Here is a 72,089-nt window from a genome sequence, read left to right as displayed (position 1 = left end):
GGATGAATACATATAGGAATTCAAGTTCTCTTCTACTTAATTGTACCTGAGTTTAAAGCCAGAGCATGTTTTGAAAGTGTTAGGGGAACCACTGACTGAAACCACCGGCCCTGGCCAGGCTAGATAGTAGCCACTTACATGAGTTATCTAACAACAGGAGGTCCTGGTAAGGAACACAGAACTAACAAGCTACCACCAATTGGAATAATTAGGGAAAGGTAAAAAGGTGAGAGGAGACGCCAGTCCATATGGCCTACGAACCTCCCAGAATCCCTCTCACTGGAATCCATCTTGGCTGAGTGATCTGCACACCACCAGGAAGGACCCTGAGTCACAGTGATTGGCCAGAGACAACCCGGAAACTAACCCCCTTACCATAAATCCCAAGACTGTGAGCCACGTGTCAGAGCAGTTCTCCTGGGTTCCCTTACCCTGCTGCTCTCCGCCCGGGCGCCCCTTCACAATAAGTCTCTTGCTTTGTCAGCACGTGTGTCTCCTCGTACAATTCATTTCCGAGTGTTAGACAAGAGCCCACTCTCAGGCCCTGGGAGGGGTCCCCCTTCCTGCAACAAAAGGATGACTTTATTTCTACACTAATATTCTTATTTCTAATATTCTTGGTGATTTTATTGCTACATTATTCCAAATTCCTCCCCTTGGAGATTTGTCTGATTTTATTTTCACTCCAAAATATCCCAGATATTTTGGAGGGATAAGAGTGACCCTTTATGATATTTAAATTAGCTAACAAATTACGAATAATAAAATTAATACTTGCTTACATTTCCTGAACAGTATGTGTCTGGCTCCGTACTTTGGGGTTTGTATAGATTTATTGAAGCATTTCAACTGTGCTAATAATATGGTTTAATTTTATCTCTAACAAGGTCTCTTCTTTTGCTGACCCCCAAACTCCCAAGCCCCTATCCTCTCTTCAAACTAACTCTACCAAAAACTGAAAAATTCCCCACAGGGAAAAACCCCAGGGAAATCCTAGGAATATCAGACCCTGTGCTTTCCTTCCTCAATCACACACACAAATCATCAATTTATACCACTATTCATCTGAACCAGAAATATAGGGGATATCTGATCAGAGAGTTCTTTCAGTCCTAGGGAGGTGGGTTGAGGGTCAAAGTGATGTTTTTTCTGGGTGATTAAGGGTGATCTGCTGGACCAGGTGACTACAATTTGCTCTGGGCCTGGCTCCATAGGATCATCTAGCCCCTCTCTGCATGGTGCCACACACATCCCAGATTATGAAACATATTTCTTTAAGTGGCCCCTATGCTGCTTGCCAACCATGTTCATAGTGCTCTAATACAGGTGGTCAGAAGTGCTACAGCTCTGAGTAATTGGTCTGTTTGCATCAATATGCCATCCTGTGGCTGGCGATTAAGGGACAGTATTCACTTCCATAAAAGAGGATGGTAAGGTCAGGGTAGAGGGTCAGGGATCCAGGGACAAAATTTGTTTTCAACAGGAAACCAGGTATAGGGCAAAGAAAATCCAGGTACAGACCAAGAAGCAAAGGCTGAATCAACATAGTTACAAACTGGGTTTGAGAAGGTTGCAACTTGGGTACTCAGGGATCCAGACTACAAAATAGGCTCAATTAATTCCAGATCTACAGCAGGCAGTTCACTCTGTGACCTGGAGGGCAGAGACTGCTGATGAATCCCCACGACCTGGTCAGGACTGACTTAGGAATTAGATATAACAGAGCTTGAAGGTAGAAAGCATCTAATTTCAGCTGTTTCTCTTGGCTAAATATTTTGAGGTAGCAGAATCATAACCACAGTAATCCTAACACTGAGAGCTCATTGAATGTCAGGCATATGTATTCTGTGATTCAATTCGCTCAGGAATTCTAAGCAGTGAGTGCTATTACTAATTCTATTTTAAAATAAGATAACAGGGGCAAAAGAGCATTAAGAAATGTGTCCATGGTCACATAGATAGGAAGTTGCAGGATCAAGGTTCCAAGTCAACAGCCTGACTCTAAGAGCCTACATACTTAACCACTAGGCTATACTGCACTCTTCTATTTTCTGGGTCACATGAGCAAAACCCAACCCACTGGCCCTAATGCAGAAACACCACTGAAACTACCCGCTATATCAAATCAAAATATATCTTTGCCCCTGAGTTTTATAGTAACAGATACTATATTTTCCTTTGAGTACTGGAGCATTTCAGAGATGTCCTGTGAAGATGTAGTGGTTCCTAAGATGTTGGAATTTAGTCAAGATCTCAGGAAAAAACCAAAGACTCTTTCAAATCAACACATTTATGAAAGTATTATTTTTTTCTATTCATCTCACAGAAGCAGAAAGACCTAGGGGAGGGGAATAATGTGTATAGCAATGGAGAATGTCAACCATACTTCTGAAACATCTTTTTGAGATAATTATAAATTCACAAGCAATTGTAAGTAATAATACAGAGAGATCCTGTGTGTCCTTTGGCCAATTTCTCCTAATGGTTTGACCATTTTAAAACTTATATTTGTAAATGAAAATGTTATTGAATGGTCTATATTATGCCCATTTTGAAATAAACCAGCAACCACCGGGCAATTGGAATCACCATAATGTTTTTTATGATATGGCAATGAGCTGTAATTATACTTCCTCCAGTGCATTAGTACTAGATAAAGACACTTTTATTTAATCTAATTATGGATTGTTGTTAAATTAAATTTCAAACAAATGAGAGTGTGATAAGTTATTAGTAACCACTAGCCAATAAATCTACCACATTCTTCACAAAAAAGTAATTTATTCAAGTATATGTATGTTAGACAAATGACTCCTGCTTGAATGATTTAGCAACTAAGTGTGAAATGTAGTTGCTTACAACAGCCAGCTACTAGACCTGCTTTGCATTTGGGTCTTCCATTGAAGGCTGAAAGAAGGATGGAAAAAAGTATAATTCTTTTTTGAGAGATTAAGATTAAAAAAGAAAAGTTTGTGTTAAATGCATGTTAAGTACATGTTAAAGGCGAGTATATGTTAATAAGTTATTAGTCAAAGCAGTCACAGACTCCACCCAGATTCAAGGGAAGGACACATAAAACCCAACACCAAAATGAAAGAAATTCAAAGAATTTGCAGCAACCTTGAGTCAGTGACAGTCTATGAATGCATTCATCCGACATAGAGAGGTATTTAACTGCACTGCATTCACATCAAGACAGAACTTTAATCCTAGCTCTGCTACTCTCTGGTTGAGTGATTTGAGGCAATGTTATCAAACGCAAGTCCCTGTGCCCAGCACGCAGTGAGGCTAGACAATACCGGAACTTCGGAGTTTGGAGGAGAGAAAGGTTTATTTCAGGGCCCTGCAAGGAGACGGGTGGCTCATTACTTAAAAACCCCGAACTCCCAGAAAGCTTTCAGCAAAGCCCTTTTATAGGAAAGGTGAGGGAGGGGTGTGGTTAGTTTGTTACAAATTTCTTGGTGTCAGATCCTTTGTTCTGGAGGTCAGGTCACAATGTTCCTGTAGACCTCCACCAAAACAAGTGGTATTCTCTGTTCTGACAAGAAAGGGCAAGGTCCCAAGGCTCAACTTTCGCCCTCTGAGGTCCAGGCCCTGACTAAGAGGAGGGGGTCCCTGCACAGGCTGGTTACCCGGCCCGGGAGCTTTGGTCCAGCACCTAGTCTGGATCCCCCCGCCAGGGCCCAGGCCCAGCCGAGGAGGCAGATCTCAGCTGGCGGCACCCTCGGGGCCAGGTCCCCAGACCCTGCCCAGCTGTCATCACTGAGGGAGCCAGGCGCCCAGGTCCCAGCTGGCCCTCAGGCTTTTCCATTTAAACTGGAGAGAATCATTTGTATAGGATCAATAGGAATGCATGTTGTAGCGAATACCAATCAGGTTTATTCCAAGTTCACAACTGCCCTTCTTTGAGAACAGCCCCAGCCACAGATGTGGACCTGAAGTAATGATGTGCAGTGTCCTTGCAACTTGACCCTGATGTCTGGCCACCTCCTAGGGGGAGACAACTGATCAAAGCTGTACCAAGTTTTGAAACTTGAATGGAGAGACTGAAGCTGGTTGAAGCTGTTACCTTAATGGCAGTGTCCATATACTCCAGTTGCTGAGGCCTCCAGGGACTGCAATGCATGGAGAATGCCAGTGCCATTAGGAAGCAGAAGAAAGCTCTTTATGCGCCTAAGTAATGTACTTAGTGTAGAGGGAACAGCTCACTTGTTGCAAGCCCACAGTCCTTCTTGCTCTTAGTTCCTTCATCTGTAAGTGCCTATTTCCACTGCCGAGAAGCAAATATGTTTTGGTGTATATGGTGAGCAGGTGAAACCGGCCCCATTTTACTCCCCATCGGATTCGCATGGTAACTAACAGAGCAAAAATCTTTGAAACTCTCCGTAGTTACTGTGCTGACATTAGGAACTGGGAGATAAGAGAATCTATGAGAAACCTTTGTGTTCCACAGGAGATTCAGGAAAGGAAGGACCCTGCTCAGAAACAGCCAGTGGTTGCGATGAAACTGAAGGAGCTGGAGCTGCTACTCAGAGTCCACACACAAAAAAGGAAGAAGTAATGAGCAAAGATGAAGCTCAACGACCAGGAACACTGATCTCCAAGAGCCTCACAGACTCCTGTGGAAGCCTCCTCCCTTCATTAGTTGTTTACTCAACAAATAGTCAAGGATATAGTCAAGGTTAGTGATTTATTCAGCTACAGCACACAGGGTGCTCAAGCTCTGTTGTGTAGAACTATTTGTGATTATTTGACAATATATAATACCTGCTATTTGTTATTAATTGACATATGAGAACTTGAACTATTCTCCTTCTGACTCCTATGAAAACAAGTCATTTTTCAGTCAACCAACATTTTTGATGCTAGCATAATAAAGAAACTTAACCATATTCATCAGATTTATTGGATGGCATCGTTACTGCCAGATCTCATTGACACACTATAATAATATGAAGGTATTACATTTATTGTTGTGTGATTAACCTAGCTATGAAATAAGAAGTGAGATAGTGATTTCAATAGTTTTGGAAACACATGTTGGTGGAAACTTCTGTCACCTGAAGGGAGATGTTGCTCAAGTGTGTCTCTTAACGTGGTTTCAGAAGAACAAAAACTTTGAAGTTATATTTTTTAAAAGCTATAACTTCTCAAAGATACATATGCAGTGTCACCAAATGAGCAATTTGGAATGCTGAGTAAGGAGGGTGGAGTTCTGATACACTTCTCCAGCAAAAGTGAGAAAGTGAGCACTTTCATAAGAAAAAGGAAATTCCAAACTCATCACCCTTATGGTTAAGCTAGTGGTTACTACAGTCTGAGTTTGAAATGTTCCATTTTAAGTGAATGGTGAAAGCCACTCAGCAAAATCTCAGAAGCAGGAGCGCTTTGGAATCATAACCTTCAGCTCTGGGACTCATGACAACTCCCTCTCTCTGTAGGATGTAATCCCTCCTTGAATTCAGAATGGTATGCTTCCTAAAAACGATCCTTGGTCAAGTTCTGAAGTAATTTTGGGGAAAACACCAAAGAAATTATCAAGGTCTATTGAGCCTATTCACAACAGCTAAAGCACTTTTAGAACTAGGCTTTTGATTAGAGTACTATTTTGCCTTCTTCAATATTTACTAATTTTGAAGACCTGAGCAAACTATTTAAACTCTGCTTATTTTCCATGTTCACCAAATTGGTTAATAATATTACTTTCTTGGTAGGGTAGTTTTGGAGATTAAATGAGTAAATAAAATAAAACACTTATAATAGAGATTGGCTTAGAAAGAAATTTTAGTGAAACTGTCACATTATCATCATCATCACCATCACCATCACCATCATTATCATTGTAATGGTCATTCATCCTCAACTGTGGATTCTAAGCTATTCAGTGTTGATTTCATGGTGGAGGAATTGCTTCAGGAAAGTAGCACCAACTCTATTTCCTAGATGTTTTGCTATGGTGTATGCTTCATGTTCTGAGTAAATAAAACCATCTCTACAATTCTGATCATATATGGTTGGACCAGGGCTTGGCTGTGAGCTGAAAGCAACCATACATTGGCCAGATATGACGAAGGCAAACCACCTCTGAGTCTATATGTATGAAATTCCTCCTAACAGGAGTAGGGCGAATTAGATGGAAGCAAGTGTACTAATCAAAACCTCTCTTTTTTAGAATGTGAACACAGATAAGTTGGCAATGAGCAGAATGATCACTAAGCTTGAGTATAACCCAAATGAACCTATGTTAATTTCATGATTCTACTCGAGGACTTGGAATCCCAGTCTCAGTGCTGGGAGTCAGTGCTTTAGAAGAAAGACATCTCTTGCTGCCATATAGTGTGTGTATATATATTTGGAATATCTCTCATTAGTGAGGCACATTTATATATATCTCTTCTTTTAAAAGCTCAAGTGGTACTATACATCACTCACATGTGTGTGTCTCTTATTTCTTGGCTTGGCACACAACTTTAGCATCTCCTGGCATGTGTATTTCAATAAGAAGCTTTGATTTTTGTCTCTCCCTTTATCTTTCCATTTCTTTGGTATGCTTATTACTCCTCTATTACTGTGGCTGTCTAGGATCAATCCCAATGAAGACTGTTATCAAACTGAGAAGCATTAGTTCAGAAACAATTGTTTTGGGGACATTTTTTGAAATTTTTCTCTTCTAATCTTTCTGATTCTTTTGGGACTGTCAATCATACATCCCCTACTTTTCCAGCTTCAGGGGTGAGCACCTGATTCAACCTGGCCAGTAAGAGTGCCCCATACCCCTTATGCTTTATTCAGTGATTGGTCTATTGTTGGGCAGTACATTAGTTTGCTAGAGCTGCCATAACAAAACATCACAGACTGGGTGGTAAACAACAGAAATTTATTTTCTCACACTTTTGGAGGCAAGAAGTCCAAGATTAAGATGCTGGCAGGCTTATGCACCTACGGTCAACTAATCTATGACAAAGGAGGCAAGGATATAAAATGGAGAAAAGACAGTCTCTTCAATAAGTGGTGCTGGGAAAACTGGACAGCTACATGTAAAAGAATAAAATTAGAACACTCCCTAACACCATACACAAAAATAAACTCAAAATGGATTAGAGACCTAAATGTAAGACCAGACACTATAAAACTCTTAGAGGAAAACATAGGAAGAACACTCTTTGACATAAATCACAGCAAGCTCTTTTTTGATCCCCCTCCTAGAGTAATGGAAATAAAAACAAAAATAAACAAATAGGACCTAATGAAACTTAAAAGCTTTTGCAAAGCAAAGGAAACTACAAACAAGATGAAAAGACAACCCTCAGAATGGGAGAAAATATTTGCAAACGAATCAATGGACAAAGGATTAATCTCCAAAATATATAAACAGCTCATGCAGCTCAATATTAAAAAAACAAAAAACCCTATCAAAAAATGGGCAGAAGACCTAAATAGACATTTCTCCAAAGAAGACATACAGATGGCCAAGAAGCACATGAAAAACTGCACAACATCACTAATTATTAGAGAAATGCAAATCAAAACTACAATGAGGTATCACCTCACACCAGTTAGAATGGGCATCATCAGAAAATCTACAAACAACAAATGCTGGAGAGGGTGCGGAGAAAAGGAAACCCTCTTGCACTTTTGGTGGGAATGTAAATTGATACAGCCACTACGGAGAACAGTAGGGAGGTTCCTTAAAAAACTAAAAATAGAATTACCATATGACCCAGCAATCCCACTACTGGGCATATTCCCAGAGAAAACCATAATTAAAAAGACACATGCACCCCAATGTTCATTGCAGCACTATTTACAATAGCCAGGTCATGGAAGCAACCTAAATGCCCATCGACAGAAGAATGGATAAAGAAGATGTGGTACATATATACAATGGAATATTAGCCATAAAAAGGAACGAAACTGGGTCATTTGTAGAGACGTGGATGGATCTAGAGACTGTCGTACAGAGTGAAGTAAGTCAGAAAGAGAAAAACAAATATTGTATGCTAATACATATATATGGAACCTAGAAAAATGGTACAGATGAACCGGTTTTCAGGGCAGAAATAGAGACGCAGATGTAGAGAACAAACATATGGACACCAAGGGGGGAAAGTGGCGGTGGTGGGGGGGTGGTGGTGGGATGAATTAGGAGATTGGGATTGACATGTATACACTAATATCTATAAAATGGATAACTAATAAGAACCTGCTGTATAAAAAAATAAATTAAATAAAATTAAAAAAAAAAAAAGATGTTGGCAGGCTTGCTTTCTCCTTGGCTTACAGATGTCTGCCTTCTCACTGTGTCCTTATGTGATTTGTGTGCACACATCTCTGGTATCTCTTTGCACGTCCAAATTTGCTCTTCTTATAAAGATACCAGTCAGATTGAATTACAGCTCTGTGATGGTTAATTACATATATCAACTTGGCTGGGTCATAGTGCCCAGATATTGATCAAACATTATTCTGGATCTTTCTGTGAGGGTACTTTTGGATGAAATTTACACTTAAACCTATGAACTTCAAGTAAAGTAGACTGACCCTCTATAATGTGGGTGGACCTCATCCAATCAGTTAAATGCCTACATAGAACAAAAAGTTAACTTCCCTCAAACAAGAGGGAGTTCTGCCAGCAGACAATCTGCAGACTTCATCTGCAGCAACTGCTCTTCCTGGTTTGCCAGCCCTCTGCCTTTGACCTCAAACTGCAACTCCTTCCTGAGTCTCCAGACTGCCACCCTCCTTTGTATTTTCCAAGCCTCCACAACCACATGTACCAATTTTTAAAAATAAATCTCTTTCTATATATGTGCATCCTACTGGATGTGTTGGTCTGGGGAACCCCGACCCACACAGGCATACACCTACGATCTCATTTAATTATGTCTTTAATGGCCCTAGCTCAAAATACAGTCACATTATGAGGTACTGGGGGCTAGGACTTTAACATGTGAATCTGGGGGAGAGGGGGACACAATGCAGCCCATAATAGGCAGTTTTCCAAATGAGGACCAATCAGAATCCTTTCTTGTCCTATAAAGGGACACTGGGGGAGAAACAGTTGAACTCTGACACTGGAATGATGAGTTTTAAGGATCTTGTGAACCTGCACCTGTTGCCTGATGGGGTACCTATTAAGAAGGAATCCGGCTCAGAGTAAATCAAGTCAAGATATAAAGGAAAACCCGGGGAGATTAACCAAGATGGTGGAGTAGAAGGATGTGCTCTCACTCCCTCTTGCGAGAACAATAGAATCACAACTGGCTGCTGGACGATCATCGACAGGAAGACACTGGATTTCACCAAGGAGGATACCCCATGTCCAAGGACAGAGGAGAAGCCACAGTGAGACGGTAGGAGGGGCGCAATCAGAGTAAAATCAAATCCCATAACTGCTGGGTGGGTGACTCACAGACTGGCGAACACTTATACCACAGAAGTCCACCCACTGGAGTGAAGGTTCTGAGCCCCACGTCAGGCTTCCCAACCTGGGGGTCCGGCAACGGGAGGAAGAATTCATAGAGAATCAGACTTTGAAGCCTAGTGGGAATTGATTGCAGGACTTCAACAGGATTGGGGGAAACAGAGACCCCACTCTTGGAGGGCACACACGGAATAGTGTGCGCATCAGGACCCGGGGGAAGGAGCAGTGACCCTGGGGGAGACTGAACCAGACCTACCTGCTAGTGTTGGAGGGTCTCCTGCAGAGGTGGGGGCTGGCTCTATTTCACCGTGGGGACAAGGACACCGGCAGTGGAGGTTCTGGGAAGTACTCCTTGGCGTGAGCCCTCCCAGAGTCTGCCATTAGCCCCACCAAAGAGCCCAGGTAGGCTCCAGTGTTGGGTTGCCTCAGGCAAAACAACCAACAGGGAGGGAACCCAGCCACACCCATCAACAGTCAAGTGGATTAAAGTTTTATGGAGCTCTGACCATCACAGCAAAAGTCAGCTCTACCCACCCCCAGAGCCTCCCATCAAGCCTCTTAGATAGCCTCAACCACCAGACGGCAGACAGCAGAAGCAAGAAAAACTACAATCCTGCAGCCTGTGGAACAAAAACCACATTTACAGAAAGATAGACAAGATGAAAAGGCAGAGGGCTATATACCAGATGAAGGAACAAGAAAAAACCCCAGAAAAACAACTAAATGAAGTGGAGATAGGCAACCTTCCAGAAAAAGAATTCAGAATAATGATAGTGAAGATGATCCAGGACCTCGGAATAAGAATGGAGGCAAAGATTGAGAAGATGCAACAAATGATTAACAAAGACCTAGAAGAATTAAAGAACAAACAAACAGAGATGACCAATACAATAACTGAAATGAAAACTACACTAGAAGGAATCAATAGCAGAAGAACTGAGGCAGAAGAACGGATAAGTGACCTGGAAGACAGAATGGTGGAATTCACTGCTGCAGAACAGACTAAAGAAAAAAGAATGAAAAGAAATGAAGACAGCCTAAGAGACCTCTGAGACAACATTAAACGCAACAACATTCGCATTACAGGGGTCCCAGAAGGAGAAGAGAGAGAGAAAGGACCAGAGAAAATATTTGAAGATATTATAGGTGAAAACTTCCCTAACATGGGAAAGGAAATAGCCACCCAAGTCCAGGAAGCACAGAGAGTCCCATACAGGATAAACCCAAGGAGAAACACGCCGAGACACATAGTAATCAAAGTGGCAAAAATTAAAGACAAAGAAAAATTACTGAACGCAGCAAGGGAAAAATGACAAATAACATAAAAGGGAACTCCCATAAGGTTAACAGCTGATTTATCAGCAGAAACTCTACAAGCCAGAAGGGAGTGGCATGATATACTTCAAGTGATGAAAGGGAAGAACCTACAACCAAGATTACTCTACCCAGCAAGCATCTCATTTAGATTTGATGGAGAAATCAAAAGCTTTACAGACAAGCAAAAGCTAAGAGAATTCAGCACCACCAAACCAGCTCTACAACAAATGCTAAAGGAACTTCTCTAAGTGGGAAACACAAGAGAAGAAAAGGACCTACAAAAACAAACCCAAAACAATTAAGAAAATGGTCATAGGAACATACATATTGATAATTACCTTAAACGTGAATGGATTAAATGCTCCAACCAAAAGACACAGGCTTGCTGAATGGATACAAAAACAAGACCCATATATATGCTGTCTACAAGAGACCCACTTTAGACCTAGGGACACATACAGACTGAGAGTGGGGGGATGGAAAAAGATATTCCATGCAAATGGAAATCAAAAGAAAGCTGGAGTAGCTATACTTATATCAGATAAAATAGACTTTAAAATAAAGAATGTTACAAGAGACAAGGAAGGACACTACATAATGATCAAGGGATCAATCCAAGAAGAAGATATAACAATTATAAATATATATGCACCCAACACAGGAGCACCTCAATAGATAAGGCAACTGCTAACAGCTATAAAAGAGGAAATTGACAGTAACACAATAATAGTGGGGGACTTTAACACCTCACTTACACCAATGGACAGATCATCCAAACAGAAAATTAATAAGGAAACAGAAGCTTTAAATGACACAATAGACCAGATAGATTTAATTGATATTTATAGGACATTCCATCCAAAAACAGCAGGTTACACGTTCTTCTCAAGTGCGCACGGAACATTCTCCAGGATAGATCACATCTTGGGTCACAAATCAAGCCTCAGTAAATTTAAGAAAATTGAAATCATATCAAGCATCTTTTCTGACCACAACGCTATGAGATTAGAAATGAATTACAGGGAAAAAAACGTAAAAAACACAAACACATGGAGGCTAAACAATACATTACTAAATAACCAAGAGATCACTGAAGAAATCAAAGAGGAAATCAAAAAATACCTAGAGACAAATGACAATGAAAACACGACAACCCAAAACCTATGGGATGCAGCATAAGCAGTTCTAAGAGGGAAGTTTATAGCTATACAAGCCTACCTCAAGAAACAAGAAAAATCTCAAGTAAACAATCTAACCTTACACCTAAAGAAACTAGACAAAGAAGAACAAACAAAACCCAAAGTTAGCAGAAGAAAAGAAATCATAAAGATCAGAGCAGAAATAAATGAAATAGAAACAAAGAAAACAATAGCAAAGATCAATAAAACTAAAAGCTGGTTCTTTGAGAAGATAAACAAAATTGATAAGCCATTAGCCAGACTCATCAAGAAAAAGAGGGAGAGGACTCAAATCAATAAAATCAGAAATGAAAAAGGAGAAGTTACAACAGACACCGCAGAAATACAAAGCATCCTAAGGGACTACTACAAGCAACTTTATGCCAATAAAATGGACAAGCTGGAAGAAATGGACAAATTGTTATAAAGGTATAACCTTCCAAGACTGAACCAAGAAGAAACAGAAAATATGAACAGACCAATCACAAGTAATGAAATTGAAACTGTGATTAAAAATCTTCCAACAAACAAAAGTCCAGGACGAGATGGCTTCACAGGTGAATTCTGTCAAACATTTAGAGAAGAGCTAACACCTATCCTTCTCAAACTCTTCCAAAAAATTGCAGAGGAAGGAACACTCCCAAACTCATTCTATGAGGCCACCATCACCCTGATACCAAAACCAGACAAAGACACTACAAAACAAGAAAATTACAGACCAATATCACTGATGAATATAGATGCAAAAATCCTCAACAAAATACTAGCAAACAGAATCCAACAACACATTAAAAGGATCATACACCATGATCAAGTGGAATTTATCCCAGGGATGCAAGGATTCTTCAATATACGCAAATCAATCAATGTGATACACCATATTAACAAATAGAAGAATAAAAACCATATGATCATCTCAATAGATGCAGAAAAAGCTTTTGACAAAATTCAACACCCATTTATGATAAAAACTCTCCAGAAAGTGGGCATAGAGGTAAGCTACCTCAACATAATAAAGGCCATATATGACAAACCCACAGCAAACATCATTCTCAATGGTGAAAAACTGAAAGCATTTCCTCTAAGATCAGGAACGAGACAAGGATGTCCACTCTCACCAGTATTATTCAACATAATTCTGGAAGTCCTAGCCACGGCAATCAGAGAAGAAAAAGAAATAAAAGGAATACAAATTGGAAAAGAAGAAGTAAAATTGTCACTGTTTGCAGATGACATGATACTATACATAGAGAATCCTAAAACTGCCACCAGAAAACTGCTAGAGCTAATTAATGAATATGGTAAAGTTGCAGGATACAAAATTAATGCACAGAAATCTCTTGCATTCCTATACACTAATGATGAAAAATCTGAAAGAGAAATTATGGAAACACTCCCATTTACCATTGCAACAAAAAGAATAAAATACCTAGGAATAAACCTACCTAGGGAGACAAAACACCTGTATGCAGAAAACTATAAGACACTGATGAAAGAAATTAAAGATGATACCAACAGATGGAGAGATATACCATGTTCTTGGATTGGAAGAATCAACATTGTGAAAATGACTATACTACCCAAAGCAATCTACAGATTCAATGCAATCCCTATCAACTTACCAATGGCATTTTTTACGGAGCTAGAAGAAATCATCTTAAACTTTGTATGGAGACACAAAAGACCCTAAATAGCCAAAGCAGTCTTGAGGGAAAAAAACGGAGCTGGAGGAATCAGACTCCCTGACTTTAGACTATACTACAAAGCTACAGTAATCAAGACAATATGGTACTGGCACAAAAACAGAAACATAGATCAATGGAACAAGATAGAAAGCCCAGAGATAAACCCACGCACCTATGGTCAACTAATCTATGACAAAGGAGGCAAAAAAATACAATGGAGAAAAGACAGTCTCTTCAATAAGTGGTGCTGGGAAAACTGGACAGCTACATGTAAAAGAATGAAATTAGAATACTCCCTAACACCATACACAAAAATAAACTCAAATTGGATTAGAGACCTAAATGTAAGACCGGACACTATAAAACTCTTAGAGGAAAACATAGGAAGAACACTCTTTGACATAAATCACAGCAAGATCTTTTTTGATCCACCTCCTAGAGTAATGGAAATAAAAAGAAAAATAAACAAATGGGACCGAATGAAACTTAAAAGCTTTTGCACAGCAAAGGAAACTATAAAGAAGACGAAAAGACAACCCTCAGAATGGGAGAAAATATTTGCAAACGAATCAACGGACAAAAGATTAATCTCCAAAATATATAAACAGCTCATTCAGCTCAATATTAAATAAACAAACACCCCAATCCAAAAATGGGCAGAAGACCTAAATAGACATTTCTCCAAAGAAGACATACAGATGGCCACGAAGCACATGAAAAGATGCTCAACATCACTAATTATTAGAGAAATGCAAATCAAAACTACAATGAGGTATCACCTCACACCAGTTAGAATGGGCATCATCAGAAAATCTACAAACAACAAATGCTGGAGAGGGTGTGGAGAAAAGGGAACCCTCTTGCACTGTTGGTGGGAATGTAAATTGATACAGCCACTATGGAGAACAATATGGAGGTTTCTTAAAAAACTAAAAATAGAATTACCATATGACCCAGCAATCCCACTACTGAGCATATACCCAGAGAAAACCGTAATTCAAAAAGACACGTGTAGGGCTTCCCTGGCGGCGCAGTGGTTGAGAATCTGCCTGCCAATGCAGGGGACACGGGTTCGAGCCCTGGTCTGGGAAGATCCCACATGCCATGGAGCAACTAGGCCCATGAGCCACAATTGCTGAGCCTGCGCGTTTGGAGCCTGTGCTCCGCGACGGGAGAGACCGTGATAGTGAGAGGCCCGCACACCGCGATGAAGAGTGGCCCCCGCTTGCCACAACTGGAGAAAGCCCTCACACAGAAACGAAGACCCAACACAGCCATAAATAAATAAATAAATAATAATTTAAAAAAACAAAAAAAAGACACATGCACCCCAATGTTCATTGCAGCACTGTTTACAATAGCCAGGTCATGGAAGCAACCTAAATGCCTATCAACAGAAGAATGGATAAAGAAGTTGTGGTACATATATACAATGGAATATTACTCAGCCATAAAAAGGAACGAAATTGAGTCATTTGTTGAGACGTGGATGGATCTAGAGACTGTCATACAGAGTGAAGTAAGTCAGAAAGAGAAAAACAAATATCGTATATTAACGCATGTATGTGGAACCTAGAAAAATGGTACAGATGAGCCGGTTTGCAGGGCAGAAGTTGAGACACAGATGTAGAGAACGGACATATGGACACCAAGGGGGGAAAACTGCGGTGGGGTGGGGATGGTGGTGTGCTGAATTGGGCGATTGGGATTGACATGTATACACTGATGTGTATAAAACTGATGACTAATAAGAACCTGCAGTATAAACAAACAAACAAACAAAACAACTAGTACTAAACTTTCATGGGGTTATTTGTATGGAAATATGTTAATATAAATGTTTCAGACATTACATGAAATTTCTAAAAATCTTATATGTTCTGGTATAATGTTATAAGTCATAATCCTAGTTATTACTTTAAAATGTATATCTCAGAAATAACTAATTTTCTTGTCAACTGCATTATTATGAACTTTCATCAAATCTTTAACTGTGGTCATTTTTAAGTCTTTTGTCATTTACAGACAGTTCTGGGTGTACTCTGATGCTTTTGCAAATATGTTCCTATAAAAGGGTTTCATCTCCAGGAAATTCATGGAAAAGACTCTGACAAGTACAGGTTTCTGGTAACTGACTGTACTGCGGAACTGAATGAATAAGCATTTTCAGAACTCTAATGAAAAACTGATGAACTCATAAAAGTGCTAACAAAAGATCAAGATGAAAAAAAAAATTAATTACATGGGACTGAGTGAACTGATGAGGATGAGTATAATTTTTGTGACTTTCTGTCTGAATTAAAAAAAAAAAAAAAGTCCCACAAGGACTCAGAGGCAAAGAATATACAAATCAATTTTCACTGCAAAGTAAAGGAGCTGTTACAGTGGAGGATTACTGGACTGAATGTCAATATTATGACATAGTATGAGTGTGTTTCATGTTTGGTAATTGCAATCATTGTTGCTTTTGTTGTGGTCATCCATGTACAATGCTTGGTGTCAGTCTATTTATCTCTTGTAAAAATAAAATACAGTGTGTGTGTGTGAAAAAAAAAAGAAAAACTACAATGAGTTATCACCTCACACCAGTTAGAATGCGCATCATCAGAAAATCTACAAACAACAAATGCTGGAGAGGGTGTGGAGAAAAGGGAACCCTCTTGCACTGTTGGTGGGAATGTAAACTGATACAGCCACTATGGAGAACAATATGGAGGTTCCTTAAAAAACTAAAAATAGAATTACCATATGACCCAGCAATCCCACTACTGGGCATATACCCAGAGAAAACAGTAATTCAAAAAGACACATGCGGGGCTTCCCTGGCGGCGCAGTGGTTGCGAATCTGCCTGCCAATGCAGGGGACACGGGTTCGAGCCCTGGTCTGGGAAGATCCCACATTCCATGGAGCAACTAGGCCCGTGAGCCACAATTGCTGAGCCTGAGCGTTTGGAGCCTGTGCTCCGCGACGGGAGAGACCGTGATAGTGAGAGGCCCGCACACCGCGATGAAGAGTGGCCCCCGCTTGCCACAACTGGAGAAAGCCCTCACACAGAAACGAAGACCCAACACAGCCATAAATAAATAAATAAATAATAATTTAAAAAAACAAAAAAAAGACACATGCACCCCAATGTTCATTGCAGCACTGTTTACAATAGCCAGGTCATGGAAGCAACCTAAATGCCTATCAACAGACGAATGGATAAAGAAGTTGTGGTACATATATACAATGGAATATTACTCAGCCATAAAAAGGAACGAAATTGAGTCATTTGTTGAGACGTGGATGGATCTAGAGACTGTCATACAGAGTGAAGTAAGTCAGAAAGAGAAAAACAAATATCGTATATTAACGCATGTATGTGGAACCTAGAAAAATGGTACAGATGAGCCGGTTTGCAGGGCAGAAGTTGAGACACAGATGTAGAGAACGGACATATGGACACCAAGGGGGGAAAACTGCGGTGGGGTGGGGATGGTGGTGTGCTGAATTGGGCGATTGGGATTGACATGTATACACTGATGTGTATAAAACTGATGACTAATAAGAACCTGCAGTATAAACAAACAAACAAACAAAACAACTAGTACTAAACTTTCATGGGGTTATTTGTATGGAAATATGTTAATATAAATGTTTCAGACATTACATGAAATTTCTAAAAATCTTATATGTTCTGGTATAATGTTATAAGTCATAATCCTAGTTATTACTTTAAAATGTATATCTCAGAAATAACTAATTTTCTTGTCAACTGCATTATTATGAACTTTCATCAAATCTTTAACTGTGGTCATTTTTAAGTCTTTTGTCATTTACAGACAGTTCTGGGTGTACTCTGATGCTTTTGCAAATATGTTCCTATAAAAGGGTTTCATCTCCAGGAAATTCATGGAAAAGACTCTGACAAGTACAGGTTTCTGGTAACTGACTGTACTGCGGAACTGAATGAATAAGCATTTTCAGAACTCTAATGAAAAACTGATGAACTCATAAAAGTGCTAACAAAAGATCAAGATGAAAAAAAAAATTAATTACATGGGACTGAGTGAACTGATGAGGATGAGTATAATTTTTGTGACTTTCTGTCTGAATTAAAAAAAAAAAAAAAGTCCCACAAGGACTCAGAGGCAAAGAATATACAAATCAATTTTCACTGCAAAGTAAAGGAGCTGTTACAGTGGAGGATTACTGGACTGAATGTCAATATTATGACATAGTATGAGTGTGTTTCATGTTTGGTAATTGCAATCATTGTTGCTTTTGTTGTGGTCATCCATGTACAATGCTTGGTGTCAGTCTATTTATCTCTTGTAAAAATAAAATACAGTGTGTGTGTGTGAAAAAAAAAAGAAAAACTACAATGAGTTATCACCTCACACCAGTTAGAATGCGCATCATCAGAAAATCTACAAACAACAAATGCTGGAGAGGGTGTGGAGAAAAGGGAACCCTCTTGCACTGTTGGTGGGAATGTAAACTGATACAGCCACTATGGAGAACAATATGGAGGTTCCTTAAAAAACTAAAAATAGAATTACCATATGACCCAGCAATCCCACTACTGGGCATATACCCAGAGAAAACAGTAATTCAAAAAGACACATGCGGGGCTTCCCTGGCGGCGCAGTGGTTGCGAATCTGCCTGCCAATGCAGGGGACACGGGTTCGAGCCCTGGTCTGGGAAGATCCCACATTCCATGGAGCAACTAGGCCCGTGAGCCACAATTGCTGAGCCTGAGCGTTTGGAGCCTGTGCTCCGCGACGGGAGAGACCGTGATAGTGAGAGGCCCGCACACCGCGATGAAGAGTGGCCCCCGCTTGCCACAACTGGAGAAAGCCCTCACACAGAAACGAAGACCCAACACAGCCATAAATAAATAAATAAATAATAATTTAAAAAAACAAAAAAAAGACACATGCACCCCAATGTTCATTGCAGCACTGTTTACAATAGCCAGGTCATGGAAGCAACCTAAATGCCTATCAACAGACGAATGGATAAAGAAGTTGTGGTACATATATACAATGGAATATTACTCAGCCATAAAAAGGAACGAAATTGAGTCATTTGTTGAGACGTGGATGGATCTAGAGACTGTCATACAGAGTGAAGTAAGTCAGAAAGAGAAAAACAAATATCGTATATTAACGCATGTATGTGGAACCTAGAAAAATGGTACAGATGAGCCGGTTTGCAGGGCAGAAGTTGAGACACAGATGTAGAGAACGGACATATGGACACCAAGGGGGGAAAACTGCGGTGGGGTGGGGATGGTGGTGTGCTGAATTGGGCGATTGGGATTGACATGTATACACTGATGTGTATAAAACTGATGACTAATAAGAACCTGCAGTATAAACAAACAAACAAACAAAACAACTAGTACTAAACTTTCATGGGGTTATTTGTATGGAAATATGTTAATATAAATGTTTCAGACATTACATGAAATTTCTAAAAATCTTATATGTTCTGGTATAATGTTATAAGTCATAATCCTAGTTATTACTTTAAAATGTATATCTCAGAAATAACTAATTTTCTTGTCAACTGCATTATTATGAACTTTCATCAAATCTTTAACTGTGGTCATTTTTAAGTCTTTTGTCATTTACAGACAGTTCTGGGTGTACTCTGATGCTTTTGCAAATATGTTCCTATAAAAGGGTTTCATCTCCAGGAAATTCATGGAAAAGACTCTGACAAGTACAGGTTTCTGGTAACTGACTGTACTGCGGAACTGAATGAATAAGCATTTTCAGAACTCTAATGAAAAACTGATGAACTCATAAAAGTGCTAACAAAAGATCAAGATGAAAAAAAAAATTACATGGGACTGAGTGAACTGATGAGGATGAGTATAATTTTTGTGACTTTCTGTCTGAATTAAAAAAAAAAAAAAAAGTCCCACAAGGACTCAGAGGCAAAGAATATACAAATCAATTTTCACTGCGAAGTAAAGGAGCTGTTACAGTGGAGGATTACTGGACTGAATGTCAATATTATGACATAGCATGAGTGTGTTTCATGTTTGGTAATTGCAATCATTGTTGCTTTTGTTGTGGTCATCCATGTACAATGCTTGGTGTCAGTCTATTTATCTCTTGCAAAAATAAAATACAGTGTGTGTGTGTGAAAAAAAAAAAAAAACTCCAATGAGGTATCACCTCACACCAGTTAGAATGCGCATCATCAGAAAATCTACAAACAACAAATGCTGGAGAGGGTGTGGAGAAAAGGGAACCCTCTTGCACTTGTTGGTGGGAATGTAAACTGATACAGCCACTATGGAGAACAATATGGAGGTTCCTTAAAAAACTAAAAATAGAATTACCATATGACCCAGCAATCCCACTACTGGGCATATACCCAGAGAAAACCGTAATTCAAAAAGACACATGCGGGGCTTCCCTGGTGGCGCAGTGGTTGAGAATCTGCCTGCCAATGCAGGGGACACGGGTTCGAGCCCTGGTCTGGGAAGATCCCACATGCTATGGAGCAACTAGGCCCGTGAGCCACAATTGCTGAGCCTGAGCGTTTGGAGCCTGTGCTCCGTGACGGGAGAGACCGTGATAGTGAGAGGCCCGCGCACCGCTATGAAGAGTGGCCCCCGCTTGCCACAACTGGAGAAAGCCCTCACACAGAAACGAAGACCCAACACAGCCATAAATAAATAAATAAATAAAAATTTAAAAAAAAAAAAAAAGACACATGCACCCCAATGTTCATTGCAGCACTATTTACAATAGCCAGGTCATGGAAGCAACCTAAATGCCTATCAACAGATGAATGGATAAAGAAGTTGTTGTACATATATACAATGGAATATTACTCAGCCATAAAAAGGAACGAAATTGAGTCATTTGTTGAGACGTGGATGGATCTAGAGACTGTCATATAGAGTGAAGTAAGTCAGAAAGAGAAAAACAAATATCGTATATTAACGCATGTATGTGGAACCTAGAAAAATGGTACAGATGAGCCGGTTTGCAGGGCAGAAGTTGAGACACAGATGTAGAGAACGGACATATGGACACCAAGGGGGGAAAACTGCGGTGGGGTGGGGATGGTGGTGTGCTGAATTGGGCGATTGGGATTGACATGTATAAAGTGATGTGTATAAAATTGATGACTGATTAAAAATAAAAAAAAAAGAAAAACCCCCACAATATTACAGGGAAAATGGAATCTAGCTACACCTAAATTTAAATATTGGACTTGCAGTTATGACAGCTAAAAAGCTAGAAACAGTGCTCTTTGTTTCTCCTAATTCTAAACAGTCAAACATAAAAATCATTTCAATTATACTTCCAAAATACCTCTTGACTATCACTATTTTCCTTTCATCACAGTTTAGTTCCCTTGGTTTATATTTTTATTACCCCTTGACTGGACAATTGTAACAGCCACTTGCTTCTAACCCTCTTCTCTCCCCAAGACCTATCTTCCATACCAAACTTCTGATAACATGTCCATTATTATTTGGACATGTTATTATTATTCTACCCCCTTCCCTTGCCTCCTATCCTGTTAGAATTTTTGCCAACCTTTTGCTATTTCCCCCACATGCCATCCCCTGACAAACACTTCCCTACTTTCTGTTTCTATGAGTTTGATTTTATTTGATTCCACATATAAGTGATACTAAGAGAAATACAAAGACTTTGTATATGTTTTCCAGTTTAGTCCTATAACAATAGCATAGGCATTACTATCACATGCATTTTACATATGAGGAAGCTAAGGATCAAGGAGATGCAGTAACTTGCCTAATGTGACATAATGTGGCACAGGTAGTAAGTGCTCAGGTAAGACTTAAACTCAGTTTTGTTTGATAATATGGTAGGTGCTTTCATTTTTTTCCTCATTTTTAAAAAATATTGTAGCAAATGCTGCTGATGTCCTCCAGATCTCCTTTACACTTCTGCAAGTAAATCCTGCATTTCTGTGAGCTCCTCCTAACGGTTTGCACCTGCAAACTGTTTAGAGGACTACCTTTGGGCTTATGGAACTACTTTGAACAGACATACTAGAGGCCAGAAATGCCTGGGAGTTTAACTCCAAATGGCGAATTGTGAGGCACTCCTGAAGGAGTATGAAAGCCCAGCTACAAACTGTGCAGTGTAACTTGTGCTCCAGTGCCCCTGAAGCACTAAAGTGAAGGCTGATATGATGTCTAAAACCCAGCTTGCCTTCTTCCCCTTCTCTTTCTTGCTTCTTTCACTCCCTTCTTGGCTTCTCCTGGGAACATCCCCATAATAAATCACACACAAATCCTTGTCTTTGTGCCCGCTTCTGGGGAATCTGAACAAAGACAATTTTGTTTTGGTCTCAATCTAAACGTGACACTACAAATGAGCCCACTTTAATGAAAGGCAATAAGAAATCATAATTGAACACAGCTAATGCAGAAACCTTAGAGATTCTTCAGCATGTTGATTTGGCCTTCCAGTTACTCTCATTTCATTCATTCAATCATTCATTCAACAAAAATATATTTTCTACCAAGTACCTAGGACCAATTTGATGTGTACACACCCTTTCATGTGATAGGGAAAAAATACACATTTCAGTGTATGCATTCAGGGTATTCAGAAAGGACAGAGGAAGAAGTCTTAAAAAAACTTAATCCTTTACAATTATGAGCATAATTTCAACTTCCACAATATAATTTCTTCTAGATCTAAATTCATGGTCTGAGATTTTTTTTATGGCTGAGTGGTGTGTGGGGCAGAGAAGCCTGAGGAAGAGGTTGGCTTCTGACTAGAACCTTCACTCACATTATGTTGTGTAAATGTCTTCCATACAGTAATGACAAAACAACACTTCTTGCAATTTTTGGAGATTGGTTTTGGTACAAAACATGAGTCATTGAAACAAAAGGATTTATCAAGTAAAATGCCATTAATAATATGATTGATTATAGAAGGGATATATTGCCCAGGCTGAAGTTACTCCTCTGCTCAAAATTTACTTTGTGATTTGATGTGAAAGGTAGATGTTAGGATAAAATTCTGAAAGAGAGGTCAATAAGCTTGGAATTTTGAACCTAGGTTTCTCCACGTTATAACCCCTAAGATCTGTGGGCTATACACGTTGCTCCCAAGTAGCTCTGCCTCTCTCTTTTTTCTATTTCCCTCATTTCTTCCATATGTGAAAACTCTCTTTAGGCTTAGAGAATGTTCCATCTGTTATACAATCTCTCTCTTCTACCTTCAAAGCTCAAGGCTATACTTGCCACTCCCACACACAACTTTTGCTGCTTTTCCTTTTATTTCTTAGTGATGCTTACTATTTTTTTTCTTAGTGACATTTACTCTTTACTGATCTGCTTACTACTGAAATGAACAGTGCCATGTCAGGTTGCATTCCCTTGGCCAAAGGCTATTATAAAATACACAAGACAAACAAATAAGTGCAGGGTAATCTACAGACTGACTCACAGAGAGCATTCTGAATATGAGTATATACTTTGCTACCAGAAACATCAAGGGAAGAACCCAAAATCATCAGGACATTAATAATGCAGAAAAAAATTCTAGAATTGAACATCATCATCTCTGATTGGTTTGATGGGGTCCTGCGCTCATACCTCTGTCAGTTATTTTTTCCATGTTAATATAGCACTTTGTCCAAGTCTAGATTATGTGGTACCCAGCTTGCTGAAATGGAGATAACACCATTAGAGCCACACGGATAGAAAAGTAGGAAATGATTTCAATTGCATCAAAAAGAATAAAATACCAAGGAATAAATTTAACCAAGGATGTGAAACATCTGTATACTGAAAACTACAAGAGAGCGATGAAAGAAATTGAAGAAGACACAAATAAATGGAAAGATATTCCATGCTCATGGATTGGAAGAATTAATATTGGTAAAATGTCCATACTACCCAAAGCCATGTACAGATTCAATGCAATTCCTTTTAAAATTACAATGACATTTTTCACATAAACAGAAAAAAATCAATCCTAAAATTTATATGGAGCCACGAAAGACCCCAAATAGGCACAATCCTGAGAAAGAAGAACAAACCTAGAGCCAACAAACTTCCGGATTTCAAACTATATTACAAAGTTGTAATAATCAAAACTGTATGGTATTGGCATAAAACCAGACACATAGATCAATGGAATGGAATAGAGAGCCTAGAAATAAACCCATGCATATATGGTCAATTAATTTATGACAAAGGAGTCAAAAATAGACAATGGGGAAAGAACAGTCTCTTCAATAAATGGTGTTGGGAAAACTGAACAGCCACATGCAAAAGAATTAAACTGGACCCTATGTTACAGCATACACATCAACTTCGAATGTAAAACCTGAAACTATAAAACTAGAAGGAGACATAGAGAATAAGCTCTTTGACATTGGTCTTGGCAATGATTTTTTTTTTTTTTTTTTGGTTCTGACTCCAAAAGCAAAAGTAACAAAAGCTAAAATAAAGAAATTGGACTAGTCAGATCAAAAAGCTCCTGCACAGCAAAGGAAACCATCAACAGAATGAAAAGGCTGGAATGGGAGAAAATATTTGCAAGTCATATATCTGGTAAGGGATTAATATCTAAAATATGTAATGCACATATACAATTCAATAGCAAGAAAACAAACAATCCAATTTAAAAATGGGTAGAGGAATTGAATAGACTTTTTTCCAAAGAAGACATACAAATGGTCAGGTTTTTTAAAAAGTGCTCAGCATTACTAATCATCAGAGAAATGCAAGTCAAAACCACAATGACATACCACCTCACACCTTTCAGATGTCTGTTGTCAAAATGATAAGAGATAACAAGTGTTGGTGAGGATGTGATGAAAAGGGAACAGTTGGTGGGAATGTAAACTGGTATAGCCACTATGGAAAACAGTATAAAAATTTTTTGAGGTTCCTCAGAAACTGTAAAATAGAACTACCATATGATCCAGAAATCCCACTTCTGGATACATATATTTAAAAAGATGAAAACAGGATCTCAAAGAGATATCTGCACTCCCATGTTCGTTGCAGCATTATTTACAATAGCCAAGGTATGGAAATAACCTAAGTGTCCATCAGTGGATGAGCTGATAAAGAAGATATGTTATATATATACAATGGAATATTTCTCAGCCATGAGAAAGAAAAAAATCCTTCCATTTTCAACAACACGGATGGGCTTTGAAGGCATTATGCTAAGTGAAATAAATCAGAGAGAGAAAGACAAATACGAAGACTTCTGTATGATAACCACTCAATAATCAATTAATTATCATCACCATCGTCCCCATGGTCCTCACTGTTGCTGAAGACAGAACATTCTTTGATAAATCTCGATATTTTGGCATTTCCTTAATGCTTAAATTCCCGACTGTCTTGTTTTTTCCTGGCCCTAAAACATTTAATTCTGCAACTCAATTTTTCAACCTCAGGTAATATTTTAGCTCCCCTCCTCCTTCATGCTATCCTCCTGTTCCACATCGGTCTAATGCTCACATCTGTGTTCCTCTTGACCTCAACTTTGGAGTCAGCCAGTTCATTCTTCAGTCAATGCTGGGCTGATCCAGAGAAGGCTGTGGATCCAAAACTAATGGATATTGTCAGTTATCCACAATCTGAAATTAATGGGATTATCTCCATCAGTTTGAAAGTCCTGCCAGAAGGCAAAAGTAACAGTGACTCCTGGCAGCAACAATGCTGGGATGATCCGGCTTTCTTAAAGGGCGGCAGTTGAGAAATTGCAAAGCAGAACATCCAAGGCTCACAACTGCTGAAGGTCTTGGGTACCTGTAGAACATCTGAGGCGTGATTTCAAGTGTCTTAGCTGTCATTAATTTCTGATTCAAGTAAGAAGGTATGAGAAGATCAGTGTGTTTACAGGGGAAAATTTTCCTGGGCATTTCCAGTACTGAGCAAACTAGAAACAGAAGGCTTGAATTTTCAAGGATCCCACAAGACTTGTCAGGCTTGTCATTAGTCCTACCTGTGAAGGTTGGGACAACAACCCATCTTTTTTTGTTTGGAAAGTCAAGAATGTCCCCATTTAACACCTTAAAACCCTTCCTTGGGTTTTCTGTCCTTGGTCCTAATCATAGAAGGGCCTGACCTTTAATTATGAATGTTATGCATAATTATGGAAGTCCCTGACAAATACAATAGATTCTCGAAACCTGGCCCCAGCATTTAAGCCAAGTACTCCAGTGAAGAACTGGGATGATTCAGCAGGGAAAACATTGCCCTTCCGAGTTTGTTATTGTTGTTGCCAAGATGCCTAATGATGCAATAATTTGAAGATAATGGGAATGAAAACCAAATTACTCACATCTGTAGAGAGATTACGTTTCACACTAGAAAGCAAAAATTAGTTTGGTCTGTTTTTCTCTCATTTAGTTAGCTATTTAAGAGAATCACCAATTAACCTAAGATGCCAATTAAACGTAGACTAAAGATTCTTTGTTGAGAGATGTTTTTTGGAAATACACCAGTTGGATATGTATTGGATTTTATGTGACATTTTGTTGCTATTTCTTTGCTCATCCAAGATTCCAACTCGGCAAAGGAGATCCCAGGATATAATCACACTTGCATCAAATTGCCTTAAGTCTTGAAAGTGATAGCACTAGAACTTGAAGCCAATCTTTTTTTTTTTAATTAATTTATTTATTTATTTATTTTTGGCTGCGTTGGGTCTTTGTTGCTATGCATGGGCTTTCTCCAGTTGCAGCGAGTGGTGGCTACTCTTTGTTGTGGTGCACAGGCTTCTCATTGTGGTGGCTTCTCTCGTTGTGGACCACAGGCTCTAGGTGTGCAGGCTTCAGTAGTTGTGGCACGTGGGGTCAGTAGTTGTGGCGCACGGGCTTAGCTGCTCCGTGGCATGTGGGATCTTCCCGGACCAGGGCTCGAACCCATGTCCCCTGCATTGGCAGGCAGATTCTCAACCACTGCACCACCAGGGAAGCCCCTTGAAGCCAATCTTGAGTGGACATACAGGCACATGGCTCCAACTAGTAAATGTGGGAGAGCATTAAATGAATAATGCATCAGAGCACAAAATACAGCACACTGTGGATTATTTGGGGCTGTGTGAAACAGGCAGGGTGTGAGGCATCCATCATTTCATAAAATTCAGCTCTGCACCTCACCTCACAAGATGAGGAACCAGTGTAGCTTCCTGATGGTAAACATTGCAACCTAGCATCTTGCTCCCTCACTGACTAGCTGCAAAGAGGAAAACAATAAGAAGATTTAAATTCATGATACTGGTGTTTTGTTGTTCTTGTATAAAATCTGGAAAGAGAAATTAAGAAATAAAACCCTATAATGCCAGTTATTTTCCAAGACCCAATGAATCAAGGAACCAAAATGTCTTAGATTTTTACAACTATTATGTCCCCCACTCTGTGCTTAGTGCCGCAGGACAAAACTATTTTCAAAGGGGATAGTCTAGCAGAGAAGGCAAGACTTTAATGTATGTAATATAGAGAAAAAAGACTCAAAATAGAGTGAAAGAACACAAAACAAGCTGAAGTTGTCAGAAAATGTCTTGAGTGGAGGGAGATAATAACAAAACGCTCTTAAACCAGATCAGTAAACCTGCTTGTCTGAACAAAGTCATACAGAAGATGATTTCATTCCTGATGGGAAAAGAAAAGTTGATTAAGCTGGCACCTAGGTACTGTAGAGGCAACCCCAACTTTCAACTCCGGAATTTTAAATTTAATTTTAATTCCAAATGGTCCTCTGGAAAATGGGGATACATGTATCAATTTCTACATAGTAGTGATGCTGCTGTGCTGCTCTTTGGGTAGGTATATCTATATTGAGTAAAGGGTTTCCAGGACCAAGCCTTCCCTTATCCCTTCACCTATTCCAATCACCCTCATCCATCAGGGCACAAGTGAAGTTCTCCCTTCTCCATGAAGCCTTCTCAAATGATTTAGTTATTCATTGTTCATTCACGTTTCAAATTTTAACCTTGCTTCCTCCCAATGGATTGCATTATATTTTTTAAAGTTGACACAAGACAAAATAATGTTATATGTTTATCAAACTGTATTATTTCCCTAACAGAAAAAAATGGAAGACAATTTTCTTGCCTCTAGATGAAGCCATTTGATAACTTTTATCAATAGAATGTGAGAGAAAGTGATATTCACCATTCCCAAGCCTGACCCCTAAAAATCTACTCATTCATGATTTTCCTGTATTGTTCCTTTTTCCACAGAGACCCATACACTGAGGATATCCGTGTCCAAAGATGAAGGAGACTGGATTCTTAAGTCAAGACTTAGAGAAGAGCTACTCGGAAGTATTCCCTGACAGCAACAGTCTCAGAAACATGAGTAAGAAATAAAATGTTATTATATGAAGCCATTGATATTCTGTGGTCAGTTATATACTAACAATTATTTATTACCTTGTTTAACATCGTATGTTGTTTTTCATTTATTTTCAACCTTTTGTTGAAGTATAACATATACATAAGTAAAAGGCTGAAATCATAGTGTACAATTTAATGAATTTTTACAAACTGAACATATTTATGCCGCCAACCCCAATATCAATAAAAAAACCATTATCTGCTCCCCAAAAGCCACCCTCATGCCCTTGCAGAGTGTTAGCCTAGAAGAGTTACCAGTATCTTGGCTTCCAACAACATGGATTAGTTTTCTACATCACAGAAATGGAATCATGAGACTGCAGTTGAACTGGTCACCACTACAAACCTCTCCTAAGGCAAGAACACGACCCCCCCATACTGGACTTGGTCCCACAAACTGCAGTCCCCAGAGCATGTATCTCCATCCTCTATAATAAAGCCAGTGGTTTCTCATGTCACAGAGTACAAGGAAAAAGGGAGAGATGGCTGAGCACCAGGACCTCTAAGCAGCTGGGTCCACGGTCACAATGTCCCCAGGAGCATAGGGGGACAAAGGTGGGTACAGAGCAACATCTGCAGCTTTGTTCTCGAATCTCACTGCAGTGTGCCTGTAAGCTGGTGTTGCCCAGATGAGCAGTGAGGACTGCCGCTTCCAAGAAAAAGCTCAGCTACCCCAACCGCCTTTTATTCTAGCCCCAAACCCTAAACTCAGCTCCTTACCACCTAAATGAGATAAAGTGAAGGCCAGGAAGAACATACCATGGAAAAAACTGGGAAAATTTAAAAATGTAGTAGCACATAGAGGTTAAGTATACAGACACTGGAGTCAGGCAGAGTTAGGTTTGAAACACAACTTCGTCATTTATTAGATTTGTAAACTAATACTCTGATTCATTATTTTTTATTATCTGCATAATATTCCAAAGTGCAGCTGTTCTGTAATTAAGTAAGTTGCTGTGCCATTGGGACAAGTGGGTAACTATAAAGGGATATCACAAGGGAGTGTTTTGGGAGCGCTCCATTTAGAGCACACACTCACTGTGTTCAGTTGCCTGCCACTAAGTACAATGCTATAATAAACATCCATGTACATATACCTTTAAAAACCTGGACCTCTTATTTTTGTGAGAGAGATTCAGATGGTGGGTCTTCTGGGAGAAAGGGTTTATGTAGTTTCAAGTTCTAACAGCTGTTACAAGATTGCTTTAAAAAAAAATCTGTGACAATTTACATGTTCATCAGCAGTTTAGGAGCATCCTTTTACTCAGATTCCTGCCAGCAATAGGTGTTAGCCTTCTTGATTTTTGTTTGCTTTTTACTTTTCAAATATATGCAAAATAAAGACGATCCTGTAACAAGCCCTCAAATGCCCATTGCCCGGTTTCATCAATTGTGAATATCCTACCACCTCTGTAACCTTATATTTTAACTCAGATTATTAAGATATCATTTAAATCTAGAAAATGCATCCCTTTTAGTGTACAGTTCTGTAAGCTTAATGAATGCGTATCGCTGTATAACCATCAGTACAGTCACAGTACAGAGCTTTACATCACACTGTCAAGTTCCCTTTTCTCTTTTATAATCAAACATTCCCCTCACACCCTAGTCCCTGGCAAGCACTGGTAGGTTTTTCTTCCTGTATGTTTGCTTTTTCCAGAATGTCATATAAATGCAATCATACAGAATGTAGTAGCCTTTTGAATCTGGCTTTTGCAATTTAGCATAATACATTTGAGACAACCATATCATTATTTGTATAAGTAGCATGCTTCTTATTGCTAAACAGTATCCAATTGCAAGGGTGTGCCTCAGCTCGTTTATCCATTCACAAGTTGAAATTGTGGCTGGTTATTAACATAGCTGAAATAAACATTGATGCCCAGGTGTTCATGTGAACATAAGTTCTTTTTTTTTTTTTTTTAGTTTTTCCACCTATAAATTTTTTTTTTACATCTTTATTGGAGTATAATTGCTTTACAATGGTGTGTTAGTTTCTGCTTTATAACAAAGTGAATCAGTTATACGTATACATATACCCCCATATCTCCTCCCTCTTGCGTCTCCCTCCCACCCTCCCTATCCCACCCTTCTAGGTGGACACAAAGCATGAGCTGATCTCCCTGTGCTATGTGGCTGCTTCCCACTAGCTATCTATTTTACATTTGGTAGGGTATATATGTCAATGCCACTCTCTCACTTCATCCCATCTAACCCTTCCCCTCTAACCATGTCCTCAAGAATCCATTCTCTACGTCTGCGTCTTTATTCCTTTCTGCCCCTAGGTTCTTCAGAACCATTTTATTTTTTTTTTAGATTCCATATATATGTGTTAGCATACGGTATTTGTTTTTCTCTTTCTGACTTATTTCACTCTGTATGACAGACTCTAACTCCATCCACCTCACTACAAATAACTCAATTTCATTTCCTTTTATGGCTGAGTAATATTCCATCGTATACATGTGCTACAACTTCTCTATCCATTCATCTGTCGATGGACACTTAGGCTGCTTCCATGTCCTGGCTATTGTAATTAGAGCCGCAATGAACATTGTGGTACATGACTCTTTTAGAATTGCAGTTTTCTCAGGGTATATGCCCAGTAGTGGGATTGCTGGGTCGTATGGTAGTTCTATTTTTACTGTTTTAAGGAACCTCCATACTGTTCTCCATGGTGGCGGTATCAATTTACATTCCCACCAACAGTGCAAGAGGGTTCCCTTTTCTCCACACCCTCTCCAGCATTTATTGTTTGTAGATTTATCGATGATGGCCATTTTGACCAGTGTGAGGTGATATCTCATTGTAGTTTTGATTTGCATTTCTCTAATGATTAGTGATGTTGAGCATACTTTCACGTCTTTGTTGGCAATCTGTATATCTTCTTTGGAAAAATATCTGTTTAGCTCTTCTGCTCATTTTTGGATTGGGTTGTTTGTTTTTTTGATATGAAGTTGCATGAGCTGCTTGTATATTTTGGAGATCAATCCTTTGTCAGTTGCTTCATTTGCAAATATATTCTCCCTTTCTGAGGGTTGCCTTTTCATCTTGTTTATGGTTTCCTTTGCTGTGCAAAAGCTTCAAATTTCATTAGGTCCCATTTGTTTATTTTTGTTTTTATTTCCCTTTCTCTAGGAGGTGGGTCAAAAAAGATCTTGCTGTGATTTATGTCATAGAGTGTTCTGCCTATGTTTTCCTCTAAGAGTTTTAGAGTGTCTGGACTTACATTTAGATCTTTAATCAATTTTGGGCTTATTTTTGTGTATGGTGTTAGGGAGTGTTCTAATTTCATTCTTTCACATGTAGCTGTCCAGTTTTCCCAGCACCATTTATTGAAGAGGATATCTTTTCTCCATTGTATATTCTTGACTCCTTTATCAAAGATAAGGTGACCATATGTACGTCGGTTTATCTCTGGGCTTTCTATCCTGTTCCATTGATCTATATTTCTATTTTTGTGCCAGTACCATACTGTCTTGATTACTGTAGCTTTGTAGTATAGTCTGAAGTCACAGAGCCTGATTCCTCCAGCTCTATTTTTCTTTCTCAAGATTGCTTTCGCTATTTGAAGTCTTTTGTGTTTCCATACAAATTGTGAAATTTTTTGTTCTAGTTCTGTGAAAAATTCCATTGGTAGTTTGATAGGGATTGCATTGAATCTGTAGATTGCTTTGGGTAGTATAGTCATTCTCACAATGTTGATTCTTCCAATCCAGGAACATGGTATGTCTCTCCATCTGTTTATATCATCTTTAATTTCTTTCATCAGTGTCTTATAATTTTCTGCGTACAGGTCTTTTGTCTTCTTAGGTAGGTTTATTCCTAGGTATTTTACTCTTTTTCTTACAATGGTAAATGGGTGTTTTTCCTTAATTTCTCTTTCACATTTTTCATCATTAGTGTATAGGAATGCAAGAGATTTCTGTGCATTAATTTTGTATCCTGCTACTTTACCGAATTCATTTATTAGCTCTAGTAGTTTTCTGGTAGCATCTTTAGGATTCTCACTGTATAGTATCATGTCCTCTGCAAATAGAGACAGTTTTACTTTTTCTTCTCCGATCTGGATTCCTTTTATTTCTTTCTCTTCTCTCCTTGCTGTAGCTCAAAATTCCAAAACTATGTTGAATAAGAGTGGTGAGAGTGGGCAACCTTGTCTTGTTCCTGATCTTAGTGGAAATGGTTTCAGTTTTTCACCATTGAGGATGATGTTGGCTGTGGGTTTGTCATATATCGCCTTTATTATGTTGAGGTAAGTCCCCTCTATGCCTACTTTCTGGAGGGTGTTTTTCATAAATGGGTGTTGAATTTTGTCAAAAGCTTTTTCTGCATCTACTGAGACGATCATATGGTTTTTATCCTTCAGCTTGTTAATATGGTGTATCATATTGATTGATTTGCATATACTGAAGAATCCTTGCATTCCTGGGATAAACCCTACTTGATCATGGTGTATGATCCTTTTAATGTGCTGTTGGATTCTGTTTGCTAGTGTTTTGTTGAGGATTTTTGCATCTATGTTCATCAGCGATATTGGCCTGTAGGTTTCTTTTTTTGTGACACCTTGGTCTGGTTTTGGTTATCAGGGTGATGGTGGCCTCGTAGAGTGAGTTGGGAGTGTTCCTCCCTCTGCAATATTTTGGAAGAGTTTGAGAAGGATAGGTGTTAGTTCTTCTCTAAATGTTTGATAGAATTCACCTGTGAAGCCATCTGGTCCTGGACGTTTGTTTGTTGGAAGATTTTTAATCACAGTCTCAATTTCAGTGCTTGTGATTGGTCTGTTTATATTTTCTATTTCTTCCTGGTTCACTCTCAGAAAGTTGTGCTTTTCTCAGAATTTGCCCATTTCTTCCAGGTTGTCCATTTTATTGGTATATACTTGCTTGTAGTAATCGCTCATGATCCTTTGTATTTCTGCAGTGTTAGTTGTTACTTCTCCTTTTTCATTTCTAATTCTATTGATTTGAGTCTTCTCCCTTTTTTTCTTGAAGAGTCTAGCTAATGGTTTGTCAATTTGTTTTAGCTTCTCAAAGAACCAGCTTTTAGTTTTATTGATCTTTGCTATTGTTTCCTTCATTTCTTTATCATTTATTTCTGATGTGATCTTTATGATTTCTTTCCTTCTGCTAACTTCGGAGTTTTTTTAATCTTCTTTCTCTAATTGCTTTAGGTGTAAGGTTAGGTTGTTTATTTGAGATGTTTCTTGTTTTTGAGGTAGGATTGTATTGCTATAAACTTCCCTCTTAGAACTGCTTTTGCTGCATCTCATAGGTTTTGGGTCGTCATGTTTTCATTGTCATTTGTTTTAGGTATTTTTTGATATCCTCTTTGATTTCTTCAGTGATCTCTTGGTTATTTAGTAGTGTATATTTTTAGCTTCCATGTGTTTGTATTTTTTACAGTTTTTTTCCTGTAATTGATATCTAGTCTCCTAGCGTTGTGGTTGGAAAATATACTTGACATGATTTCAATTTTGTTAAATTTAGCAAGGCTTGATTTGTGACCCAAGATATGATCTATCCTGGAGAATGTTCCATGAGCACTTGAGAAGAAAGTGTATTCTGTTGTTTTGGGATGGAATGTCCTATAAATATCAATTAGGTCCATCTTATTTAATGTATCATTTAAAGCTTGTGTTTCCTTATTTATTTTCATTTTGGATGATCTGTCCATTGGTGAAAGTGGGGTGTTAAAGTCCCCTACTATGATTGTGTTACTGTCAATTTCCCCTTTTACGGCTGTTAGCATTTGCCTTGTGTATTGAGGTGCTCCTATGTTGGGTGCATAAATATTTACAATTGTTATATATTCTTCTTGGATCGATCCCTTGATCATTACGTAGTGTCCTTCTTTGTCTCTTGTAATAGTCTTTATTTTAAAGTCTGTTTTGTCTGATATGAGAATTGCTACTCCAGCTTTCTTTTGATTTCCAGTTGCATGGAGTATCTTTTTCCATCCCCTCACTTTCTGTCTGTATGTGTCCCTAGGTCTGAAGTCAGTCCCTTGTAGACAGCATATATATGGTCTTGTTTTTGTATCCATTCAGCCAGTCTATGTCTTTTGGTTGGAGCATTTAATCCATTTACATTGAAGGTAATTATCGATATGTATGTTCCTATTACCATGTTCTTAATTGTTCTGGGTTTGTTATTGTAGGTCTTTTCCTTCTCTTGTGTTTCTGCCTAGAGAAGTTCCTTTAGCATTTGTTGTAAAGCTGGTTTGGTGGTGCTGAATTCTCTTAGCTTTTGCTTGTCTGTAAAGGTTTTCATTTCTCCGTTGAATCTGAATGAGATCCTTGCTGGGTAGAGTAATCTTGGTTGTAGGTTTTTCCGTTTCATCACTTTAAATATGTCCTGCCACACCCTTCTGGCTTGCAGAGTTTCTGCTGAGAAATCAGCTGTTAACCTTACGGGGATTCCCTTGTATGTTATTTGTTGCTTTTCCCTTGCTGCTTTTAATATTTTTTCTTTATATTTAATTTTTGATAGTTTGGTTAATATGTGTCTTGGCATGTTTCTCCTTGGATTTATCCTGTATGGGACTCTCTGTGCTTCCTGGACTTGACTAACTATTTCCTTTCCCATATTAGGGAAATTTTCAACTGTAATCTCTTCAAATATTTTCTCAGTCCCTTTCTTTTTCTCTTCTTTTCTGGGACCCCTATAATTCGAATGTTGGTGCATTTAATGTTGTCCCAGAGGTCTCTGAGACTGTCCTCAATTCTTTTCATTCTTTTTTCTTTATTCTGCTCTGTGGCAGTTATTTCCACTATTTTATCTTCCAGGTCACTTATCCGTTCTTCTGCCTCAGTTACTCTGCTATTGATTCCTTCTAGAGAATTTTTAATTTCATTTATTGTGTTGTTCATCATTGTTTATTTGCTCTTTAATTCTTCTAGGTCCTTGTTAAACGTTTCTTTTATTTTCTCCAAGATTTTGGATCATCTTTACTCTCATTACTCTGAATTCTTTTTCAGGTAGACTGCCTATTTCCTCTTCATTTTTTTGGTCTGGTGGGTTTTTACTTTGCTCCTTCATCTGCTGTGTATTTCTCTGTCTTCTCATTTTCCTTAACTTGCTGTGTTTGGGGTCTCCTTTTCTCAGGCTGCAGGTTCGTATTTCCGGTTGTTTTTGGTGTCTGCCCCCAGTGGGTAAGGTTGGTTAAGTGGGAGTGTAGGCTTCCTGGTGGAGGGGACTGGTGCCTGTGTTCTGGTGGATGAGGCTGGATCTTGTCTTTCTGGTGGGCAGGACCATTTCTGGTGGTGTGTTTTGGGCTGTCTGTGAACTTATTATGATTTTAGGCAGCCTCTTTGCTAATGGGTCGGGTTGTGTTTCTGCCTTGGTAGTTGTGTGGCATGGGGTGTCCAGCACTGTAGCTTGCTGGTTGTTAAGTGGAGCTGGGTCTTAGCATTGACATTGAGATCTCTGGGAGAGCTTTTGCCATTTGATATTACATGGAGCCAGGAGGTCTCTGGTGGACCAATGTCCTGAACTTGGCTCTCCCACCTAAGAGGCTCGGGCCTGACACCAGCCAGAGCACCAAGACCCTGTCAGCCAGTGTGAACATAAGTTTTTATTTTTCAGATAAAAAACCTAGGAATGGAATTACTGGGTCATATTGGTTAGTGCTACTTAACTTTATATATATATATATATTCTATAAACCTATTTTCCAGAGTGACTAACACATTTTATATTCCCACCAGCAATGTATGAGTTGTCTAAACTCTGCATAGTCACAAGTACATAGCACTGTGAGCTTTTTTAAAAGCCATTCAAATAGAAATTTCTTAATCATGAATGATGCTGAGAACCTTTTCATGTGCATATTTGTATTCTTTGTGGAAACATTGTTCCATCTTATTTTTAAATTAGTTTGAATATTTCATATTATAAATTTTTGAGAAGTTTTAATATATTCTAGACACATGACCTTTAATAGACATGTGTTTTGAAAATATTTTCTCTCAGTTTATGTCTTATCTTTTTATTTACTTAACAATGTCTTTATTTTATTTTTTAAATTTATACAAGAAAATTGACTTGGCACCATACAGTTCTGTGAATTTTAACATATGTTTATAGGTCCATGTAAAAACCACAATAGTCATTGCATAGAAAGTCCATTTACTCCAAAAAATTATTGTATTATCCCTTTATATTCATGCTGTTTTCTCAGTCATAACCACTGGAAATAACTGCTATATTCTCCATACCTACAGCTTCATCATTTTTGAATGTTATGTGAGTGTAATCAATCAGCAGTAACCTTTGGATATCAGGTTCTTTCACTCACTACAATGTCTTTGAGACTCATACGAGTTGTGTGTATCACAATTCTGTTTTGGTATATTGTTGAGTGTTCCATTGTGTGGATGTCCATTTACCTACTATAGGACATTTGGTTTGTTTTTCTGTTATAGGACATTGGGTTTGTTTTCAGTTCGGATGTATTACTAATAGAGCAGTTATAAATATCCATGTAGAGATTTTTCTGTGAACATATATTTTCATTTTTCTAAGATACATTCCCAAAAGCAGGATTGCTGAGCTCTGAAGTACGGTTAACTTTACAAAACAATGCCAAACCATTTTTCGGAGTGGCTGTACCAGTTTCCATTCCCACCAGCAATCTATGAAGAGTTCCAGTTGTTATACATTCCTTGTTAGTTGTTGGTATTCAATGTTTTGTTTTAGCCTTTCTATTAGATGTATAGTAGTATCTCATCATGATTTTAATTTTAAATGGCTAATGACTTTAAACACCTTTTCATGTGCTTATTTGTCTTCTTTATATCCTCTTTGTGGAGGTATGTGTTCATGACACTAGTCCCTTTTTTAAATTTGTTTTTTAATTTTTTATTTTTGAAAGTCATTTATATATTCTGGTTAAAATCTATTTTAAGATATATGGTTTTCAAATATTTCTCCTAGTCTGTAGACTATCTTTTCATCTCTTCATACAATCTTTTGCATAATTAACATTTTTAATTTTGATGGAGTACAGTTTATCAAATTTTTCTTTTATGAATCACACATTGGTTCAGACCTTGTCTGAATGGTATTGCCATGTTCGCTGATCCTAGGCACCATAGAGGATTCTAGAGTTTGGGGGCTCCTGAGGCATAGATCCCTCTTACTTGACTCTAATGGTGGTATTGCCACCATGCGCAAGAGTCCAAGCCAGACCAGACACTATGCAGAAGGCGTGGTTCCCAAAGAAAATTAAAGAGATTTTCCCAAAGTGAAGAAAAAGGGATGCTTGGCTGTCATAAACAACACATATTTACTGCAGATGGTTATGGCAGAATAATAATAATAATAGCTAACACCACTTATAGGGTACTCATCCTGTGCCAGGCAGTGTTCTAAACTCTTTTTGCATATTAACTCATTTTGCCTTCAAAACAACATTATGGGGGAAATAAGATTATTATCCATTTTTTACAGCTAAATAAACAAAAGCACAGAGAAATAACTGACTTATTCAGTGTCATAGAGCAACTAAAGGACAGAACTGAGATTTGAACCCAGGTCACCTGGCCCCAGGGTCTTCACCCTTAAACTCTACTCTGTTATTGCTTTTCAAGTGTGGAATCCATGCTCAATGGAGAAGTAAACCAGATAGTTTAAAGCAAAGGGAGGAAAAGACCTCAAGGTACTAAATTATTTCATTATATTGTTTTATGTCATTTACTGGAAGGGTTTTCAAATCATTTGATACATCAGAAGAAAATACACGGTCTCACTTTCACTGAAGGCTTGAAGATGAACCCACATACATGCACAAACAGAAACACAATAATCTTTAATGATTCCGAACATAAAATTGGTATTTTGAAGTCTGTTTTCTAAAAGTTCACTATCTTCTCCAAAATTCTGAGACTTTGATGCTGGTGTTATCAAAAGGTTTCTTCCTTTTTCATTAAAAAATTGGAATCAGGTAAGATCAGTAACATTGTGTCAGTTGAAGTCCCTCATGAAAATGCTGAACACCATCACATAATTGGGGACTTAGTAAAGCAGAGTAGGTGTTAGACAGTGATAGTAAAATCAGATACTACCATTATCTCAGTGCTTGCAAACCCAGGCATTTCATGCTAGAAATGATTAATCAGTCTCAAGAGGGACAAAGAAAAAGAAGTCTCAGATAGTATTTCTGTGTGTCTACAATAGCTGGGATATCAGTAGTCTTGAGAGGTTGCCATAATAATCAGGGTTCAGTCCACCTAAAGCATATGCTAAGACACGTGCACACACACACACACACAATGTCAAATAAGAGAATTTTATTGGGTTGGCCTCTTTAGACAGATGTCCAATAGCAGGGCTGATACAAAAACATAAACAATTATCTCTTATCTTCCTAGCAGTGAGTATTCATTATAATTGTGACCTTAATTTTGTCCATGCTACTCCAATTAAAAATTGTATTTACATGTGGACAGCAATTATACTCTTACCCCTGATCCCAAAGCTTAAGAATAATTTTAAACAACTTTGTTCTTTTCTTTAAAAGCTGTTTATCTTCATGGCATTTCAAGTCATTATATAATGCATCACTCTATTCAACTTATTCTAATAAGTCTAAGATTGCCATTATAATAGAACCAAGCAGACTCTCCAAAAACCTTAAGTAAATCAGCTTAACTTGAGATGAAATATTTTTAAAACGCTTAGTGCCAAAAATCTTCTCAGAGTCATTTCCATATCCATGTAAATCTTTTCACTTACACCCACCTCTATAAGTCTTGGAGAGCAGAGTCAGCAAATGTTTAGAAAATAAATGTCAGAGAACTGCAGTGCAGATGGGGATAGAATGATGGAGGGAGGATAGTATTATGATGAAAGCTTCATTTTAATATAAGATTATAGAAACTTTACCTGGCACCAAAAAAAGGGAAGAAAGGTTGCAAAGTAACCTTGATTTTTATTTCTCGAATATTGTTTCACACATAGGAATGACTTCTCCAGGGTGGGGAGCAAGAGAAGACCTCATTTTTGAAGAAGAGAGCAGATAGCTTGTGCAGAAAGTTTATTCCTTGCACAGAAGCCAAGGAAACTACACACTCAGGTTGTATTATCACATCTTGAAATTCTTATCTCATCAAAGTAACTCCAATGGCATTTAAATCTATAGAAGGAAGGAAGGAAGGAAGGAAGGGAGGGAGGGAGGGAAGAAGGAAGGAAGGAAGGGAGGGAGGGAGAAAGGGAGGGAGGAAATTAAATGAGTCTCCAGTCTTAAGAAGTCAGCAAAAAGAAAGAGCAAAATTTTTACAATAAATTATATTTACAGAAAATATACATTAATTAAAAATGTTCTATAACAAATAATCCTAAAATTTATATGGAATCATAAAAGAGCAAGAATTGCCAAAGCAATCTTGAGGGAAAAGAACAAAGCTAGAGGCATAACCCTCCCAGACTTCAGACAATACTACAAAGTTACAGTAATCAAAACGGCATGGTAGTGGCACAAAAACAGACATACGGATCAATGGAATAGAATAGAGAGGCCCAAAATAAACCAACACACCTACAGTCAATTAATCTTCAACAAAGGAGGCAAGAATATATAATGGAGAAGAGATTGTCTCTTCAAAAAGATTGTCCTTGTAAAATTCAGAAGAACTTTCTGTATCTAAATGGTTCAGCTAAATACTGAAAAGATGTGGGAAAAGCAATGAGGTGAGAAAAAGCTGCATAATGAAGTCCACTGTGAACACAGTTGCTCAGAAGATTCTCTGAAGGGTAAATCAAATCATGTCATTTCTCTGCTCCAAAATCTCCAGTGGGCTCCCTGTTTCTCAGAGTAAAATGATGTCCTTAAAGCCTTTAAAATGAGCAACAATGCCCTACACAATCTGACCTGTTATCTCTCACTGCAGCTCTTACTAATTTTCTCTTTGCTCATTCAGTCCCAACCAAGCTGGACGGAATACACACTGCTGCCACCTCTTCCCTCTGAATATAATGTTCCTCCCACAGACATCCTCGTGGCTCACTCCTTGGCCTTCCTCAGGTCTTGGCTTAAATGCCACGTCTTAACACAGCATTTCCTGAACAACCCATTATAAACGTGACACCCCCACAAACAAGCACTGCTGATCCCTATACTTTATTTTTCCCATTTCAGGTATCTTCTAACACATTGTAAAATGCACATATTTATTGTGTTCCCACCATTCATTATCTGTCTCCTGTCACTGGAATATAAGCTACAGGAGAGCAGAGGAGTTTTTGTGCATGTTTTGTTTTATTTTTTATTCACTGTTCTGTCTGCAGCACTTAGAATAGTTACTGAAAGGAATTACGCATTTACTAAATATTTGTTGAAACAATGAATGAATATGAAAAGAATTGATATGTATGAAAACTCCTTTTAAGGTACTTCATGTTGAGAAACCAATTATAGATTCGTATATTAAGTAAATACCATTTATAAGAATTAAGTGAAACTTCATCCCTAATGGTTTACGGAGATAGGAATACTGGCTGTTCTGAGTCATATAGATGAGCATCTGTCTACTAGAAAACATGAACAAGCAGAGAATTTTTAGGATCCTTTCACAGTTCTTCTGTCTTAAGAGAAAGGACAATTGTAAAAGAAATGGGTATTCAATACATTACACCTTTTGAAGAGGGTATCTTTGTGCATTAGCATGGCAATATGTATAATAAAGAGATGTCATTAGAGCTTGTTTCATTTAAATATGCCCAGCACTTACAGTGCTGTATTGTTTTCTTGCATTTTTAAAATTTTCTACCTATATTGATGATATATTCTATTTAGAAAACAGTCATAATTGGAGTTATCAGTATACTATAAACTTAACTATCTTGTATTGAATACCATATGATGTGGTGGAAAAAGAAACAGGATTTGGAGGCATGCAGACTAGAGATGCAGTTCAGCTCTGCTATTTACTGGGCATCTGGTCTTGAAGAAATCATTGAACTTCTTCACGTCTTCCACCTTTCTTTCTATAAAATGGAGGGGGTTAGCAATAACACCTACTTTCATGTGGTGGGTATTAAATAAGCTAATGTATGTAAAGCATTGTCATAGTATTTGGGACAGAAGGTCATTAAAATGATAATAACTACAAGTAATTAATGATTCTCTATAATCCAAGCACTCGGGTGTCAAGTGCCTTCCATGCACTGTCTCCTTCCATCACAATCCTGTGAAGTAGAAACTATTAGAATCCCCATTTCACAGATGAGAAAACCAAGACTAATTAGGATTAACTTGCCCACACAGTTACTCAAGCAGAAAGCAGCAGAGCTGGGATGTCAACTCTCATCTTTCTGAGTCCAGAAATAGAAATATAAACACAAATCTATTCTATGTTCCATACACTAGTATGCTAATTCCCTCACCTTTGGATTTACAAAAAAACTTACACTGTCTTGAATTTTGCTCTGAACTAGATTGTGTTATAGCAAGACTCCAATATATTACCTATCCCCTAGCCTGCCACATTTTGAACTTTCTCCTAATCATTCTCGCTAACCTATTTCTCTCTGCCTTTTGGCACCTTTTTTGGGGGGGTGGGGAGCGGTAAGATATTCGGAGAGCTCTTTCTTATCTCAATTTTTCTTTACCATTCTTTTCCCCAAGCCACCAATATTTAACACCTTTACCCAAAGGGGTCACCCCTCTGACTGGGTTCATCATTTCGCTGCCTCCTTCCTCAGACACTTCTCACTCCATTTGTCTACAGTTTCAGGTACAGGGATGCTTGGATATATAGTTATGTTCCAAAGAGAGACTCATAGGGCCTCCATTCCTGCCCAAGGAGAGCCCCTGATTTCTAAATCCAGCCTCCCAGTGCTTCCCAAAACAGTAACAAAATGTTCTAAAACTCAGTTTGGTAGTTATAGTGATGATCACAGATATAAGCTTGCTTGCATTCCAAACAAAGGGGGATAAGGAGAAGGTCTGAGGCATTTTTCAGATGAGAAGCAAAGAACAAACAAACTGAAGGGCTGCAGGTATATAATACTGCCATTCTTTTCTGCATGAGACAAATATTTGAAGCATGACTGCTGAATAGAAAATACATACACACCCCCCTCCCATAAATCAAGAAAGTTGAAAATACCCAATAAATTGTGCTAAGCATTCAAAATGAGGCACCAAATGAAAAAGAAGCAGAGAGGCTGCATTAGTACACAGTGTATAAACACAGACTTTTTCAAAGAGCTCCACCTATTCTTTGAAGCTACACACAGCAAAAAAGTCTATGGGTAGCCCGGACATGGCTAAAACCAGAAAAGAAAATGAAAAGCAAGGAGTAAGGACAGCGGCAACAGAGGGCTGCAGTCCCAAACTCAAGAGCTCATTAAGCTTCTACTAGCTGTCAGATACATTTGACACTCTGTGTTCACTATCTCAAAACAACTCTAGAAGAGAGGAGTTATTGTCTACTTCATAGATATTAGGAAACTGAGGTGCAAATTATTATTTAGAAATTATTTCTAGTCACAAGATTCAAACCTGGATCTGAGTCATTTCTAAGCCCTTTCTCTTAAACACAATGCTGTCTTCTTAAGAAACAACATTTGCAGACCCTGCTTCGTTGTTGAAATTATTGCTTGAGCCTCCCTGCTCTTGTGGGGAGAAATGAGGGCTCCCACTCCAGGGAGAGGCAGCCACACTTAGCAACCTGGAAAGCATGAATGGTCTGGTGTGTTGTTTTCAACCATTTTGCTCTTTATAGCCACATAATGTTTGGCTACCATGATTCCTGGAAGTAGGAATCCATTTGGATATGCAATTGAGCTTTATTTTTATTTTATTTCTGCTGGCCCCATCAGCACACTCTGCATTATAAAGCAATAAGGCAAATATCATATTTAGTAGGCTTCTGAGTATATGAAAATATCTGTGTTGGCAGGAGAATCTAACTACAGCAAGCAGGAAAAGAGATACTTTCTGTTATGACTCCAAATCTCTTCCTAGAATGTATTGCAAAACCATGATTGTTTGGGGCTTTGGGGAATTACTGGAGAACACGGAAAAAAGATATGTTGATTGGTAATACAATTCAGCTGAACTGGAACCCTTCTGATAGAGAAAGGGGATGCTAATAGCACAGGATGCTGGGCCAAACAAAGATTAAACTGGGAATTTCCTGGATAAACTGGGAATTTTTGTCATGTTTGTCATTTGTAATTTTGCCTCTAAGGAAAGGTTAAGAGCTTTCATCCAAATGAAAAATTTTAGAACCCACCTGAGCAAGATTATTTGGAGACCCTTGGTTTGCACAAAAGAAAGTGATTATTCAAATCTGGAGCAAAATCAACTCTGGGTGTCTATGTGTTATTTGAATAAAAAAACAAATAGCCATTGCAATTGACTCAAAGCTTTTCAACCCTGTATAGGTGACAAAATATGTAAAAGATCTTTCTTTATGGAAAAAGACAAGCCCACTGCAAGCCTCCCTATCTCTTTGATTGTTATAACAAACCTAATAAAACTGTATAAAATGAAAGAAGGAGTTACCTATGTGAAGACACTTCAGACAGCTGGAAAAGACCTACTGAGCCCAAGCACCTAAATCATCCTTCTCTAATGTTTAAAATATCTAAACCAAGGAGTCAAAACTTTCATTTAACTTTGAGATAGAAGACTTAAAATTAATACCCTTAAGAAGAGGAAAACATTTACCGAATTTTGTCAAACAATAATCAGTATCAAGTATGCAAAGAATAAATAGCTTTATTTGGGGTCTTAAGAATTCCAATTCAGGAGACACAGATTCGGGTAAAACCAAACGTGTGTTCTAGGGAAGACAAAGAGGCAAGGGCTTATAAACGCAAAAGCCACAGGTTTATTAAAGTTGCCTGGTAAGAATTATGATTGACTCTAACACAGGAAAGGAAATATTTGTCCTTATGGGACAGCCTATCACGAGTTATGTAGGGGAAGGGTCCAGTAAGTATCTTGAGATTCTGGAATATTGTGCAGATGTCCTTTCTGGATGCCTGTGTCACGACAGTAAGTGGTTCAAGTTCAAATTCCATCGGAGCTGAGACGTACATGTCACACTTCCTCCGTGGCCTCCCAGCTCCATTTTAGAGAGTTCTCTTAGCAATACTGACTCCATTTTGATTTTCCTTTTACAATTTCATGATTGGGTATAAACACCTGAGACAAAGTCTCTTCTGAAAATAAATATTAATTGTGAGGGTGTCATGAAAAAAGAGAGCATACAATGTGGACAAAACACAGACTTTATGATCAGGCAGAAAATAACAGAGACTTGGGGCTGGCCCCTCATTAGCTATGTAATCTAGGGAAGTCCCTTAAACCTTACTTAGCTGGGAAGAGGGAATGATTATATTGCATCCAGCAGAGTTCAAGGCATAGAGTGGTGATAATTCCTGGGAGAAAGCAGCAGGATCCTGAGGGTTGAGGGGAGGATGGAGATAGAACTAAGGAAGGAGGCGCAGTAGAAAGAGAGTGTGGGAATACTGTACGATCAATTGTTTGTCCCCATCTTTGCCAAGATCAGCCCTGGATGGGGCACTAGAACCCTCAACTAGCCTTAGAGGTCTTGGTTGTCTCACACTGCTTAGCTGAAGGAAACTTAATCCAATTAAAATTGCCTTAGTTTCACTGCCATTCTGTGACAAAAACCTTCCTTTCCTCCTGTTGGGTTTTTAATATTCATCTTCATTAACTTTACCCTGAACGCACACACAAGGTGTTCTGGATCAGAGACAGATTTTTTTTTTATTAATTACTTCACAGTAAATAATAAGTGTGCTGCCTCTCCCTCTCCCACTTCTTCCCCCAGTCCTTCCTCCTGGGGTGACAAGAGGAGAGCCACTGAACATTTTTCCTACATGAGTGGCCAGACACTCCATAGAAGAAAGATAAGGAAGAAATGATTTTTCTCTGCTTACAAAGGTGGGGAGTGGGAGGAAGCTATAACTCTCCCCTCCTGAAAGGGTCTACTTGGAAATGTAATGGGCCTGATTGCTAACTCCAACCCTTTGGAATGTAAAGAAAATCTCTCCAGGAGCCAGACATACACAGAAGTCTTGGATTTTGTGAGCTAAAGATGTCTCCAAGTCCCCAGGCCTCATACTTCCTTAAAATGTAGTACCTAGGAAGATAGTGCTCCAGTCTACACTGTACCTTCAGAGATAACCTAGGTGCCTATATGTGGATGAAACCTTTTGGATTTTGGGTACATAAGGAAAGTTTTAAATGAATAACTACAGATGTAATCATTATGATATATGAAAATATTTATAGGAGAAATGAAAGCAAACATTTTCTAATTTCATAGTAGCTATGTTTCTGTGGCTCAGGAGGCTTTACAGAAGAACACATAAATTCAGGGAAATTCTATTTCCCAACACCTCCCTTCTCTAAGTTTTAATTATCTGCCAATATTAGAGACTTCCTGTGGCAGACCCACTACTCTGGTACTAATCCAAACACAGGGATGGGCAAGTTGCCTTCCATTGCCATGAAGACAAATTAGAAGATCAGTTTTCTATGAAATTGAAGATAAAGTTGCTATACAAGACTGGATAAGATGGCTGTTTAGGAGAGACTTTTAATGGCCAAATGTAGAGCCAAAGCATAAATTCTATTCCATGGTCAATTCAAAGTAATTCATGGGCATATGCAATCTCATCCTCATCTCTTAAAAGGGATCTATGTCATTCCAGAGAATTCTAAAACAGCTTTCATTATTATGATCTATTAAATAATAATTATAATACAGTGGTTAATAATTTGTGTTTTGGAGTCAGAGAATCCAGGTTCAAAGTAGAATGTCAACCACTCCCTAGCTGAATGATATTGAGCAAATCATTAAACTTCTGTAACCATCAGCAAAATATCTAAAAAAAAAAAAAAGTGAAATAGCAATTTATATTGTGAGAATTAAGTGAGATAATGAGTGCAAACAGCATACTACCTGGAGCATACTAAGAATACAATTAAGATTAATTTTTGTCATTCTCATTAACATTTTGGTGTATGGGGGTTAGGAATTGAGGGGAATGAATATAGATGAAAGATACTTATCTAGTGAGCCCAGACTAGAACCAAAAACAGCAAAGAAAAAAAACAACTTTTTTTTCCCTAAATTTCTGGGTTTTACTCTTCTTGTCTCCATTAAAGAAAATTTAAACCATTTCTGTGCCTAGTCATTCTTCAGGATCTTTCTAAAGCAACATTTAAATATCTCAACTCTTCCCCTTAACTGAAAAATAAAGAGTTTCGCTTCTGGCTTCAGCTCTGACATGTAAAGAGCTTGGAAGTTGTCACTCCCATACTTGTCAGGTGGTGAACAAACAAAATCAACCACTTTTCTTAGCTCCATCAAAATACTGAAGTCATAAGGCAAACGGCCACCCTTAAAAATCCGGAGAGACACAGCTTTATCTGGAGCGGAAGCTTCTGGAGCCATAAACTGGTAGGAACACTTAAATGGTAATTTTGACAAAATGCTGGAACCTAAGCATGGACTAACTTGAGAATGAGGAACTCCTGGTGGATTCAGTCTTAGGGGAGTCCACACACTGTCATAGGCCCTTCTACCAGGAACCTCACAGAGTTCTCATGGTGAGGATCCAAGAAAGATTCCTTCTTGACTCAGGCAGCAGACAGGGAAGTGTGACCACTATGCAATACATGCAGAGCCTTCTCCATAACAAAACCTACTGTCCAGGAAAAAAGATTTTGCCACGGTGCAATTCTGAAACCTAATCTCAGGTGGGGAAAAGGAATCCCTCCTCATGTCAATTTGTTACAGCCTTCTTATCTCATATAAGAGAGGAAAAAACCTAGTCAACCAGAAAAATACATTCAAATAAGTATGGGGAACACTGAAGGCAGAGAAACAAGTGAGGAGGAGGGGGAAAGAAGCTATACAACTGAATATCAGCATAGAAACCTTTGTGAAGGTCACAGCCCTGAGACGGGCCCACTAAAAGGCTAAGAATTAACCTGAGACTATAGACCGTACCCTTCCCCAGTACCATACCATCACACCAGCAAAGTTAAAGTATAATAACAGTGGACTATTGCTGAAAGAACTGCAGGATAAGGACTCTCTCTCTGACTAGAGTACGTAGGGAACCACAGACTCAATGGGGAGATAAAACCAAAGACACTAGAGGAAGGTAAAGCCTCTGGCACTTACAGCTCCAAAGAGCATTAAATACAACCAACTCATAGCCAGATTAATGTAAATCCTCACATTAGAGGCCTATTTACATCATATCGTGTTACCCAAGAAAAAATGTTCAGATATCAACAAAAATCACAAGCTGCGCCGAAAAGTAAGAAAGAACACACTCTGAAGTGGCCATCATCAGTCTATTCAACACAGCCAAGGAAAGGATCGGTGAGTTTGAAGGTAGATCGATAGAAACTTACCAATCTGAAATGCAAAGAGGAAAGAAAAAAAGAAAACAAAACATCCAAGAGCTTTGGACAATACCTAAAGAGGTTACATATGTGTAATTGATGCCATGGCCACCACTGAAAGAAGGACACCTTGGAGAAATGGCTGATTCTAGAGCTGGGGCAGGAAATGCACGAGATGAGCCCAGAGCGTTTTGCAGTGCCAGAAAGTAAGGAACACACGTGATGGGGCATTTCAAAGAGACACTGAGCCAACTGAAAAAGGTCCTAATGGTCAAAGTTCAAACAATTTGAGCATAAAATTAAACAGCATTGAATTATAACCCAAAGTATGAAATAAACATTTGTAAGTCCACACTTACATAAATGAATGACTGAATAAATAGTTAATGGGTAGAAGAGACAAATCTCCCATCAGAAGGATTCCAAATAATTCTTGCAGATACTTTGCCCTCAAGAAGGTAGAACATAACTCCCTTCTCCTTAAGTGTGGGCAGTACATAGTGATTTCCTTCTAAAGAGTACAGCATGGAAAGAGAGGAGGGAAAAAGTACTTTGACAGCGGGGAAACTTAACAAACACTACTTCTCCAGGTGATCATGATTAACATCAAGAGTAATAAGGTATATTGATGGAATATATCCTTGATATGATAAAATGAGAGTGGCATTTTACCTCTGTGGCTTCCTCCCCAAACCCATATCCATAAGCTAATCATAAGTAGGACATCAGACAAACCTCAACTGAGGAACATTCTGCAAAATACCTGACCAGTACTCTTCAAAGTTTTCAAAGTCCTAAAAAGAAAAGTAACATCTGAACAGCTGCTATAGCCAAGAGGAGCATCAGGGCACATGACTAAATGTAATGCGGGATCCTAGGTTGATCCTGAACAGAAAAAGAACATTAATTAAAAACTAAGGAACTCTGAATAAAATATGGAATTTAGTTAATAATAATGTAAAAATATTGGTGCATTAATTGTAACAAATTCACCATACTGATACAAGTTGTGAGTAATAGGGGAAACTAGGTATGAGTAGATGAGAAGTCTGCACTCTCTTTGCAAATTTTCTGTTAATCTAAAACTACTCTAAAATTAAAAGTTAATTAAAAAATAAAATGTTTCTTAACATTGACATCTTATTCCTAAACATATACACAATGGAAATGTGTTGAAAATTAACATTCACATTAAGACCTCATTTTCCTTGCTGAGTAGCCTGTCAATCCTTGTTTCCTGAGAAGCATGATTACTCCCCCATCATTCATACATTTAAAGAGGCAATCAGTGCCACTAAATCAGAGAGCAGCTCAGTCAAGAATATAAAATTTAAATTTATCTGAAGGGAGTGTAAACTGCCTAATTTGATTCCCTGTCATACAGCTGGTGTGCTTTGAAATTAAGACAATGTCCTCTAACCTTATGTTTATTAACTGCAATGATGGAAAAGAAAACTTCAGGGTTCCATTCACCTAGAAAGTAAGACAAGATGCAGAACTAACAAATGAAGGCAAAGAATCCCAGGCCAGGACTGCCAGAAACTACACATGTAGGGAGAGAGAGGAAGGCCAGATGGAGTATTCCATAAACAAACAAACAAAAAAACCCAGTTAATATAGCCAAAGGAGACACATGGAATCAAAATCTGTATCTTTATCTTTTAAAGTACATTGCTTTGGGTTACTTTTAGAGCAATATATACTCATTTAAAGAGTTCAAATCATAACCCCTTGCCCCAGAATTCAAAGAAAAAGATGAAACATGATACCCAATCCCACAACTCAGTGATAATTATTGTTAACTCTTTGAATATCCTTAGACATTTCTCTGTACTTAGAAGTACAAGTGGTATATTATGTAGTACATGCAATTTATTCTATCTGCTTTTGTCAAGCAACAATTACCCATGAGCATCTTTCCAGATAAATAAATAAGATTCTGAATTATTTTTTATTGGATTGATAATATTTCATTACTTTATATATCATAATTTATATTTGAAATCTTATACTAGGAAATTTAGTTTGTTTTGACATTAAAATCGACACCAAGCTCTCCTAAAAAACAAAATTCAACCATGTAAATTTGAAAATCTAATTGGCTTTATTCAACAATTCATGAATTTAAACATGTTCTCTTACTCTGTTTTTTCTGACAGAGCTTGTAAAATGTTCATGTTATTTTTTTCTTTAAATATTTGATAGAATTCAATCTGAGAAGTCCTCTAAGCCTGCGCTTTGCTTTGTGGGAGGATATATAATTACTAATTCATGTTCTTACTTGTTATAGGTCAACTCAGATCTTCCTTTTTTCTTCTTTTGGCAATGCTTCTTTATGCCTGTTTAGATGTTTATTTCATCTAAGTTGTCTAATTTTTGGTATAAGGTTGTTCATAAAATATCCTTACTGTCTTTTTAATTTTTGTAGGATTGGTAATGACATCTCTTTAATTACTGATTTGGGTATTATTTTATGTTCTCCCTATTTTTCTTTGTCTGTCTAGGTAAAGGTTTGTCAATATTGATGGTTCTTTTCAAGTCTCTCAAATTTCTTTCCAGACCTTCTCCCAATGCGGAGTTAGCCAGAATAAGAGTTTTACTCACCCGAGTTATGTTTTTGATGTTTGCACATGGCTTTGCTTATTTGCATGTGAGGGGTCACTGAGAGTAACAGAGAGTGGGGCACATACAGTTTATCATGAATCAGGTCCTCAGATTATTTGGTTGGGCTCCGACTGAGGTCTTTTTTTGTTCCACTCTTATTGTACCAAGAAGGGTTAATATTGACATCTTATTTTGTCAATTTCTTATATGATCATTATACAGTTTATAGGGCTTTTCCCCTAAACTTATTAATACAATTTTCTTTTTTTCTAGTTATCAACTTTGATCTTTTTCTGTCAATTAGGATAATGCATTTTATTTTTGATCAATACAGCCTACTAAATGTTTTTTTTTGGAGGTAAAACACAACTTCTTATCATTCTCTTTACATGTCCTCCACATCTATGTACCAACTTTAATTTCTACCTTTATCACACAAATGATGTTTCAACTAAACCTTGTAAAGCATGAAGCCCTTTGTAATAATTTCCCAAATAGGTGCCCTGAACATGTTCCCATCTCTTCACCGTAACATTCAAGCATTTCTCCACTAGGCAGATATATTGAGAAGATCTGTCGATTGCACATTTTGAAAAATACTAAAGGTGCTGACAAATAAAATTAGCCAACATGAGAGTATAGGACATATGATGATATGCTAGAGGGTCAAGACTTATTATGTGGAAATAGTTAGCAAAAATAAAATGATACATTTCTAATATAAGAATTGTTTCCAGTTAAAATTTTCGAGTTAGAGTAAACTTTAAATCATCTAATCAAAAAAATTTTTGACACCTGCAAGCATATGAAATGAAAACACAGATGGCTATCCTATAACCAATTTGAAGCCGTGAGAGACCCATTTTAATTCACTCTAATAACTGAGAATTATCCCCAAATGAAACAAATCACTTTATCACTAGAAACATTCCATCAGAGACTGGATGGCTTCAGTAACAGATGCTATAGGAAAGATTTCTGCACTGGATGGACAGTGACATTTTAGGCCATCTCATATCACAGAATGGAGAACATTGCAGTGAAAAGTTGAGTTGCCTCCTGCTTCCTTCCCTGAAACTTAGGAGTGTGGGAACCACCTCCTATTGGAGGTACAATATCTATCTTATGATACTCAATTAAGGCTCCTGAATACTAGGGATATGATATGGTAATAGTGAAAAGCAAAGAGGACTAGCCCAGGAGCCAGAAGACCTGAATTATTCTACCACTGGAAAGCTATATGACTTTGAGTAGTCATCTCACATCTCTGGACCTCAGCTGTCCCTCAGGAATACGGGAATAATGACAATAGCAATAATTAAACCTGCCTGATTTTCTTTTCAATATGATTGCTAAAACACTCTTAAGACTATATAAGGGTATTTTAAAATATAAGAGATTATAATTACACAACTTCTTCAGAGATTGGTTCAATGAGAAATATGATTTTTCCTACCAAATTTATTTTCAGAAAGCCAGTCTTCCAAGAAGCAATAAGACCACTGAAAGGGCCCTATTCTTGGCAGCCCCCTCACAGATGTATTAATGTCTCAGGAGAATTAATATTGTTAAAATGTCCGATCTACCTAAAGTCATCTATAGATTCCATGCAATCCTTATCAAAATTCCAATAGCATTTTTCACAGAAATAGAAAAAACAATCCTAAAATTTGTCCCCAAATATCCAGCTCAATCTTAAAAATTAAGAACAAAGCTGGAGGCACCCTTCCTCTTATTTTTCTCCTCCTCTTCTTATAAATGAACATTAGTATTATTGCTTTGTAGCTTTGTTCCATTGTTGTATCATGAATGTCTATCTAAATCCATTGAAACAAAAAGTACCAATCATTCCTCCTTTGCTATCTTTCCTCTATGAGTAAATAAATACTGAATTAATATAAAATATAAAGTAATCAATAAAAAAATGGAAAAAAAACCCACCCAGAAACAATCTCCTTATTTTCCCTAGATTGAGAAAAACCCTAGGCCAGCAAAGAGTTCTAGGTCTCACTTTGCTTCTTGTATTCCATCTGGCCTTGAACAGCCATTGAATCATCTTAGCCTCAGTTTTTCCATCTATAAACTGGAGGAACTAAAATGTATTTTTTCATCTCCAGGACATCTTGAGTGTTAACCTCTAAAAATTAGAGAACACTCTTTGTCAATATAACAAGTTTTGTTTAATGTTCATAATCGTTGATGCAGAAATCTTTTTCCTGGGAATTTACCCTATCAATATTTTTTTAAAAAAGCATGAAGCCATGAACTGAAAGATATACAGTGACTTTTTAAAATAACAAATAATTGTAATCAAACAAAATATCTACTAATTTACTTAATCCCTTAAATAAAGCGGTGTTTTCACTTACATCCTCTCCTTTAAGAATCACAACAACCTGCATTGAGATGAGGGTAGGTATTTTATTTACCAATGAGAAAACTGAGTCTTAGAGTGATTGTGTGACTCATGGAAGGTCACAAAGGTATTAGTGCCTCAATCCAGTACTCACTTCATTGCACTACTCTGATCTGGCTGCTCCAGCACCATTGTACTGTGTGCCTTCTCTGTGAATTAAAATGGAAAATCAACAATTCACAGAATATCTAATTGAGCAGGGCAAAGAATGAATACATTAAAACCAATCACTTTCCTAGGAAGCACTCCTAAAGCTCCTAAGGGAGATGCAACCCAACATGTACTGTGACGGTCAACCCTCCAAATAAAATATTCAGATTTAAAATGCATGTCCATTAGCATCTTGTAAAATACATATAAATACATTTCTTCCCAAGCTACTTCTGAAGCACCTTAATATGCATTTTCCCCAAATGTAATGAGTGACATACTTAGACCATCAGCAGGTGAAGCCATCAGTAAAAGCCATTCAAGTGCAGGAAAGCAATGAATTAGCTAGTAGCTTTTGATACATCTGTACTATTTAGTGTAGACTTTCAGCATTTATTTTCAGAATAAACAACTTCAGGGAGGCAACTACACAGAAGATGTCAGAGCAGAGTGAAGAGTCAAAAATAACTGCCTGGCAGCACTATCAAGGAACAGCAGAATTTTGCTGGAGAGCTGGGGTCCTTGACTTTAATTTGCAGAGGAAAATGATCTTTTGAAATGAGAGAAGCCCAGTACTATCAGTCACTCTTGTGGAATCACGCATATACAAGAAACCAACTGCATGTGAAGGCCAGCTCCTTTCTGTGTGCAGTGGCAGGGAGGCACCAGCTCATTCCTCCTCTTGGCCTGTTGTTGGTAACTTGCTCTTTCTAAAAATCCTCTGGAAAAGATGGATGGAATCCAAGGATACTCAAGAAAGTCTTTTGAACTGGGGAATGGGGGCATTGGTAACTGGGGAGTGAGGAAGAGGAAAAGAAAATGTTTCTAAATTCTTAGGATAGCTTTTTTAACACTAAAAAATGTGAAATGAAAAAAATTTTTAATCTCCTAAAATATTGAGATAAACTGCATTTTATTCTTCAAAAGTGTTTATGTGTCCTACTCTTCAAAATAAGTATTTACAGACAACATAGAGATATGAGTTCAAGCCCCTACAGCTACTTAATAGTTGTGTGTATGCATATATATGTATATGTGTATATGTATGTGTCCATGTATGTATGCATGTATGTATATGTGCATATACATATATGTGTATTTTAATTAGGTTCTTTTGTTCTCAAGTAATAGTAAACACTGCAAGCAAATAGGAAAGGGTACTGGAATATCTTACCAACTAGAGACTGTGGCATCAAGGTGTCTCAGTTTTTATTGGTGGGCTCCGTGGAATTTATGTGGAGGGCATGCTCACATGCTCAGCTCCCTGAGGACAGTCTTGTTGAGTTGATGTGTTGAGGTGAGCCGTGTTATATTTACCACGCGAGGCTCACACACCCAGAAGTGCTAAATGGACAACTGCAGCACCTTGGTGCATTGCTAGTTCCATGGGTTTGCAGGACACTCAGGCTGCAGTAGATGTGTCAATATCTTCTACACCTCTGTTAACATATTCTTTCAGTTATAATTTCTTCACTTAAGCTAATGTGCGTGAGCCCAATCATTTGCATTCACTCTTAGGCACTGTCCATAGTCCCTACCAACTTGCAATACATGAGTGTTTTGACTCAAATTACAAAATTCTCAAGAGAAACAATATGATTGGCCTAGCTAGGAACAAACATCCTCTTCTATTCCAATCCACAGTGACCAGGCATAACACATAGAACACAAAGACAGCCAATGTCCTGTCTTTCTCTGAACATTCTAGAAAACAAGAGAGATCTTTAGGACCGGGGCAGATGCCCTAAAAAGAAGCATGGTCACAATTAATAACATTCTCTCTCTGTGCTAGTTTCTCTACAGAAATGGAGAAAATCAGATCTGTCATCCACCATATCTGCTTTATTATTTTTTCATAGACTCCTAATATGATATTTTATTTCTTTACTAAAACCAAAATTTTCTGTTTTCCTCCAATGAAATGTAAGCTTTGTGAGAGGACAGCTTTTTGTCTGATGACTTCATTGCTGAATTTCTAGTGCCTTAAGGGATGTCTGTTACAAAGTACATGCTCAATAAATATACTGAATGGCAATGGAGTGATTAAGTGTTATGAGGATAAAATGAAATAAGCTAAGTGATGTATTTGCCATTATATAGGATGAACAATAAATAGTGACTATTAAAATTCTTACATTTAACATTTCCAAAATATCTTGCACCCCTAAAAATAACAGAAATAGTTAACTTGTTGTAATAAGTGATAATAGATCTTCTTACTGAATAATTATTGAATAATTGAATAATAAGATCTATTATATATCACACACTGTTCAAAATGTGTTACATGAATTAACTCATTGAATCCCCACCACAGCCTGATGTGGTAGGCAAAATGTTATCTCCACCCCATAAATGAGGAAACTTCAGCTACATAATTTGCCCAAGGTCACTCTACTACTAAGTGGCAGTGCTGGGATTTAAATTGGACAGTCTGGATCTGAGTCCATACTGCCTTCCCAAGTCCCAAATCGTAGGCGGTAGATGGGAAAAGGACAGACAAGACATAATGAGTGAAAATTTTAGGGTAGAAAAGATGGGATCTTATAACCAAAATAACAATAACTTTTAAAAAGCAATAGGAAACATATTAAAAGAAACATGACTTCATTTCACAGAAGAAAAAACATTGAAAGACTATTACATGTTGTTACTGTTTATTGTTAAATAAAGAAAACATGATTCAGAATATTGTATATAATATGATCCCATTTAAATGCCAGACTTCTAAAAGGTTCATTAACATCATTTTGATTTGAAAGACCTATAAGTCAATTAGAATCCATGTCAGTTTTATCTTTTCCTTCTTGTTAACACTGACCTCCTATAGGCATTCTGACTTGAGTATCTAAGCCAGTATACCGAAACGTCTGTCCTCACAGAGAGTGAGTAAGAATGAGGCAGGGTTTCCCTGGTGGCGCAGTGGTTGAGAGTCTGCCTGCCAGTGCAGAGGACACGGGTTCGAGCCCTGGTCTGGGAAGATCCCACATGCCACGGAGCAACTAGGCGCGTGAGCCACAATTACTGAGCCTGCGCGTCTGGAGCCTGTGCTCTGCAACAAGAGAGGCCGCGACAGTGAGAGGCCTGCACACCGTGATGAAGAGTGGCCCCCGCTTGCCGCAACTAGAGAAAGCCCTTGCACAGAAACGAAGACCCAACACAGCCAAAAATAAATATAAAAATAAATTTAAAAAAACAAAAAAACAAAAAGACCTAAAGAAGAAATACATGGCAAATATCTTCAAAAAAAAAAAAAAAAAGAATGAGGCAGACTGAGTATGATATTTGTGGGGGGGCGGGACTATAAAAAACTGAAGAGTTCATACCCATGTGGGCTTTTCAGCTCCAGGTAATCATTAGAGGAATTTAAGCCCAATACAGTAAGTCCCCTACATATGAACTTTCAAGTTGCGAACTTTCAAAGATGGACACGTGGAGCTTACTAATGAAGACCTGATGAAATTGGAGGCCCAGAGAATGGACGAAGAGAGACAAGAGGAAGAAGAAGTAACTGAAGAACTGAAGAGATTCACGATGCAGGAAATGGCAAGGGGATTTTCTTTATTTGAGGAGGCACTGTTAGTTTTTGAGGCACAAGACCTGAATATAGAACGGTACATGAAGGTTGCAACAGCTATTCAGAATGCAATCCAGTGCTACTGTGTCATCTATGATGAGAAAAAAAGAGCTACTACCCAGACATCACTGGATTGTTTTTTCAAGAGGGTAGATAGAACTGAATCCAGCAAGTACCCAGAACCTGCGCCATCAACATCAGTCGTGAGTGAAGTTACAGCTTGCTCTCCGTCTCATATTGCTGACGATCCTTCAGCTCTACCATCTCCCACCTCTTCTCCCTCCTCCAGTCAGTAACACTTCTTGCCTGTTCGCTCAATGCCAGCCCCTGTACGCCAGCTGTTGTACTGTACTACTGTACTTTTCAAGGTACTGTAGTAAGATTAAAAATGTTTTCTTTATCTTTTGTGTTTGTGTTTGTTTGTTTTTTATGCATTATATGTGTAAAAAGTATTATAAACCTATTACAGTACAGTACTGTAGAGCTGATTGTGTTAGTTGGGTACCTAGGCTAACTTTGTTGGACTTAGAACAAATTAGACTTACGAACACGCTCTCAGAACGGAACTCGTTCGTATGTAGAGGACTTACTGTAATGCCAGATCTCCCATCTGACAAGATATGACAGTAATCTGCATTTTTAATGAAACGCTGATTTTTAAATGAGTAACTAATTACAATAATGCAAACACTCCATAGGCAAAAAAAAAAAAAGCCATCAGTCAAATTTATCCAAGTTCTGTTAGTTTTTGCTTCAATGAGCCACAGACTCTTGAAAACAGGAGATTGTCTTCTGCTTCCTTTGTCTTTCCTACAGCCCCCAGAACCATGTGGGGTTCACTGCAGGCTCCAAAGAAAACTGACGGACCCGACAAGCTCAGAGATTGGCTACCCCCATCCTAGAACAGAGCAAAGCCATTACAGCTACCAAATGAGAATAAATCATCGTGCTGCATCCTTGCATTCTGCCCTTGTCAGAGGGCCAACTGGCATTTGATCTTATTTCCCCACTTGTGACCCAACTACTGAGCAGAAAATTATTTTGTCCCCACATTCCACTCACCAGCTGAACCTCCACCACCTTGCACACGTTTACCTGCTTGACCAGACTCAAACTGCTAACAACCTGGAAAAACATTGCTTTTCGGTAGGTGGTGGTGTTTTATAACTGGTAGACATTAAATTGGGGGGAAAAATGAACAACTAAAAAAGTCTAACTATTGATGAAAATAATGGGAAGTAAATTAGCTCTAAACCCTGGTGAGAGCATATACTGAAAATGCCTTAGAGGAGCACAGTTCAGCACCACATATAGAAATGTAAACTACACTTTCCTTCTAATGCCGGGAAGTTAAAAAAAAAATCAGAAAAGGGAAAAAAGACTCTGAAAATGAATGATGTTTAGATATAATGTAAGGGAATGATTCTAGTCCTTTACAAGAATAGGTTTAGATAGGAAAATTAGAAGTGAGAAAATGGGCATTAAGAGGTAAGGTGGTTTTAATGGAATAAGTCAACTGGGATGCCGTAGGAGCCTTGGGCAACCAATGGTTCAAAAAAGCAAATATAATCAACTGAGCACAGATTCTAGGCATTGTGAATTGTCCTCACAATCACAGTGAGATGTTCATTCCTCAGATGAGAAAACTGGGCTCAGAAAGTTTATAGTTCTCAATTATTTTTCTGGCATAAATATGATGAAATGATTGAAAATGCACATCTCAGAAAAGATGAATTGTGGGCAGTGAGTCTCCATGGGTGCAGAAGGGCTGTAGACAAGCTGCTCTTAGAGGAATCTCATCAGGATTCCAAGATTTTAGTGGAAGAGGGTTTGGAAAAGACTCCCACGTAGTATGGTTAGCACCCCCTTCCTCCTATGAGAACACCTAAATTTTCGTTAGCTTTAACTCCGATCATTCTGAGTCCAATGTCAGTATTCTAGCACTGGGCATAGGAATCAGCAAATCAGTCTACTGTACTTGTGAAAACCCAGCATTTAATTTAGTAGTGCAAATATTTATCCATCTTCATTAGTATATCCAACAACCATGGGCAAGAAATAGTAAGCAAGAGTGTAATTTATTACTCCGTCAGTTTCAACAAACACCATATTGATGTGCTAACAGTCTCTAATGATGATATAAAATATCATTAATTATTAGATTCATGAATAAATGCTCATGCTCTGAAAGGTTCAGAACACATTTATGAGCTCATTTGTTGCACATTTCTTATCCAGTGAAAAATCAAAAGTCCAAAATGTAGTAGTCAATGGGACTCCAGTGCTAAGAGAGAATTGTGTTAAAATACATATAAAAGTGGGGAAAATAAACAAGAACTTCAATTACAGCTAGTGGCTTGGAACTAATAAAGAGATTACATTATTAGCCAATAGAAAGATTTTATTTCACACTTGCTCTGTGGCATTGGTGCCATTCCAGGGGCTATTTGCAGGGTTTGCTACTTATTTGTGAGTTTCCCCACTGACTATCCTTGGCTTTGAAGGCTGGAGGCCTATAGCTCAATTTAAAGTGCTTTTGTTGTTTCCCTTTTTCAAATGTTTATTTGTAAGTTACTACCTGCCTTCTTGCAAAGAAGGATCTAAAGTGATTTAAGCACACTTGCTTCTGTACCAAGGCTGTGTTCTACCACTGACCCAGTCAGGGAAGAGTCAGAGCTGGTCTGTTCATTCCATCCCAGTGCAGCCATGCGGCTGGGGCAGGAGGGTGGGGATAGCAGGTGGGGAACAAGGATGGGAATTATCAGTCCTGTTTCAAGACTAAAAACTCATTACAGGTAATTGTTGAGTCTTTTGCTTATTATCAATTTTTTCAAAGCTACTCTAAAGCTGGGCACATACTCAACCAGGAATGTTCAGGATCATCTGAGAATCTTATTAAAATAGCAACTTCCCAGACCCCACCTCCAAGAATGAGTCAATTGGCCAGGGTGAGGCTTAGGAATCTGAGAAGTGTCTCGTAGGCTGGATCCACATTTTGAGAAACAGCGTAATGAATAATATTCGCCAACTGATTGATTAACATTCTGTTCATAGTGTGTTGATCAATCAGTATCACCTGTTCTTTTTTCTACTCCCAAGCTACCTCACCCCCCTTTTTAATCACCTCCTATTCACCTCATTGGTGAAGGAGGGATTCCCACCCTATGGTTTGGGGGAATGGCCAAACATACAACACCTAATGCTGGACAGGTTATTCTATGCATTAGTTGAGGTTCTCCAGAGAAACAGAACTAATGTATACATAAATATATAAAAAGCAATTTAGTATAAGGAATTGGACCATGCCAATTCCTATGGAATTATGGGGGCTGACAAGTCTCAAGAACTACAGGATGAGTCTGCAAGCTGAAGACTCAAAAGAGAGCCAGTGGTGTAGTTCCAGTCCAAAGGCCAGCAGGCTTGAGACCCAGAAAGAGCTGATGTTCCAGTTTGAATGCAGTCAGGCAGGAGGAATTCTTTCTTACTAAGCCCTTTTGTTCTATTCAAGTCTTCAACTGATTGGATGAGGCCCATCCACATTAGTATGGGCAATCTGCTTTGCTCAGTCTTCCAATTCAAATGTTAATCTCATTTAGAAACTCCTTCACAGAAACATTTAGAATAACATCTGGCCAAATGTCTGGGCATCCCATGGCCCAGTCAAGTTGACATATAAAATTAATCTTCACACTTTATAAGTCTAAAAACACCCATTCATGGTCCTCTGAGAAATAACATGATAAGACAGAAGAAAATGCAGACCCAGAGCAAAAAAGACATGACAGTCTCATTTAATTATCACAGTTATATGAACATTGATAATACAACCCACCCCATAGTTGAAGAAACTGATGTTCCAAGAGTTCAAGTGACTGGGCCAAGATCACACAGTCATGAGATAAAGGGGAAAGGAGAACCAGAGCTGTAGAAGAGTCAGGAAGAGCAAAAATAGGAAGGGGAAATTATTGTGAATTAGAAGCTTGTCAATTGCTGATATAGAGCGCTCAATTCATGGGTCATACTGAAGGATTGTTCCTTGAAGGAGCAACGTATGTCAACAAGCTGAGTCTGCTAAATAATATGGTCTGGAAAAAATGAAGGAGCAAAGACATTTGGTTTTGTCACCAAAGTCGTAAATGAAAGATATAAGAAATATGATAATCCAAAGTAACAGGTCATAAACTTTACTGTACATCAGAATCAGATGTGTAAAACACAAGTTGTTGGGCCTAACCCCCACGTTTCTGATTTGGTAAGTCTGGAGGGCAATGAGTAGTCATACTTCTAACAAGTTCCCAGGTGATGCTAATGTCACTCATCCATGGTCCTTATAAACCTCTGCTTTAAAGAGATAAAAAGAGAACATAAGGGCTCAGCCTCAGATCTACACATAGTCAGGCTGGGTGAGAGAGCCTGGTCTAAGGGTGTGTCTGTGTGTGTGTGTGTCTGTGTGTGTCTCTGTGTGTGTGTGTGTGTGTGTGTGTGTGTATAGTGAACCTCCAGGAAAGGAAATACTTATCTTTCCCAAGCAAAGATCAAGATGAGATTATGCTAACCAAAGGTTGGTACCAAATATGAAGCCCTGATAACTGTCTCCCCACCCCATCTATAAACTTCTTTCTGAAAGAAGTGGACAGGATTAGCATGACTTTCTCAAGCCCCATAAATCAATTCCACTTCATTCTGATTCACACTCGTCAATTTCTCTCCAACACACTCTCCCTGCCTTCTTGAAGAAATTTGCATATTAACCCTGTGAGTTCTGCCCAGGACTAGGGCTCTCGCATATCCAGGTAGATGGAAAGACCAGGGGCACTTTGTCCAGGGACTACAATCATTAAAAATGAGTTGTGTTAAGCCATCAGGATGAGAGAAAATAATATTTCATACTTTTCAAATGTAATCTATATGTAAATTTAGCCAACTTGCTTTAAAAATAAATAATTTGTGAATATTTATGCTTACGCCATTAATCTGTGAGAGGTTCGTGCCTTTAATTAATGGTTTGGAAGCAGCTTTTTTGTATTTTATAGAGCTAGGTGATTGGCTGAGGAGATACAGAATACCGACCCATCTCCTATTTAAAGATAAACAAAACCACTGAACCACATCTGAGCTAATAGAAGAAGGTGAGGCTGATCTGAAAGCTGCTGATTTTCAATAATTTATATTCAAATGGTATTTGGGGATGAAGAAATGTCTTCCAAATGCACAATTTTCTAATTACTATGTACTCAATCAACATAAAATAAAGAGGAATAACAACTGAAATGTTGGCATTATTTAGACATGGTTTTATGTTATAGGAACCAAATGACAGACACTTATTCTTTGTATTCTCGGGGTCTGTCTAGCACATTGATGCTGCTGGTGTGATACATTTCCTCACAGGGCTTCGTATGCTAATCCCTTAGAGGAGAATTCACGTAGAAGAGCAGTAAGGGTAACCCTAGTTGCTGTAACAAAGAACCCCCACGACTTCTGCGACTTAATACATCATAAGTTTCTTTCTTTTTTTTTTTATTTTAAATTTTATTTATTTATTTATTTATGGCTGTGTTGGGTCTTCGTTTCTGTGCGAGGGCTTTCTCCAGTTGTGGCAAGTGGGGGCCACTCCTCATCGCGGTGCGCGGGCCTCTCACTATTGTGGCCTCTCTTGTTGCGGAGCACAGGCTCCAGACGCGCAGGCTCAGTAATTGTGGCTCACGGGCCCAGCTGCTCCGCGGCATGTGGGATCCTCCCAGACCAGGGCTCGAACCCGTGTCCCCTGCATCGGCAGGCAGATTCCCAACCACTGCGCCACCAGGGAAGCCCTAAGTTTCTTTCTTGTTCATGGGATAGACCACCCTCTTTTCATGCATTTCAAGGAATCCTAAATTCCTTCCGTCTTGTTGAAACACCATCCCTAGAGCTGAAGGATAAGTAGCATGCAGAAAGGGCAGGACACCTTCTTAAAAGCTTTGGATCTGCTTACATGCCATTATCCAAAACCAGTCACCTGTGCACCGGCCTGGAAATGGCCATCGAAAGATGGACAACCAATTTTAAGCATAAAAGCTCTACTTTGAAAGCGAAACACAGATTTTGGTGGATATATAGTTATCTCGGACATAAAAAGAATCATAACACATCATCTAATGTAGTGTTCCCAGACCTGGTTGATGATCATCACTACCAAACCCTGGGGGGTTTATTTTGAAAACTAGAGATTTCCTGGGCTCTGAACCCAGAGACTGTGATTCTGAGGTCTGTGTTAAGATCTAAGGAAAAGTATTTTTAAGGAGTCTACCAGGATTCTGATGCTCCCTGCCCAGAATCATGGATTATGTTCCATTCTTCACCTGCAAACAGAAACTCAGCCAAACCCACACTCAGATGCTTATCTGTCCTGTAATGTGATTTGCATAAAGTATCTTGGATCAGGATCCATAAACTTGTATTCTAGCAAGCTCTTGGGATAATTATGATAGCTAACTTGTATTGAGTGTTATTTGAGCTTAAGATATGAATGGACTTATTTAACTTTTATACACCCTGTTAGCTTGGTATGGTATTTCTATTTTACAGAAGAAGAAACTGAGACACAGAGGGGTTAAATAAATTGCTTACATTTACAGTAGTAAATGGAAGAGCTGGGATTAAAACACAGCAGAGCCTACATCTTCCCCACTGGACTACACCCAGGGGAATCTGACACAAAAGAAGGTCTATGGACCACTGAGCTACAGGGGAGATACTCAGGGGTTTCTGATAAAAGTGCTCCAAGCCAACTTTGAGAACCCTGCAGTAAATAAGAGTTTCTTACTGTTGCTCTCAAATTTAAATCTCCAGCACAGGTGTTTCCTCTGAACTCCATAAATATGGACCACCCATGCTGGACACCTTGCACATACTTCACAAATGGACTCATAGTTTGCCCCTGCCATTTGCTCCTCAACTTGTGCTCCCATGTTAATGAATAGTGCCACTTTCCACTCAGTCATGCAAGCTATGAATCTGGGAACCATCTCCAACACTCAGCTTTTCCTTACTCAACTACTGCGCAATCCAACTAACCATGTGTTCTACAGATCTTGCCTGCCTAATATCTCCCCAAACCCTCTACTGTCTACCTCTCCGTCAACACTTCATAGCACACCTTAATCCCCTCCACAGCTTTATTTTTCTATCACTTTCTAATCTACCACCTACTTTACTTATTTATTTATTTATCTGATTCCCACCAGAATGTAAGCAACATGAGGGTAAAGGAGAGCAGAATTATCCACCCCAAAAAATGCCTCTTTGGCATAAGGATAATTTTAGGCTGATTATTTTTAAGAAACAGCAGACACAGGAGAAACTCTGAAAACCAGGTAGAAGTTACTCTTTTGTAAGAGATATTTACAGTTATAAGACAAATCTCTACTTGTGAAGGTGTCTCCCTCTCTGTACCAGGATGACTAAATCTCTAGAAACTCTTAGCAATAGAGAAGGCAAGCACCATATAACAACCATATCCTTGTTTACTGTGCTTTTCCTGGTAACATCCCATAACTGGCTCCCCCACCCCTACATCTTCTTTTGTCTTTAGTTGGAGATAGTATTCAAGGTGGTGGCTTGGGCCATTTCAGGGAGTTACTCAGTTTTACTGGGTCTCTCCCATGTATATAGGAAGTACACATGTAATTAAACTTCTATTTTGCTCCTGCGCCTCTGTCTTTTATTACAGGGTGGTCTCTGTAACCTAGAAGGGTAGAGGGGAAATTATTTTTCCTCCCACACAAGGGCAGAATTATGTGATTCTTGTTCTCTGTTGTATCACCATCACCTAGAATAATTGTTATTTATTGAAAGAATGATCGAATGAATAAATAAATTAAATATAAAGTGGGAAGAATAATATTAGCTTTTTCATGTCTTGCCGTAAAAGACATACAATGTATAAAGCACTTAGCACAGCATGGAGTACATAGTGAGTGTTCATCAAAGTCAGTTATTACTAGTAAGTAGATAGATAGGTAGGGTAAGAGTTCACAATATGAAGTAGTAAGAGCTTGGGCTGAGGGAGGGGCAAATGGCCAGAGCACAGAAGTACTCATGGGTCACACTAAGGAGTTTTGTACTAATTCCAAAGTTTTAAGTAAGGGTGGGACAGAGTAAGCTTCATATTGTATGGACTTCAAATCAGCAGCTGTAAGGAAGATGATTGGAGATGGAGTGCAAATCCTTTAATCCTCTGACACTCAGTTTTTCATCTTGAAAATGGATGGAATAAAATGTGCCCAATATGCTCACAAAGTGAAAATGGCAAAATAATATAAAAGGGTGTTGATAACTATAAAATGATGTGAGAATGTCACGATACATTGATCACATCTAGGTACACATCAGATTTGCTATAGTAGTGCTCACCAGATTGTTTTTCATAAGCAAGCAGCTTGAATCCCAAGGAAAATATGCTCAGTACAAAACACCCACCCTCCTCTGGAGAGAATTTCCCACCAAGACTTCATTTTCATGTGCCATTGCAACCATGAGTCAAATAGAGGCATACCTCAGAGATATTGAAGGTTCGGTTGCAGACCACCACAATAAAGCAAGTATAGCAATAAAGTGAGTCACATGAATTTTTTGGTTTCCCACTGCATATAAAAGTTATGTTTACACTATACTGTAGTCTATTAAGTGTGCAATAGCATTATGTCTAAAAAAACAACATACATGTCTTAATTAAAAAATACTTTAGTGTTAAAAAATGCTAATCATCATCTGAGCCTTTAAGTGAGTCAGTCTTTTTGCTGGTGGAGGGTCCTGCCTGGATGTCAATGGCTTCTGACTGACTAGGGTGGTGGCTGCTGAGGCCTAGGATGGCTGCGGCAACTTCTTAAAATAAGACAACAATGAAGTTGCCACATCGATTGACTCTTCCTTTCATGAATGATTTCTCTGGAGCAGGCAATGCTGTTTGATAGGACTTTACTTACAGTAGAACTTCTTTCAAAACTGGAGTCAGTCCTCTCAAACCCTCCACTGCTTTATCAACTAAGTTTATGTAATATTCTAAATCATTTGTTGTCATTCAACAATATTCACAGCATCTTCACCAGGAATACATTCTATCTCAAGAAACCATTCTCTTTGCTCATTCATAGGAAGCAACTCCTTATCTGTCCAAGTTTTATCATGAGAGGGCGGCAGTTCAGTCACATATTTAGGCTCTACTTCTAATTCTAGTCCTCTTTCTATTTTCATCATATCTGCAATTACTTCCTCCACTGGAGTCTTAAACCCCTCAAAGTCATCCATGAGGGTTGGAATCAACTTCTTCCAAACTCCTGTTAATGTTGATATTTTGATTTCTTCCCATGAATCGCAAATGTTCTTAATGGCATCTAGAAAGGTGAATCCTTTCCAGGAGGTTTTCAATTGACTTTGCCCAGATCCATCAGAGGAATCACTATGTGTGGCAGTTATAGCCTTATGAAACATATTTCTTAAATAATAAGACTTGAAAGTTGAAATTACTCCTTGATCCTTGGGGCTGCAGAATGGATGTTGTGTTAGCAGTCATGAAAACAACATTAATCTTATTGTTTATCTCTAACAGAACCCTTGGGTGACCAGGTGCATTGTCAGTGAGCAGTACTATTTTGCAAGGAATCTTTTTCCTGAGCAGTAGGTCTCAACAATGGACTTAAAGTATTTAGTAAACCGTGTTATAAACAGACGTGCTTTCATCCAGGTTTTATTTTTCCATTTACTGAGCAAAGGCAGAGTAGATTTAGCATAATTCTTAAGGGACCTAGGGTTTTCAGAATGACCATTGGCTTCAACCTAAAGTCACCAGCTGCATTAGCCCCTAACAAGAGAGTCAGCCTATCCTTCGAAGGTTTGAATCCAGCCATTGACTTCTCCTATCGAGCTATGAAAGTCCTAGATGGCATATTCCCAAATAAGGCTGTTTCATCTACATTGAAATTCTGTTGTTTAGTATGGTCACATTCATTAATTATCTCAGCCAGATCTGAATAACTTGCTGCAGCTTCTACATCAGCGTTTGCCACTTCACCCTACACTTTCATGTTATGGAGATGGCTTCTTTCCTTAAACCTCATGAATCAAACTCCACTAGTTTCAAATTTTTCTTCTGCAGCTTCCTCACCTCTCTTAGCCTTCCAGAAATTGAAGAGAGTAGGGCTTTGCTCTGGATTAGGCTTTGGCCTTAGGAAATGTTGTGGCTGTTTGATCTTCTATCCAGACCACTAAAACTTTCTCCATATCAGCTATAAGGCTATTTAGCTTTCTTGTCATTTGTGTGCTCACTGGAGCAGCACTTCTAACTTCCCTCAAGGACTTTTCCTTTGCTCACAACTTGGCTAACTGTTTGGCACAAGAGGCCCAGGTTTCAACCTACCTTGACTTTTGACATGTCTTCATGATTAAAAGCTTAATCAGTTCTAGCTTTTGATTAAAAGTGAGAGACATGCAACTATCCTTCACTTGAACACTTAGAGGCTAATGCAGGGGTATTAATTGGCCTAATTTCAATATTGTTGTGTCCCGAGGAATAGGGAGGCCCAAAAAGAGGGAAAGAGATGAGGGAACGGCTGGTTGGTGGAGCAGTCAGAACACACACAACATCTATCAATTAGGTTTGCCATCTTATATGGGCACAGTTCTTAGCACCCCAAAAGAATTGCAATAGTGACATCAAAAAGCACTGATCACATATCACCATAACAAATATAATAATAATGAAAAAGTTTGAAATATTGTAGGAATTGCTAAAATGTGGCACAGAGACACAAAGTGAACAAATGCTGTTGGAAAAATTGTGCTGTTAGACTCTTTCAATGCCAGGTTGCCACCAACCTTCAATTTGTAAAAAATGCAATATCTGCAAAGTACAGCAAAGTGAAGTACAATACAAAGCCTGTATGCTGTGCACAAGGAATGATATGACTGCAAACACATGGGCATATTTCCTAAAGTAGAAGCAGTATTTAAAAACGCAGGAAAGAAAGGCTACCCTGTGAGCTCACTGGCCGTGGATGTGGGAGCCATCCTGTCATCCTGCAGAACTGAACTGCAGTATCGAAAGTCTCAATGATGGAGTAGAACTCGCCCCAAGGTGGGGCCAGGATCAGGGTGAAGCAAGTTAAGCAAGTGAGGCAAGTGCCAAAAACCTCAGTAATCAAGATAAATCATATTTTAATTCAATATTTTTAAAAATCAAAATGCAAAAAATCTCTGGTGAACAATATACCAAAATTTTAAATAAAGATCAGTGTCAAGATCAATAATGGAGATTGAGTCAGAAGAAAAATGTGTGCCCCCCCCATACAAATGCTTTTATGTACTGTAATGGTTATTTTTTTCAGAATATTAAAGTAATCAAAAATATTTGAAAATTGAAAATGGGCACATAGAATTACCTTTGTGGAAATTCATTAAATTCATTTAATGTGCTTAATCAACTAATTCAAATAATTGACTTCATTAAAGATGAAGTTAATCATCTTTACTTAAGATCACTACTTGGTCAAAAGAAATTGTCAAACATGACAATTCCCTCAATGGAAAATGAGATAAGCAAAGAAGTAGATTTTGAAAATATTAATAAGTTTACTTCCATTAAAACCAAGAAAGTAAAAGTATAATATATTATGTTATTGGTATAAATACAATATATAAACATAATAATATTGTATTTTTTATTTTATTTATTTTTATGACAACTTAGGACTAAATATTTTTACATGTAGGCAATAGTTCAATATTTTTAAAACATTTTGAGGGCCAAATCAAACATATCAATCTACTGGCTGGAGACAGCTATTTATCCCCAAATTTGTGACCTCTGATCTATTTGTTTCTAAAGATGCAATAAATGTTTTATTGCTATTTATTTCCCAATTAAAACATAAGTAAGGTTCTTGAGTATAGAAACACACCATAACCTATCACAGAGAGAAATACTTGGAAAATCCTTGATAGTTTTGATTGACAGAAAACTTTGTAATCATGCCTTCATCCTTGCACACACAATCTGATCCACACTAAAGATTCTAAGGAGAGGTTTGGAAAGACATTCCATATCAAGTCACTAATACCAAGATGGTGTCCTTAATGTTGAGTGAGACTCATGCCCATAGAAAATGGCAAACAAACATCCTTACAAAGTCAAGGTTGAACCTTAGTCCAAGCAGTGCACCAAGAGTTTCTCAAAAGGCAACGGTCTGCGAGTTAGAAAGAGCAGTTCATAGTCCCCAACAAAGGGTTAAAGATTAGTAGACGGTCTCCAGCTCCACTACTTCTAAGAATCCAATTCTATTTTAGAATAGTTGAGGTATTACTGTTTTGTTTCCAGTAACGTTTGTTTGGCTTCAAAGTCAAACTTTTCTTTGACCCCACCTGAATCCCCTTTTAGTAATGAGCCCTGGATCCAGAAATCAGAACGCTGGAATTCAAAACTTGAATTTGGCTCTGTGAAGCCTTGACCAAGGTTGCTAATATGCCTTATCCCTGATCCTCTGTTTTTGTCACCTTTGAGATGACATCTCATTGGTATAGATTCAGTGTCATAGAGATCTGAGGAGCACAGATTCTGAAGTCAAACATAGTCTCAGACATGCATCTTACTAGCTGTGTAACCTAGAGAAAGTTACCTTTGCTGAAACTTAGACCCCACTCCTGTAAAAACTGGGGATAACAACAGCTCCTACCTCATGGACTGTTCCGAGGATTCTCATGAGATCACACTTTTAAAATACTGCAGAAATAAAACTCTTACCGACAAAGAAAAACATCATCACACAATATGGAAATTTTAAAAAACAATGTATTTTGAGGAAGCATAACACAATACATGCATACATGTATCCTGCAAGAAACTGCAACGCCAGAATAAAATTTTATACAGTTTAAACAAAGCAGTATAAAATTCACTTGGGATCTGAGGTAGCTATTTGTCTAGTTAATTGACTTCCTCTGTAAGAATAATAAAACTTCCCTAATCTCCTGGAAAAAAACAAATGGTTACATCTTGAGAGAGGCTCCCAGAGATATGTTTCCACATTTCAAGAGGGAATGAGGCTCATGACCTTGCACACAACTCTGCATTGCAAAACTGAAGACTGGACTTTTTTTGGTCCCTGGAGAAATTATTCCATGTTGCAAAGGTTAGAGAAAGGACTCAGCTCAGGCCCACAATGGCCCCCAAAGAGATGTGTTATGAAGGGGAAGGGAAGAAAATCATCTCTTGCCCTTTTATTCATCTTTATCACCCTTACAAAAGCCCCCTCCCCCTAAATTAAAGATAAAAGAAATGTATTAGTAGGTATGAAAATTGTTAGTAAATGTGTGTATATATTTTTTAATTAAATATTATTATTTGACTATGGTATTCTGCCACCCATTTTTGTTTTCTCCAAGGTTATAAGCTCACATGAAGAAAATTTCCCAGTAAGATCTACTCTCTATTGAAAAGGGGTATGGTACCTGAGAAATGGAATATTTCCTGCCATATCAATAAACAAAGGATGTCACAGTCACCAACGATTGCAGCCCTCCAACGTGAGCCGGTGAGCCAAGGAAACTCAGGGCTGAAAAGAATACCTGCCATCTAGCAGCCATCAGACTGCAGCCACTCCCTGTGGTGAGCCCTGAGGAAACTCAAGGTGTGTCAGGATACTGGCCCCAGATAGCTGAGCTGCACATCAGAGGAATGATTTCAGTGAGCCTGGACCCTTGCATCTTCCCATACAGAGAAAAGCGCTAAATTCCTTAACTTGAGATGTCTGGTTTTCTTTAATTAACAATAATCTTTTGACGTTCCTGACCACCTGTGCTTTGTTGCAAAACTCCTATATATCCTGGCTCCTCCCCTCGCCTCCTGGGAGCAGTTTCTCAGAGTTATCTGAAACGCTGTCTTCCGGGCTGCAGTCCTCATTTTGCCCCAAATAAAACTTAACTCACAACTCTCACATCGTGCATATATTTTTTTAGTTGACATACCCTCCGCTGAGACATCCTGCCTCTCATACTGCCCACCAAGAGTATGAGCCTAGGCAAAATCACATCTATGGAGAGGCAGCAAATAACTCCACAATGGCATGCTAATTTCTGTACCCAACAAAGACCTAAAAGTTACTATATGTATAAATAGACGTATATGTATATATGGAATATTTATTTATATACTAAATATGTGTAACTATATATGTTATACATACGTGCATATGTGTATGTATATGATTGTTTATGTGTGTATATACACACATATATATGTCTAATCACAAATAGATGTAGCTGACAATTTCAATATAATCTTTTCACATCTGCTGCAGGTGTGAAAAGTTTATATAGGTCAATATATTTCTCATCAGTGGAGTATTCTTCGGAAACAAAGTAAGATATAGGTAGGGAACATTGGTCTTTGTGTGCTAGCCAGACTTGCTGACATTCACCCTAGTAGTAAGAAAAATATAAAGAAAAAAAGTCTTAATATTTCCATTCCTCTAGATGTTACTGTAAGTGCAGCTCCTTAAGGGTTTTGGATGGAGAGTTATAATGACTATGTTGCACTCCCAGTATATACTATATATGTGGCTTGTCATATTTGACTTTCTAAACTACTTGATGAGGTTGATATTATCATAATCCCTACTTTATGATTGACAGGAGAGAAGTCTCAAGGGGTTAAATAACTCAACTAAAGTAATTTTAATAGGGAAATAAAAGTCCATCTCAGGTCATGTGATTCAGAACCCAACTCGGGTCATATGATTCAACCTAAGCAGTATAACATGTAGGTATTAACTTTTATTATTAACAAGAGAGTTAGGTACCACACATCCACCTACTCATTAAGGACTAGGAAAACATAACAACTGCCAAATATGGTAGAGAATCAGAGATAGTGTATGCATTAAAATCTTCAGATCCATCTCTTTTGCAACCCGTAACATGAGCTTCTGGCTTGGGTATAACACAGATGTATCCTGAGCCAAGTTTGAGGAAAGATTTAATGAGGAAAATATGAGACTCCTATTCCTAAAGAATTTAAGACAGGAAAATGGCTGCCTCGCTGAATTTTAGAGGGGACTTTTTTCTAGAGACTATCCATTTGAGCTCTCTCATCTTACAGTTGAGAAAACTGGTGTCCAGACACATAAAGGAGTATGTATAGTCACTTAGCAAGTCAGTAGTACAGCCAGACGGGAACTCAGGTATATTTATACTCTTCATTTGCTATGCATTTCATGATATCAGGCTACTTGATTTCCATTTAGAATGGCTTGAGCCAAGCCTATTTGGAGTAGAAAACCCTTGCTGACTCTGCTGACCACTGGATGGACATGTGCAGGCACAAAGATTCTGTTTGATCTACTAATGTTTTTTTAATAGAAAGATCGAAGTATCGTTTCCTGTGAGGACTAAGAGAGATGTGTCCTCAATTATCGCAAACCCATAATTAATAACATGGGGAAAGTGATTAGCAACATTATGCAACTTAGTCCTTAATACGAAGGATTTTAGATTGAATCCCATTATTGACTTGGCATTTGGTTCAGAGTGATGGCTTCCTGGAAATAAGCAAACAACAAAAAACATACTAAATGCCTTTCTTCCTTCATGCAATCAAATCTATACATGAAGTTGGAGAGAAAATCAAACAAAACTTTTTTCTTTTTACGATGGCCCAAATATTTCCCAGGAATAATTGTAAACGTTAGGGTTCCCATGGAGTATGTGGTCTTTCTTATCAGGTCATCATAGGCAGTTAGTCAAGTAAACTGCTGAATTGATCCTGCCTTCCAAAAGCTTCCAGTGCCTTTATCTGCTCCACAGTTCGGGTTATCTCTTACACAACCTGTTTCTCACATACACACGTATCTCTTCCTGTGCTACCTGCCTCCAAAAGAAATAGGGTTCCACTCTGATGAAAATTCAGTTCTGAGAACCACAAAGTTGGATCTT

General features: G+C 38.3%; 1 pseudogene; it reads right to left on the bottom strand.

Annotated features, from left to right (window-relative positions):
• Positions 1–28,477: 28,477 nt before the first annotated feature.
• On the bottom strand, positions 28,478–67,172 carry LOC133090999 (tigger transposable element-derived protein 1-like; annotated as a pseudogene).
• Between the last annotated feature and the right edge of the window lie 4,917 nt (positions 67,173–72,089).

The sequence above is a fragment of the Eubalaena glacialis genome, chromosome 1 (assembly GCF_028564815.1).
Source record: "Eubalaena glacialis isolate mEubGla1 chromosome 1, mEubGla1.1.hap2.+ XY, whole genome shotgun sequence".
Classification (NCBI taxonomy): Eukaryota; Metazoa; Chordata; class Mammalia; order Artiodactyla; family Balaenidae; genus Eubalaena; species Eubalaena glacialis.
Note: the sequence above shows the minus strand (reverse complement) of the source record. Positions and strands in the feature narration are given on the sequence as shown.